This window comes from Rhinatrema bivittatum, chromosome 6 (genome assembly GCF_901001135.1).
Source record: "Rhinatrema bivittatum chromosome 6, aRhiBiv1.1, whole genome shotgun sequence".
In the NCBI taxonomy this organism is placed as follows: domain Eukaryota; kingdom Metazoa; phylum Chordata; class Amphibia; order Gymnophiona; family Rhinatrematidae; genus Rhinatrema; species Rhinatrema bivittatum.
In genome coordinates this window covers 237,829,910-237,901,998 of record NC_042620.1, presented here as the reverse complement: position 1 = coordinate 237,901,998, position 72,089 = coordinate 237,829,910, and the positions used below count along the sequence as shown (strand labels likewise).

Sequence of the window (72,089 nt, the reverse complement as noted above, 5' to 3'; positions counted from 1 at the left end):
TCTTACCATCAGGAGAAGAAAAGGAAAATGTGAACTCCAGACCTGCACACATCACTGCGGTCTCATCACAGCTCATGTGCCTGTCCCCTCACCAAATACAGAATAATTGACCACAAATTAGAAAGAGAAACATGGAGAAAAAAAGCTGAACTGGAAACACCAAAAAGCCAGTCTTTGCCTGCAGTATAATACCAGAGAAATAAAAGCAATTGCATTTTCCCTGTACTGTAAAAATATAGAAATATTCACATGCACATTTCCAAAAAATAACACAGAGAAAATCAAATTCTTCTCACGTTCCATCTCAGAGAAACAGAAGCAATAGCAGTCTCGCCCTCAGCCCCCAGCACTGAGATCTTGGTCCTCAGCCCCCTCTCTTCTTCCAAGTTCCCCAGTCTCCAGCTCCCAGCCATAGGCAGTGCAATAATGCAAAAACAGAAACATCACCATTCCTCATAAAACAAAACCAAGAAAATACATCATAATAGTTAACCATACTAATGTAGATTATTATGTATGATCTGTGCTAGAATTTGCATGGCAAGAAATAAGCAAAACAGGGCAGTTTTAAAGTAGTACATCCTTTGTCCAAGGATTCTGTTTTCCTGTAACTTCTGTAGGGAAAAAATGACACACACAAAAAAAAAAATTCATGCAAGCAAAATGAAAATATTTGCAAAACTTACTATGGGGCTCTTTCTGAATTTATAAATCCAGCATTTTTGGGCAAAAGTCCCACAGTAAATTCTGCAGATGTTTTTGCATGTACCATTTTTTTTTTCTGAGAAATTGTTTCCTTCCTGAAGCTGCAGGAAATTATCTTTGGACAAGTGATAGGTTGTTTCAAAATTGCACATTTTTTGTACTTCCCTTCCCACTCCACTCCATAGCCAGCTTTTGGGGTGTGCAATCCGTGCAATAGCATAGGTTCTGTGGATAAAGAGGCCCTGCTACCCCAGTTTTATACATTGGATTGGGCATGGATAAACCAAACCCCTGCCTCAATCCAGTGCAACCATTAGCCATGTGATCCCCAACTTCCATCTACTACCCCACCACCTGCAGCTGACTGGAGGAGTCATATTCAAGCGAATGTCATCTCCTGCTGCCACGAGGACAATCTCGCAGTAAGATCAGACCAAGGTCCATCGAGTCGAGCATCCTGTTTCCAACAGTGGCCAGGGCGCCACACTGCAACAAAATTTAAATCTCCAGCAAAGACACTAACATAAAACAGCCCTTGACGAAGACCTCAAAACAGCAGTGGTGTCGGGCGTCACAGAGCTGATGTTTTGAATGCTCTTGCGCTACTTTAAGGATAAAGTGTCCAGAAAAATTCTTTTTCACTCGTTAAAATTGTTGGCGTTAATGTTGGAGTATAGTGTATATAAAAAAATGTTTAAAAACATTTTTCTTAAAAAAAAGTGGCACACTTTATGAACAAGTGTTGAAAACCCCATGATTAATGTTTTAGAGCAGGCACTTCTGTTACACTTTGCAGAAAATTTGCATCATAAGTGAATAAGCTACGAAAATGCTTTGCAGCGCTAGTGCCTTTAGCTCATTTATGAGGGTGAACACTAACATAAATAAAGTGTTATTTCACAGTTACTGACAGGCCAATACAGTAAAGCGCGGTCGCGGTTACCCTGTTTCTAACCCGCTTTCTACCCACAATTTGGCCGCGTAAGTCCAACCCGCGAGTCACTATCCGTTTTTACCCATCTTTACCGCTTCTTTAAATCGACGCGTATCCCTTTCCGCCCGCGGCATGTATATGATATGTAAACGATCGGATTAGCTATTCCCTCCCACACAGTAACGTGCGGCCCGATTATCGCCTTTTTAACCAACTGTTTTGCCGCGTCTTTAACCCGCTAATTTACCGCCTACCCTGACCCTGGCATTAGAGGGATGTGTCAGCAATAGGCAGGCTCCGGTCAAATAAGTGGGTGAGTTGGAGCAAGCGAGTAACATGGTGTGGCCTGGTTCTCCTATGCTCGGGCCTGGTTCTCCTTCACTCGGGCATCGGGGATTGCCAGTCCTCTCTCCCCCCCCCTCCCGAAGCAAGGCGCAGGGCGAAAATCGACTCGACATGTTATTAAAGCAATTAGAAATTGTAACAAAAGTAAACTTACTGAGTGCCCGGATGGCCGTCGGAGGTCACGGCGTGCGCTCATGCGCCTTCGCTGCTTGAGCGCCCAAATTGGACATGCGTTCATGCACCTTCGCTGGCAGGGCTGCTGGAAGCCGCTTTCACCGCCGGCTGCCCCCGGGAGGCAGGGGAGCCGCGGTGGGCGCCTCGGGGGGAGGGGAGATGCATGAACCCACGTCCAATTTGGGCACTCAAGCAGCAAAGGCGCATGAGCGCATGCCGTGACCTCGGACGTCCATCCGGGCGCTCAGGTCACGGCGTGTGCTCATGTGCCTTCGCTGCTTGAGCACCCAGATTGGACGTGCGTTCATGCACCTTCGCCGGCGGGGCTGCTGGAAGCCGCTTTCGCCGCCGGCTGCCCCTGGGAGGCAGGGGAGCCGCGGTGGGCGCCTCGGGAGGAGGGGAGAGAGGACTGAGGCTGCTGGAAGCATGCAGTAAGTTTACTTTTGTTACAATTTCTATTTGCTTTAATAACATGTCGAGTCGATTTTCGCCCTGCGCCTTGCTTCGGGAGGGGGGGGAGAGAGGACTGGCAAACCCCTGATGCCCGAGCGTAGGAGAACCATCCATTTCCTGGTACCTATCATTTCAAATGTCATTTGAAATGACAGGTACCAGCGCACCCAGGATACTGTATAGGCGCTGTATAGCGCTGTATACAGTAAAATGGATTGCGCTTCATGGACGCTTCAAGGACGCGCTTTGGACGCGGCTTGCATTTGCATGCCATTTAAATACTGTATCGAGCGATATGTGATCCGAACTGTGCACGCAGCAAATGAGTGGTCGCCCGGCACTGCCGCACTTTTTCTTACGCGCCCGTACTGTATCGGCCTGTGAGGTTGCAACAAAATTTGAAGTTTTTTGAATGATGAGTAGCAAGAGGACACATTCAAGTTCAGCCCAGGCAGCCATCTCAGAGATTACCTTGAGTCCATGCAGTATGAATTTCTTTTCATTTATAAATTTATGTCGTTTTTAAATTATTGTTGCAGTCTACCTCCAAAAATCACAGATGATACATTGATCAGACACTGTGACATGATTTCGGAAGCATACTTGTATTATATAGTGTATATAGGAAACAAAGTTTAATATTTAAAAGTTTAATTTTTAAAGTTATGATGTCCAATTATGGTTTTTTTGCATGATTATTCTAGGAAGAGTGATGATGCAGTCATCATGATTGTTGAATTTAATTATCAAAATCTCTGTGAGGGGAGGGGAAGCGGTCAAGGCTGAGGTTCACCTAGGGTGCCTAATACCTTTGCACTGGCCCTGGATTTGAGTGAATTGAGCTCTGGGCGCAGGATGCAGGTTAACACTAGTACAAAAGTTAAACTTACTGAGGTCAGAATATTTCTTTCTTCTTCAGGTCATTGCTGAGAAGATGAATGATTTTTATCTGCTTTTCACTTTCTTTCCAAAAATCAAATATTTTTCTGCCAGGTTACGCAAGAGAAGATTCTTGTCAAATACTGTAGATCTGAAGGCGGTCTAAGTTGCCCTAGTTCAAACAGACAGGATGGGATATTGGCTTTTAATGTGCACAAAGACAATACAGCTGACAGCACCATAAAAAAAAAAAAGGAAGACAACTGCTAGCCAGCTTGGCGTAATGAACGGACTTGCTGAATCATAAGGGATTGCTACTTCAAAGCATTAGTAGGTGACCTGAGTCTGTCTCCATCCTCTTTTTGTTCTAAATAAAATTGCTTGAGTCCTTTGTGAAAAAAAAACAGTTTATTTGTCAATCTTGTAATAATGAAAACACCAGGTTTTGTCCATGCATTAAGGAAATGTAGAAAAGTGCATGATACATGAGCATGATTACTTTTCAGTATAAAATCTGGCACATAGCGTGCATACATACCTTTATGCAATTATATGTATGCATACCATGCGCTGGGCATATTAGAGTACACAGAAAAATGCTTGAATTAGTGCAGGTTTGTAATATGTGAGCAGTAAATGCCATTATCAAGGCCTCAAGCCTTGTTACTGTTCACTCACTAACTTCTCATCATTTTTCACTCCCCGACTTCCCTCACATCTAGTGCACAAAAGCAGGCAAGCTGTGAAAGAATTATCAGGCAAAAAGGAGGCTGGTTTTCAAGATCAGCCCCCTGTAGGGCTGAGAAACTGAGTCTGGGTGGGAGAAAGGAAGCCGGAGGAGGAAGAGAGTGGCTGCGACATCATGTGGGAGACAGGCCTGGGGGTAGGGGTGAATCACACACACAGCCAGGGCTAGCAGCTGCAAAGGTACATGCATGCCTCCACTGGAAACTGAGAAGTGGCTGTCCAGGCCCCAGAGCAGGTCAGTCAGAAGCAGGGCTGAGAGAGCCTGACTTCTTTTAAAAAGAAAAAAAAAGTTTATTTTTTTTCTTTCTTCTGTAGCCAGGGGGCCAGGTTTAAAATGGTCATGGAAAAGCCCTGTTACTGGGTTAGAGCTTGAAAAGGACAACCTGGAGGCAGCTTCAATTGCCACCCCGGGGAAAAACATTTTAAAATAATTAATTGTAGCAATGTGGGTGATGTGATGCCCAGTATATACCCCCATCACTCACTTGTGCAAGGGAGTTTGGGCACATTTTTTGTGGTGAGGAAAAGCCCCTGTACTAGGGCTCCTGTCTGCAAGGAAATCCTTGCCAGGTTTTACCTGCAGCTCACTATTCTACCTGCAGTCCACTGTTCTAACTGCCCCCCCCCCCCCCCCCCCCCCCCCCCACCAGCTGAAAAGAGAGATGTAAGCCTATCAACCACAGTAGCTGGATGGGATAGCCTCATATCCTTATGGGAGTGAAATACCCAGCGTATGAATACCAGGGGAGTAAAGTGACTAGCCCCCCCCTGTGAATTTTGGGGGCACCACAGATACAATGAAAAATGTTAAAATTAAATAGAAGTGGCTGGCACCTGTGTCATGGAATGGGGAAGGCTGGTGAGCACTTGATTAAGGTCTGGGAAAACATGTAGTCTTGCCCTACTTTTGTAATGTCAACAGTGTTGCGTCCGTCGCTGCTCGACACCCTCACTCCGCCCTCTTTACCCCTGTGGCGACTCCCTCTGGGTCTGATGGACGGTAGCTGCCACGGTGTCTTCTTGCCGTCTCCCTCCGGCGATCCCGGACCGGCACGACGCTGTGGATCCGCCATGTTCCTGATGACGTAGGGTGCACGCGCACGCGCGCGCACGCTCCGATTGATGTACCAGGAAGGGCGCGAATCCTCGGGGGCGTCCCCCGAGCTGACATCATCCGTTTCCAATATAAAAGGTCTCAGTATTCGCTAACTAATCAGGTTAGCAAGGATTCGTCCAAGCTACTCTGCCTCCTCGGACTTACCAGGCATACCCGCTCCTCGGGGGCCTCGCTCTCTTTTCTCTATTTCAGATTGCAGCTAGGAACCGGTACTCGCTCCTTGAGGGACCATGTTCCTGAACACTCTGAAGATTCTCTACTGCTTGGAAGCTATCGCAGATACAGATAATTGTGAGTTACCATTGCTCTCTCAGAGCTTTCCCTAGAAAGCTCTGAGAGAAAGGTACTCGCTCCTCGAGGGCCTAACCCTTTCCAGCTACTGAGCTTCCTCAAGACCTTATGTGAGTTTTGTCATCTAGTTCTGGCTATGAACACAGCATACACTATTTACTCACTATCTATAGTTTCTCTACAGCTCAACCCTGGGATCGCGGTTCCAGTACTTGAGGGACTTCAGCCCTGCAGGGCATATCAGCTCACTACTGCCACCTCTGGTGGTTCTACTAACCTGTCTAATAAAAGAATTATCTGTGTCTGTCTCCGTACTCAAGCCTAGCCAGTGGTCCCTCTCAGGATATCCTCCTGGGGGCGCAGTCATCTGCCATCGGCCCAAGGATTCACCTTCCTCTACAGCTGAGTGCCCTCTCCAAGCACTCCGCTGGTAACAGATTGCTACTCCCTTCTCCATCAGGAGTCTTCAGCAACAGATTCATAACAGATTGCTACTCCGTAGGCTAACCTAATAGATTGCTAACTCCTCCTGGAGATCATAACAGATTACTAACTCCTCCCCTCTTGAGGAGTTGAAGCATTACAGATTGCTAACTCCTCCCCTCTGGAGGAGTAGATCATTACAGACTGCTAACTCCAGTGGATCCGGCTTTAAATTGGAGAAGCAGTACTCCTGGGAATCCAGCCTAAGTATGAGATGTCCGTAACCCCATGGACCAGGCACACCTCTCTGCTTTGCAGGCTATACTGGGCCTGGCTCAACGCATCTCAGAACAGCAATAAACCTTGGAGAAACTTACTGCAGCATTCCATCAGCTTCACACACAGAAGATACAAAGCACAGCTTCTACCCAAGAAGGTCAGTTACAGGAGGTAACTTTGAAGACTGCTGTTCCACTAGCTGCTCCTATTCGTTTCTCTAGAGAACTCCAGAAGACTTGGGGCTTTTTGAACCAGTGCAGCTTACATTTCACCTTACAGCCTTCATTGTTTCCCACGGGCTTCTCTAAGACGACCTACATCCTGTCATACTTGGATGGGAGAGCTTTGTCGTGGGCATCTACCTTGTGGGAACGCAAGGACCCTATTTTTCAGGACATAGAAGGATTTATGGACTTGTTTAAATCCATTTTTGATGACCCTGCTCGTATGTCTGTGGCCGGGTTTGCTTTAGTGGACTTGAAGCAAGGCAACAGACCATTGGCTGAATTTGCCATAGAATTCAAGACTCTTGCAGCGGAACTTCGCTGGGACCCATATGTCTCAAGACTCTCTTCTGCAGAGGCCTGGATACCCACTTGAAAGATGAGCTGGCCACTCGCCAGACACCTGACTCGCTGGAAGAATTGATAGCCTTAGCTACTCGGATTGATTGTCGGCTCCGAGACAAGTTGAAGGAACTCCAGCCTAAGGTGTTAACTGGGTTGAAACAGGCCAGTACCCCTGCACCTCGGATGGGTCCAGCAATTCCTGCTGTTGATAAAGAAGAACCGATACAACTTGGTCATGATCACTTGACCTCAAAGGAGAGAAGATTTTGGAAGAAATGCGGCCTGTGCATGTACTGTGGTCAGTCCGGCCATGATGTCTCTACATGCCCCATTCGTCCGGGAAACGGAAGGGCCTAAATCCCACGGGAGGATTGTTCTTGGGCCATACTGCATTATCTCCTCCGCTCTCTCATTTAGTCTCTGTGACCTCTGAACCAGCAACGATTCGGACCCCTGCCCTGTTGGACTCAGGGGCAGGAGGCAATCTTATTCTCAGATGTCTTGTGGAAGACCTGAGGAGTCCCTTCGTCAAAATAGAAGATCCATTATTGCATCACAACTTGAAGTGGGCTTTGGACATTCCTTTACATCGCCACTTCTCTTGAGGATCTTAATGTCGTCCACAGCAGTTTTACTCCTGGCTGCTGATATTCATAGCGGTTGCTATGTTTGCCATGGCTAGATGGCGCTCTACATCTTTACCATCTTCACGGACTATAACTTGGAGATATCTGCTACGATTGTTTCACTCAGAAGTCGTGTCTGAACACTACAGCACAATTAGATCCGAGGAAGATATCTCTAGCTACCAGCCTGTTTGATTTGCTGGTGCTGCCACCATCTCTCTTCCAGTTTCTTCTACGGAAGAGTTATCCAGAGGTGGGTTTTGGACGTACCCCAACATTGCCACTTCTGTTGAAGTTCTGTGACGACCATAGTAGCTAAGATTGCTACTAAAGTCAACACCGCATCCAGTCACCTTACTGAAGAAGTTACCCTTAGAAGTGGGGTTGGATGGACCCCAACTTTGCCACTTCCGCTGAAGTCTCAGTGGCGTCTATAGCAGTTAGCCATTGCTGCTATACTACCATCTCTCATCCAGCACCATCTACTGGAGAGTCATAAGTGGATTTTTGACATTCTTCAACATCACCACTTCCACTGAATTCCTCAGTGACGTCCACAGCAGCTTTATCCATTGCTGCTAATATCATCAATAACACTCTGAAAGATTCTTCCAAATCTCAGAAACCTACTGTCATCAATGCAGAAGACGACGTAGAATCAAGATCAAAGAGATTCTGGATGTTCGCATCTGTTACGGGACCGGGCCGTGCTTCGGTCCCTCCTCCTACCCCCGGGCCAGCCCGGCCCGTTCGGAGCGCTCCTAGGCTGCGTGGGCCTCATCCTCCGCCTGCCGCGGCTCTCCCTCAAGCAGAGAGAACACCGCCGACCCGACGCACTAGGCCCTGCCCCCTAGGCACGTGCGCGCAGGGGCTCGACCCTTAAAGGGGCCAGCACTGGAAAATCATAGGAGGGCCTCCGGGTGACGTCACACGCTGCAGGGTATTTAAACCCTGCAGCTCCATCAGCCCATTGCCTTGCAACGAGGTTCCTCAGGTTTTCCTGACTGCTAGTTGCTGCAACTCTTGGATTGCTTCTGTCTTTGACCCAGCTTGCTTTCTGAACTTGTCTCCTGCTTCCGCCCCTTGGTTTTGGTATCGACGTCTGACTTCTGGCTTCTGACCTGGCTCCATTCCACGACTTCGTCTTCGGCTTCTGTTCCTGGCTTGGTATTGACTTCTGACCTTCTGGCTTCCGACCCGGCTCCATCCATGACTCCGTCCTCTGCTTCATCCCTGGCTTTGGTGTGTATCTCTGACTCCTGGCTCCCGACCCGGCTTCGCTCCTGGGCTCCGACTTCGGCTTCTTCCTCACCTCTCGTATCAGGTACTTGCTGGCCCAGAGGATTCTCCTAAGCCCCAGCAGCTCGGGCTCTCATGGGCTCCTCCCAGGGGAGCCGCGGGCTTCCGAGGGTAAAGACTCTTCATCTACCTGGGTCCAGTCCTCGTCCATCTCTTCAATCGCTGCCTGGGTCCTTGGTCGCATAGGACTCCACCTAAGTCCAAGAGGTCCGGGTCCCTACGGGCTCCTCCTGGGGGGACCTCGGACTGCCAGTGGTGAAGCCTCCTCTGAGTCTCTTCTGAGCCACCTCCCAGCTGGGATGCTTGCTGTGGCCTTCCATAACATACCATCCATTGTCCTAACCGGCCCAAGGGTCCACGAACGTAACAGCATCAGAGGCAATAATTTTGAATACCTTCGATTAGTTAGCGAATACTGAGACCTTTTATATTGGAAGCGGATGACGTCAGCTCGGGGGACGCCCCCGAGGATTTGCGCCCTTCGGCCCCGATTTGATCACTTTGGAGCCTCAGACCAATATCTTGGACAAAGAGATGCTTCATCAGTTTCACTCGCACATCCTTTGAAACCTAAGCCTGGTACCCGAAGAGGAGATCACCCTTTGAAGGGGGGTACTGTTGCGTCCATCGCTGCTCGATGCCCTCACTCCGCCATCTTTATCTCTGTGGCGACTCCCTCCGGGTCTGATGGACGGTAGCTACCATGGCATCTTCTTGCCATCTCCCTCCGGCGTTCCCGGACCGGCACGACACTGCACACGCTCCGATTGATGTACCAGCAAGGGCGCGAATCCTCGGGGGCGTCCCTTGAGCTGACGTCATCTGCTTCCAATATAAAAGGTCTCAGTATTTGCTAACTAATCGAGTTAGCAAGGATTCGTCCAAGCTACTCTGCCTCCTCGGACTTAGCAGGGGTACCCGCTCCTCGGGGGCCTCACTCTCTTTTCTCTATTTCAGATTGCAGCTCTGAACCGGTACTCGCTCCTCGAGGGCCCATGTTCCTGAACACTCTGAAGATTCTCTACTGCCTGGAAGCTATCGAAGATACAGATAATTGTGAGTTACCATCACTCAGAGCTTTCCCTGGAACCAGGTACTCGCTCCTCGAGGGCCTAATCCTTTCCAGCTACTGAGCTTCCTCAAGACCTTATGTGAGTTTTGTCATCTAGTTCTGGCTATGAACACAGCATACCCTATCTACTCACTATCTATAGTTTCTCTACAGCTCAACCCTGGGATCGCAGTTCCAGTACCTGAGGGACTTCAGCCCTGCAGGGCATATCAGCTCACTACTGCCACCTCTGGTGGTTCTACTAACCTGTCTAATAAAAGAATTATCTGTGTCTCCGTACTCAAGCCTAGCCGGTAGTCCCTCTCAGGATATCCTCCTGGGGGCGCAGTCATCTGCCATCGGCCCAAGGATTCACCTATCTACATTCCTCTACAGCTGAGTGCCCTCTCCAAGCACTCCACTGGTAACAGATGGCTACTCCTTTCCTACCAGGAGTCTTCAACAACAGATTCATAACAGATTGCTAATCTGTAGTCTAACCTAATACATGCACGTAACCCTTTTAAAATTCGCCCCACTGTGCTCAAAAATAGGTCCTTGGATTTACTGGACATGCTAACAACAATGCTGTACACAAAAATATTATTGTATAGTTCAACAAAATGACTGCCAAATTTGAACCAGAAAATGGAGTTGACATGTTTCTCTTACCTTGGGAAAAGCAGTCAACTACCTTTCAAAAAAAAAAAAAAGAGCCAGCTGTTTTTAGCAACTGCATTTTCAGATCCTGTCATCATTGTTCAAGCGCGGAGCTTTCCTCATCTGTCTAGAAACAAAAACGTCTTCAGCATTTGAAAACTCTCAGGCTCACTTTTCCAAGGGCAGAAGTTGTGTACTTGCTTGGGAAACAGTTTCCAGGAAGCCTTGACTTAAAGGCAGCTTGGCGTATTAGGAAAATAAACAGAAGTTTAAAGAGACTTTCTCTCACCTGACCTCCCCCCTCTTTTGTCTTTAAAAAAGAAAAAGCCGAGAAGGGTTCCAAGAACCGGGCCAGAAAGGCAAGGCTGGTGTTTGAATTTGTTTGTGGTGGCTGTGGTTTTCCTGCATGGCAGGCCTGGTTCAGCCCATGATATGTGATTTTTTTTTTTGCCCACTGCTGGAAGGGTCCTGGCTGGAAGGAGGAGGTACCTGTACCTGGAAAACTGTAAAGAAATCACTGGCCTGATCAGGGCTGCTATGAAGAATTCAAAAAATATGTATCTTGTTTATTTTGTCTTATCTATTATATTTTATGCTTCTTCATTGTAGACTAATCTCATTGTAATCCGCTTACAGCTGTGTAAATTAATTAGGAAGAATATAAAATGACAGAAATACATACAATTCCTAGAATCCCCCTTTATCTGCATTTGGGGAGAGAAGTGAGATTTACCAAAGTTGCCAAAAATGCTAAAATTAAAGGCTATAGATGTCTAAAGAAAATACATGCAGAAAAAATCCCCACGACAAAATGAGTTCTTTTTTCTCCCAGTCAGATGAATCTCCATGACGGCTGTGAAAAGGTCTGTGAGAGAACTTTGGTCATTTAGCTGAACAGCCACTTTGAGCAAAAAGGTTCAGGCTCATGTAACCTGAGTAGAATGGCCATGGTTACATCCCTAATACCAGAGGTAAAGAGGACTGGGGAATGGGGACTGTGTTGCTGTTGTTGCACTGGGATGACTTCTCTGGGATTCAGCGATCACTGGTTCAAGAAAAGAGCAAAGGGAAGAAAGAGACCACAAGAAGATTAGGGGGTCTCAGACTTCTGTTAGTATTGAAAAATACCTTGATAGGGCCCTGTCAGGGAGCTGATCTAGGATAAGTAGGGAAGCCAAGTGCAAAGTTACAAGAGCCACTGAGGGAGTGACAAGTAGGGTTGCCAACTGTCTGGATTTCCTCCATATACTACAGAATTTTAAGGTACTGTCCAGAAGCCAGATGAAGAGCTAAAATGTTTGGAAATTTCCAAATTTTAACCCCCTAGTAGAGCGCATCAACTATTTTTCATCGCATCACATCTGGTCATCTAACTTGAAAGAGCTGTGGTTTAACTCTACAGCCAAGGGTGGTGCTATACCTCCTGAATGTTGCCTGCCTGCCTACGCATGACTCCCCCCTTTCCCTGTTACAATCTTGACCACTGGCATCTACCTTCTTGCCTGCGGCCCAAGTTAAAAAACAAAAAAAGATTCAGCAAGTTTGCCATCACCTCATCTCACGTCCATGGATCAACAATAAAAGGCCCTGTGGAGCTACTGACATCATCCCTCCCTCCCGCGGCAAAAAAAGGAAAGGCCCCGTGAGACTGCCAACTCCTCATCTCTTGCTCGCAGAACAACAAAAAGAGGGGCACCAGCACCTCTCCTTCCTCCTGTGGTGCAACAAGTAAAGACCACTGGCACCTCCCCTCTTGCTGCGGCACAACAAGAGGCCCAGGAAGGCCATGGGTGTGCAGAAGCAGAGGCCCAGAGTGTGAGAGAAAGAGCCAATGAGTGAGAGAGTGTGTGGAAAAGTCTGTGTGCGTGTGGGGGAGAGAGTGCTAATGAGGGTGAGAAAGCCTGTGTGTGTGTGGGAAGGACCTGTGAATATGAGAGAAAGCTTGTGTGTGTGTGCATGTGTGTGTATGGGGAGCAGAGAACCTGTATGTATGTATGTATTTATAGGGGGTAGAGAATGCCAGTGAGTATGAGATCTGGAGGGGGAGGAGAGAACCTGTGAGTGTGAGAGAGCCTATGTATATGTGTGTGTGTAAGGGGGGGAGAGCTGATGTGTGTGAATGTATGTGAGTGAGAGAGCACCATTGAGTATGTATGAGGGAGAGAGGGCGTGTGTGTGTGTGTGTGTGTGTGTGTGTGTGTGTGGTGAAAGCCTGTGTATGTGAAGGAAAGAGCGTGAGAGAGTGTGAAAGAGCCAGTGAGTGTGTGTGTGTGTGTGTGTGTGTGTGAGAGCCTGTATGTATGTGAGGGAAAGATCCAGTGAGTGTGTATGTGGGACACAAGGAGCAACAGTGGGATTTGAACCCAGCTTTTTCTGGCTTGTAGCCCATTGCTCTAACCACTAGGCTAATAGGAGGAGGGGGAGTGGGATTGAGGGATTAAATGGGATAGTGAAAATTTGCAGATTGAAGGGAGAGCAAGGACTCAGATTAGGTGGCGGGAGAATTGAGGGAGAGAGCAGAAGGGAGGGAGAGTGACCCCAAGTGGGAAAGAAGCCTGGATATGGAAGAGCAGGTATTTGGAATGGGGGTGGGGACAAGAGCGAGGATTGGGAGATTGAGTGGGAGAGCAATAATGTAGGGAATGGAGAGGGGCGAAGAGCGAGGACTGGGTGATAAGATGGGGTGAAGATGCCTGTGGAGGAAAGAGCAAAGACTCTGGGATTGAGTTGGCAGGGAGTGGGGGGTGAGCATGGCTGAAGTTTTGCATAGGGCACCTAATACCCTTGCACCGGCCCTGGTGGTGGAGCTTATCCCACCATGGCCCGAAGACATCAGGAGGCCATGTGTGTATGTGTGTGTGCGTGACTGAGTGCAAATGTGTGTCTGAAAGCCCATGTGTTTATGCATATATGTGTGTCTGAGAGCCTATGTGTGTGTAATTGTGTGTCAGTGTGAAAAACCTATGTGTGTGTGTCTGTGTGAGAGCCTGTGTGCCTGTGAATATGTTTTGTGAAAGCCTGTGTGTATGTTTGTGTGCCTGTGAGAGCCCATGTGTCACTTATAGTCTCTCACAGGCACACACAGACACACACACACACACACACATAATGTATCTGTGAGGGAAAGGAAGCCTGTGTATGTTACAGAGAGAGAGAGAGTGTGTGTGTGAGAGAATGAATGTGTTATTGTGTATGTGTGTGAAGAGAGAAGATAAAATTTGGGCATCCCTACCTCTCTCAATACACGACAATCTCAGGGTGACTGGAAATCAGAAGATCACAAGTATGGAGAGCAGGAGAGAGTAGGACATGTTGTAAGTCATATTTTTTTAAAATCCTTACTAGTTTTAATTATTGGGTGTAATTTGATAATTCTGCTCTTTCAAAATATTTAATTTTTTGGGGGGGGGGGGAATAGAACATTTTTTAAGTATTGGATTTTTTATTCATCAGATGTTTTGAAATATTCTATTGGTGATTTTGAAATTTTGTATATTCTATTCAATAACTGTTTGAAATATGTATTCTTTTTATGAATATGATTTTACTATTATGATTTATGTTTTATATCTCTTGATTTTATTATTTAATGTTTTATGAAGAATGGTAATGTTTCTGTTTTTCCATTGTTGCTCTGCATGTAGAGGCTGGCTTGTTGTAGGTTCCAGTTCAGTTCTTCTCAGCACATTTCTGTTTATACATTCTGATCTCTTTATTCTGTATTTGCTCAGGGTCTCTTTGTGTTCTGCATATGTGACTGAGGTGAGGTATTTGCTGGCATGTAATTTCGGTGTAGGGATCTATAGCAGCCTGCTTTCCTAATAAGAGCTTTTATTGGTGTTCTAGAGCCTGGTATAATGTATGCAGTGTTGCCTTTTTCATAGATAAGGTTGTTAGGGGTGTTTTGGTATGAGAGATTTACTATATTGCAATAGTAATTCTGTTTATTCATGGCTTTCTGAGGGCCAAGTGCACACCCAATATACATTACAAAAAAAAATCTAATTCCATAGGAGTTCCAAGTGTCTTTTTTGCAGGATTTTCTGGTTTGCACCACAGCAGTGCATGTAAATATAATATGCATGTAAGTGATATTTTTGCCTCAGCAGACTGTGCTTTGAATGTTCTTTTTCATGTAAAATGTATTATAAGTGCATAAGTTAATTGTGTGTGTCTGTAAAGGATGTGGGGGTATGTGGGGTGGCTTGTGTGTAAGGCTGTAAGGTTTGCCTAGAGTACCTCATACCCTTCCCTATCCATGGATTCTGGGGTAGGTTGGTTTGTCAGTTTTTAAAAATATAGATTGCAGGACGGAGCTGGGCTTCATTTGCTGAGCCCGGGGCAGACTCTGAATGAATTAGGGGGGAGGGCAGCACAGTAATTTTTCGCACAGGGCAGCAAAAAAGCTAGCACCAGTCCTGTTGGGAGGTTTACTATATTATAATTATAATTCAGTTTACTCATGGCTTTCTGGCAGCCAAGCCCACACCCAACACACATTATAATAGGCTAAAATACCATATGGGTTCCAAGTGTCTTTTTGCAGGGTTTTCTGTTGGCACCATAGCAGTACATGTAAATATAATATACATGTAAGTCATATTTTTACCTCAGAAGACTGTATTTTGAATTTCCTTTTCCTTGTAAACTCAGTTATAACTGCATAAATTTGAATTGTGTGTGTTGGGGGAGGGGAGGGGGTGTCACACAAGGCTGTAAGCTTTGCCCAGGGCATCTAGTACTCTTGCACTAGCCCTGTGATGGCAGTGATGAGCAAAAGGATGTGATATCAGGGGAAAAAGACAAGATACATTCCATGAAGTTAGCAAGTAGCACATTTAAGACTAATCGAAGAAAATTCTTTTTCACTCAACGCACAATAAAGCTCTAGAATTTGTTGCCAGAGGACGTGGTTAGTGCAGTTAGTGTAGCTGGGTTCAAAAAAGGTTTGGATAAGTTCTTGCAGTAGAAGTCCATTAACGGCTATTAATCAAGTTGACTTAGGGAATAGCCACTGCTATTAATTGCATCAGTAGCATGGGATCTTCTTAGTATTTGGGTAATTGCCAGGTTCTTGTGGCCTGGTTTGGCCTCTGTTGGAAACAGGATGCTGGGCTTGATGGACCCTTGGTCTGACCCAGCATGGCAATTTCTTATGTTCTTATGTTCTAAGTAATAAAGACTTAGAGGAAAAAAGCATGTTTACAGTGATGATACTTGACATGAAGCCAATATATAATTGAGGAAAGGTTTCCTTGAAAGCACAGAGACACCCAGAAGATTCATTCTAACTGTATTATAGAAGTGTTTCTCAGGAATGTCTGTACTTTGGGGGCTACAATCCCCACCTGCCAGGAGTCCCAGTCTCCTTAATTGTTTTCAAGGAGGATAGTCTTGATCCAAAACCCATAAGAATGTAAGAATTGCCATACTGGGTCAGACCAAGGGTCCATTAAGTCCAGTGGTATCCTGTTTCCAATAGTGGCCAATCACAAGTACCTGGCAAGATCCCGGAGAGTAGATAGATCACATGATGCTAATGCCCAGGGATAAGTAATGGGAACAAGATAGAAAAGGTGTACTCCATGGAGTACATAAAAATTCCAAAGGCATTCTTTTCATCGTGTGCAAATTTTAAAAAATGTACATGTGCATGTGTTTGTGTGTGAAATATGGGGAGGCAGTGTTTGTGTGTCTGAGCAAGACATAAGAACATAAGAAAATGCCATACTGGGTCAGACAAAGGGTCCATCAAGCCCAGCATCCTGTTTCCAACAGTGGCCAATCCAGGCCATAAAAACCTGGCAAGTACCCAAAAACTAAGTCTATTCCATGTTACCGTTGCTAGTAATAGCGGTGGTTATTATCTAAGTCAACTTAATTAATAGTAGGTAATGGACTTCTCCTCCAAGAACTTATCCTATCCTTTTTTAAACACAGCTATACTAACTGCACTAACCACATCCTCTGGCAACAAATTTCAGAGTTTAATTGTGCGTTGAGTAAAAAAGAACTTTCTCCGATTAGTTTTAAATGTGCCACATGCTAACTTCATGGAGTGCCCCCTAGTCTTTCTATTATCCGAAAGAGTAAAAAACCGATTCACATCTACCCGCTCTAGACCTCTCATGATTTTAAACACCTCTATCATATCCCCCCTCAACTGTCTCTTCTCCAAGCTGAAAAGTCCTAACCTCTTTAGTCTTTCCTCATAGGGGAGCTGTTCCATTCCCTTTATCATTTTGGTCGCCCTTCTCTGTACCTTCTCCATCGCAATTATATCTTTTTTGAGATGCGGTGACCAGAATTGTACACAGTATTCAAGGTGCGGTCTGACCATGGAGCGATACAGAGGCATTATGACATTTTCCGTTTTATTCACTATTCCCTTTCTAATAATTCCCAACATTCCGTTTGCTTTTTTGCCTGCTGCAGCACACTGAACCGACGATTTCAATGTGTTATCCACTTTGACGCCTAGATCTCTTTCTTGGGTAGTAGCACCTAATATGAACCTAACATTGTGTAACTATAGCATGGGTTATTTTTCCCTATATGCATCACCTTGCACTTGTCCACATTAAATTTCATCTGCCATTTTGATGCCCAATTTTCCAGCCTCACAAGGTCTTTCTGCAATTTATCACAATCTGCTTGTGATTTAACTACGCTGAACAATTTTGTATAATCTGAAAATTTGATTACCGCACTTGTCGTATTTCTTTCCAGATCATTTATAAATATATTGAAAAGTAAGGGTCCCAATACAGATCCCTGAGGCACTCCACTGCCCACACCCTTCCACTGAGAAAATTGTCCATTTAATCCTACTCTCTGTTTCCTGTCTTTTAGCCAGTTTATAATCCACAAAAGGACATCGCCACCTATCCCATGACTTTTTATTTTTCCTAGAAGCCTCTCATGAGGATCTTTGTCAAATGCCTTCTGAAAATCCAAGTACACTACATCTACCGGTTCACCTTTATCCACGTGTTTATTAACTCCTTCAAAAAAGTGAGCAGATTTCTGAGGCAAGACTTGCCTTGGGTAAAGCCATGCTGACTTTGTTCCATTAAACCAGGGGTCAGGAACCCATGGCTCGCGAGCCAGATATGGCTCTTTTGAGGGCTGCATCTGGCTCGCAGACAAGTGTCGCCATACTTCGCGGTTCCCCGCTGACCCAGCTGCTCCCCGGTCCTCCGCCGCCCGGGCTTAAAATGCTGTCAGGCCCGGGCGGAACGCGGCAGGACAGCTGGAGTCAGCGGCGCCGGCGTGCTCTCTTCTCCTCCCCCCCCCCCCCGCATCCCGGAAGAGGAAGTGGAGAGCATCGGGTGCCTGCGCGGGAAGAAGAGACCACACTAGCGTGGTCTCTTCTTCCGCGCAGGCACCCGATGCTCACCACTTCCTCTTCCGGGCCGCGGGGGGGAGGAGAAGAGAGCACGCCGACTGGAGTCATCCGGGTGCCTGCGCGGGAGTCACGGGTGTCAGCCGGGTGCCAGCGCTGGAGTCATCGGGTGCCTGCGCGGGTCTTCCCGCGCAGGCACCCGATTCTCTCCACTTCCTCTTCCGGGCCGCGGGAAGAAGAGAGCACGCCGGTGCTCTCTTCTTCCCGCGGCCCGGAAGAGGAAAGTGGAGAGCATCGGGTGCCTGCGCGGGAAAGACCCGCGCAAGGCACGCTAGTGTCCGACGGGAAGAAGACTGCAGCGCGGCTCGGAAGAAAATGAAAATCTTCAACCGCGGCCGATGGGACTCCGCCTTCGCCTCGGCGAGGGCTGAAAATGAAGGAGGTTAGCGTTGGGAGGTGGCTGCTGCTGCCGCGAGCTCCCGGGGGGGGGGGGGGGGAAGGGGGAGAGAGAGAGAGTGAATGAGCGAGCAAGCATGTGTTTGAGATCCTGGTGTGTGAGTGAGAGATTGCATGTATGTGAATGATTGAGAGCCTGTATATGTGAAAGAGAGTATGTCTGTGATTGAGATCCTGCCTGTGAGAGAGAGAGCATGAATGTAAGTTTACCACTGGGACCCTGTATGTGTAAGTTTGTAATTGAAAACCTGTTTGTTTGAAAGAGTATGTGGTGTATGATTTGAGATCCTTTGTGTGTGAGAGAGATCATGTGTATGTATGATTAAGAGCCTGTGTGTATAAGTAAGAGAGAGATCATGTGTGTCTGTGTCTGATTGACAGCTGGTTTAGGTGATGGAGCATGTGAGTATGTGATTGAGAGCCTGTGTTAAATGAGAGAGAGAGACCATGTGTGTCTGTGTGATTGAGAGCTGATTTAGGTGAGGGGAGCATGTGAGTATGTGATTGAGAGCCTGTGTGTAAATGAGAGAAAGAGAGGACATGTTTGTAAGCATGTGAATGAGAGTCTGTGTGTGAGAGAAAAGACAGCATGTATTTATGTGATTGAAAGCCTGTGGTGTGTGTAAGCGTGAAAAGATAGACAGCATGTGTGTAAATGTGTAATTAAGAGCCTATATAAGTGAGAGAGAAAAAACATTTGTATATGTGAGTGACTGAGAGCATGTGTGTATAGGTGTGTCATTGAGAGCCAGTGTGAGAGAGAGCGCTGGTATGTGACTGAGAGAGGAGAAAGTTCCAAGCAAACCACCCTCCTGCTAATTCAGAACAATTCAGAACAATCTCAGGACACCTGGATATCAAACGTTCCCAGGTATGCAGAGCAAAAAAATTTTTGTATCCTTATTATTTTTCATTACTGGATCTTTGTGTTCTGCTATTTGAAATATTTGTTGGTATCTGAAATGTTTTATATGAGTTTTTAATTATTGGATATTCCACTCATCAGCTGTTTCGAAATATGTTCTTTTTGTTAGTACAGTTTTTACTGCTGATGATTTTATATTTCTTGATTTGTTTTATAAGGATGTGTGATGTTTCTTTTTTCCTTTGTTACACTGCATACAGAGACTCTGGCTTGTTGCAGTTTCCAATTCAGTTTTTGTCTGCATGCTTCTTGTTATGCGTTTTGGTCTCTTTATTCTATGTTAGGTGAGGGACAGCACGTGATTCAGGTGAGGTTTTCTGCTGGCGTGTAGTTTCTGTGTAGGACTCTATAGCAGCCTGACTTGGTCCGTTTTCCTAATAGGAGATGTATTGGTGTCTTAAGGCCTGGTGTAATATTTTCAGAGACTATTGTACTTTAAAAGTGTGATCTTACATAAATGCACACATTTACTTGTATTTAGTTTTAAACATATTGTATGGCTCTCATGGAATTACATTTTAAAATATGTGGCGTTTATGGCTCTCTCAGCCAAAAAGGTTCCTGACCCCTGCATTAAACCATGTCTTTCGATATGTTCTGTGATTTTGATGTTTAGAATACTTTCCACTATTTTTCCTGGCACTGAAGTCAGGCTAAGCGGTCTGTAGTTTCCCGGATCGCCCCTGGAGCCCTTTTTAAATATGGGAGTTACATTAGCTATCCTCCAGTCTTCAGGTACAATGGATGATTTTAATGACAGGTTACAAATATTTTACTAATAGGTCTGAAATTTCATTTTTTAGTTCCTTCAGAACTCTGGGGTGTATACCATCCGGTCCAGGTGATTTACTACTGTTAAGTTTGTCAATCAGGTCTACCACATCTTCTAGGTTCACCGTGATTTGACTCAGTCCATCTGAATCATTACCATTGAAAACCTTCTCCAGTACGGATACCTCCCAAACATCCTTTTCAGTAAACACCGAAGAAAAGAAATCATTTAATCTTTCCGCGATGGCCTTATGTTCTCTAAGTGCCCCTTTAACCCCTCGATCATCTAACGGTCCAACTGACTCCCTCACAGGCTTTCTGCTTTGGATATATTTTAAAAAGTTTTTACTGTGAGTTTTTGCCTCTACGGCCAACTTCTTTTCAAATTATCTCTTAGCCTGTCTTATCAATGTCTTACATTTAACTTGCCAACATTTATGCATTATCCTATTTTCTTCTGGTGGATCCTTCTTCTAATTTTTGAATGAAGATCTTTTGGCTAAAATAGCTTCTTTCACCTCCCCTTTTAACCATGCCGGTAATCGTTTTGCCTTCTTTCCACCTTTCTTAATGTGTGGAATACATCTGGATTGTGCTTCTAGGATGGTATTTTTTAACAATGACCACACCTCTTGCACACTTTTTACTTTTGTAGCTGCTCCTTTCAGTTTTTTTCTATTTTTCTCATTTTATCAAAGTTTTCCTTTTGAAAGTTTAGCACGAGAGCGGTGGATTTGCTTACTGTCCCCCTTCCAGTCATTAAATCAAATGTGATCATATTATGATCACTATTGCCAAGCGGCCCCACCACCGTTACCTCTCTCACCAAATCCTGTTCTCCACTGAGAATTAGATCTAAAATTGCTCCCTCTCTCGTCGGTTCCTGAACCAATTGCTCCATAAAGCTATCATTTATTCCATCCAGGAACTTTATCTCTCTAGCGTGTCCCGATGATACATTTACCCAGTCAATATTGGGGTAATTGAAGTCTCCCATTATTACCGCACTACCAATTTGGTTAGCTTCCCTAATTTCTCTTAGCATTTCACTGTCAGTCTCACCATCTTGACCAGGTGGACGGTAGTATGCTCCTATCACTATAGTCTTCCCCGACACACAAGGGATTTCTACCCATAAAGATTCAATTGTGCATTTAGTCTCGTGCAGGATTAATTTTTGTGTGTATGAGTGAGAGAGAGAGAGAAAGAAGATGATTTTAGTTGATTCTATGTGCATATATGTATTTGTGTGTGAAAGAGAGGCAAGAATCATGTGTGCCTCTTTATAAGAGAGGAAGTGTATTTGTAGGTGTATATATTTGTGTATGGTGCGTGAAAGTGCAGCTTTTGTGCTATATTTAAGAGTTAGTTTGAATTTGTGTGTGTTGTGTAACAGAGATGCTGTCGACATATGCACGTAGGTATAAAAACATAAGATATGCCGTACTGAGTCAAACCAAGGGTCCATCAAACCCAGTATCCTATCTCCAACAGTGGCCAATCCAAGTCACAAGTACCTGGCATGTATCCAAACATTAAACAGATCCCATACTACTAATGCTGGCAACAAGCAGTGGCTATTCCCTATTGATTTATAGCAGTTTATGGACTTCTCCAGGAGAAGTCCATAAACTCCTTGTCATTTCTTCTATGAGCTTTTACAACATCTGCATATAACTTTCCATCGCTGATCAAATTAGGCACATACATTTTGTGGCATAGAAAAAAATCCTTGCAAATGTGGGCATGGCCGCCATCATGCTGTATCCAATATACTCAGCAGATACGCCTATTCTTCCGTTGCCACAGAAATGCCACAGAAATTCCACGCGTAATTTTCATGACAATGGAAAGTTGCACGCATGAACTGAAAAGGGGCCCTAATGGAAATCTGCAGTGACGTAAAGCATTCTCCAGCGCTTCCAACAAATCAGGCCAATAAATGGGGAAATGACTAAAGAGAGAATGAAAATTAGAAGAAACATATAAATAAGCAATTACCAAGAAAAATGCTAGGAAAACATGGTAGAGCCAGATAATCACTGGGAAGCCCTGAGAACAGTGGAATCTGAAACTGTGCTGTATGCTGCCGCCGGTATCCCCTGCAATGACGCTGCTTATCATCAGCTTCTCCTAGTATGCAGATATCTGCTACTATGCAGCTTTGATCACATGTTCTGCAAGTGTAGAGTGTGAAAACCTTCTTCCAAATATAAGGCTAAGGGTTTTCTCTATTCTTTGGCAGTAGGGAAAGAACTTAAGGTTTGATTCAGGCCATGGCAGATTTGCACATCTGGAAAACCCCGATTAGCTAATCCAATGGTTCTCAACCCAGTCCTCAAAACACACCTGGCCAATCTGGTTTTCAGGATATTCCCAATGAATATGCATGAGATCAATGTGCATGTACTGCCTCCATTGGCTAGATGTGTCCCAAAGACTGGGTTGAGAACCACTGAGCTAATTTACTGGGCCAATTCAAGCATGAAAATCACCCTATATAACTGATACATGGCAACACCAATGTTCAGTCTGAACCAGGCCCTTTATGATTAGCGGCCATATATGTATTTTCAAGTTGTGCTTTTATGCATAAGTTAAACATATAAACATACACGATGTGGTCTACATGTATATCATTGTATTTTATTCAATGTTTTCTGCTGTAAGCAGCGTGATGAAAACTGATGCAGCCCAGCTGTTTCTCCACTGACCCAGTATACCATGTCACATCTTGCAGGGATGAACATGTCTCATAAATCCCAGGACATGCAAAAAGATATTTATTTTGTTACATGCCCTTGATGTTACCCAGAATAATGTAAAGGCCATAGAGTTGCTCCAGTCTAGGTAAACCTCCGCTGCATGATGACATGACAGATGCAAACACACTATTGAAAGTAATTGCTTCTGAATAGCCTCAAGTCCAGGAAGAGGAAGATTACCGTGGGCCTGTGACTTCAGGGATAGATAATTACCCAAGCAGGAAATGGGACTCTGTGTATTTGTTATTGTAAAAAGGTAGCACAGAATTCTAGTTGCTATATTAGGCCTGGGTTGAACGTGCAGGTTGAGATATTCTTTAAAGGACTAAAAAATAAATTGTGACAGTTATTGCAAAAACAAAAAAACCCATTTTGTCTGCCCAGCAAGTTTCCTTTGGTAGCAACTGCCACTCCTTGCAGTTTACCCCAAGCCTTATATATTAACAAAGCAACATATTTACTGGGTGAGAAGCTGTCTTGAAAATTCAGACAATGCTGCTTGACGTGCTTTACTTTTGAACTTGGCTGTAGAAGCAGTCCTGTTTTTTTCCCCCTTATGTCTGCATCTCAGTACCCTGACCATAAAAGTTGGAACCCTTGTTGGTTGTCCTTTGAATTCAATTCCTCTTTTTCCCCAGATGCCGTCAAAGTGGAGAGCAATGTCAAAGCGGAGAGTGATGTCAAAATAGAGAGCAGTTGCGTCTAAAGCATCAGGGCTTATTGGTTAAGGGCAGCAATCCCCATGCATATTGTTAAAAATATTAGCCGCTACCGAGCAGGTTACCCCTATGCAACCTTTTCTTCATTTCCATTCTTCAGCCCTTAGGGCTATGCCTCTATGAATTCTTTGACTGTTTTTGTCTTCACCACCTTGTTATGAACGCTGCCCGCGGGTCCCCCCGCAAGCAGGCTCTGTTTTACTCACCCTTGCTGCCTTATCTTCGCGGCACGATGCCGCCGATGTCGGGGGCCCCCCGCGCGGCAGGAGCCGCGGACCTTTCTTCCCCATGCGGCCCAGAGGCCGCCCGTGTCTCTCCTCTTCACTGCAGCCAGAGCCGCGGACTTTCCAGCCTTCTTCGGGGCCCAGGACCGTCCCCATCGCTGCTTCTATCTTCGCGGCGCTAAGGCCGCATCCCCGGGTCGGAAATAGCGGCTGGAGCCGCTGCCGACGTCAGGGCCTGCTCCTCAGGCCCTGCCCAGCTTCTTCGGCATCTGACGTCTGTGCAGGCCGCTGTCCACAGTCCTGCACAGCTCTCCTGCTGCTTCCTAGGTGCGCGGCCACGTCTTCTTGCCACATTTAAAGGGCCAGACACAGGAAGTGTGCTGGCCCCACCTTGGGACTAACTTCCTGCTTCAGCCCTATAAAGGGCTGCTCCGTCAGTCTGTTCTTCGCCTTGCATCGGAGTTACTTCACTCTGGAGGCCCCTGCCTGCCAGAGCTCCGTCAGGTCTTCCATTGTCTTTGTGGAGCTCCTCATCTCGTCTTGTCTTCTCGTCATGCCACGTCATGTCTTCATAGCCTGAGGTCCTCGTCCAGGTGTCCTGGTGTCTTGATGATCTTCTACGTCCTGGTGTTCTTGCCTTCCTGGATGTTTGTTCCTGTGTCTTCGTCTTCAACGCTCCTGAGCCTTCTGGTCCTGTGGGCTGGACTCCCTCGGACGACGTCTTTCCCGGGTTGGAGTGGCCTGCAGATGGACTGGTATCCTGCGCTCTCGAGCCATCATGTCCTGGATCTTTCCTGCGCTGTTCCACTCTCCTCGTGGTCCGTGACCAGCCTGCAAGGGCTGTGTAGGGCACGCAGTGGGACAGGGTGGTCCGCGACTCAGTCCCGCGGGTGGCCTGAGTAGGGCGCCCTGAGAGACAGTGTCAATGTCTGCCTTCCCTACTTCTTGTCTCGTCTGGATTCCAAGTTCCTCGTTATGTCAGCACTTCAGCATCATGTCTCTGATGTCATTGCATCGACCCTGGTCCGGGATGCCGTCGCATCGACCACTGGTCCGGGATGTCTTCGCATCAGCCTTGGTGTCAAGTCTTAGTCTGCGATGCCGTTGCATCGATCCTGGTGTCACGTCTTCAATAGTCCTGGTGTCATGTCTTCAACCCAAGTCTTTGTGTCATGTGATGCCATTGCATCAATCTTCATAGTCTTGTCTTCGTGTCAAGGTCTTCGTCTGCCCTCAACCTCAGGCCAGGCCTGCTGCTCCATGCTGCTCGCAGCAGGTCTGAAAGGGCTCGGAATGGTCGGAGGACCATTCCTCGGATGTTGACCTTGGGAGCTTGCTAGCCTGGCAGAGGGTAAGACTGTCAGCCATGCGGAGCCACCGTCAACCCTTGGCTCGGCCCTGAAGGTCTGGGTCGGGCTGAGGCCCATGGGCACACTAAAACCACCTGTTACGTAACACACCTCCTCCGGAAGAGCATTCCAGGCATCCACCACCCTTTCCATGAATAAATATTTCCTGACATTGGTTCTGAGTCCCCCCCCCCCCACCTGGAATTTCATTTTGTGACCCCTAGTTCTACTATTTCCTTTCCAAAGGCAAAAGATTGAAGTACGTGCAACATTAAAACCTTTCAGGTGTCTGAAGGTCTGTATCATATCTCCCCTGCACCTCCTCTCTTCCAGGGTGTACATATGTAGATCATTCAGCCTCTCCACATAAGTCTTCCAGTACAGACTCCATACCATTTTAGTCACTCTTCTTTGGACCGCCTCCATCCTTTCTCTATCCTTTTTGAGATAGGGGCTCTAATACTGAACGCAGTACCCCAGGTAAGGCGTCACCAAGGACCTGTACAAGGGCATCACCCAGGGGCGGCTCAAGGCAATCTACTGCCTGAGGCAAGGGATGAGATGGCGCTTCCCGCCGCCTGCCACCCACCCTCCCCCTCCCCAATAGGCTCCCTCGCTCTGGTACCCAGTGGGAGCCTTCTACCTAACCTACTTCCACTCATGACACACGCTCTGTACTTGCTCTCTATGGTGTCCGGAAGTTGCTCTCCCCCTGTCTCACTGGTTCCGGTGGTTGTTCTCTTTTGCTCTGCCACCTGGTTTGTTTCTTGTGGGGACAGGATGTCAGGGGATAGCTGATGGATCTGCGACCCAGAGAAGTCCCCGGAGCAAGCCCAGACGGAACCCAGACTGGGCTGCTGAGCCAAGCTAAGGGTTCGGCCTACGTGGAGACAGGTGTCGGTGGGACCAAGGTGCTGAGCCGGAGCCAGCATCCTCGGGAGGCTGAGCTGTGGAACAGACCTGGGCTGCGCGGGGCATGGCTCTTATGTGAGCTGGGTGCCGTTCGCGCGGTTTGGGGCAGTCTTGTAGTGGGAACTGCAGGAGAGCCTGGAGCCAGTTGTCCGCTTGGAGTGGTATCGGTGCTCCCAGATCCATGTCTGGGTGCTGGTGCTGGAGGACTGCGGCTCCGCCTTTGCCGTCGCCTTCTCCGCTGCTTCTTTCGCACTGGCTGATACCAGCATCAAGACGTACGACGTGGTGGTGGGTTGTGCCCTGGAGGCCGCCTGCTTCTGCAAGGAAAAGATGGAGGAAACCTCAGCTGTGCGGGGGTGGGGTGGAATTCTGCGCAGAATTCCACCAGGACTATCCACTGGAGGCCCACGGGTCCTCTGTTGTTTTGGCGGCAGGGTGAGGCAGCCGCTAGAGGAATTTGGTGGGGGGGGGGGGGGGGGGGCAGTTTTTTGCTGCTTTCAAAGTTTGGCGCCTGACGCAGCCACCTCACCCTGCCTCATTATAGAACCGCCCCTACCATCTCCACCTCCTTTTTCTTAACGGGTATATTATTTAATTTATGTATGCAACTGCGAAAACTGCAGGCATGCTTCAGGGAAGGGCACACCCTGAAACATGCTGATTGTTTGTTTTTAATTGTTCTGTTTATTGATTTCCAGCAGGAAATTATAGTCATAAATTTGCACAGTATAAACCATAGTACAAAATCTAAAAAAAAGAAAAGCTACCAAAACCATATACACAGGGTTGCCAACTGTTAGTACATATACTGACAATCAGTTCAAAATAAAGAAACAAAACTATACCATGGGTCAGTAAAGATACCCTGAGCAATGGGGCCCCATGTTGCTTCTGTCAAGGGCTCAGGTTCTGCGAGGCTACAGTATGCCGGAGTCAGGGTTTATGTCTTACAGCACAGAGGAGTGAACCTCAGCATAACACTTCCAGCTGTGCACAAAATGACACCAATAAAACATGGCTCAGTGGAAAAAAAAAAGTTAGGTTGCCAATAAAATCTGGCAGACTGTCAGTAGAATTAAAAAAAACCCCAAAAAACATTTTATATGTTGGCATCCCTGCTCTAACCCCACCTGTCAGATTAAGGGGCAATTTTCAAATTGTCTATGTTGGCCTAAAGTACATGAGTTATTTTTACCTGCAGACTTTGCCCCAAGTTTCTAAGTGGAAGTGTGTGCATCCTTTCACTTGCCATGAGTACTTTTGAAGCTTGCACTTGTTTTTTTAGTGCGGGTAGAATTTTGCTGGAAAAGTACAGGTGTAGATTTGAAAATGCTGTCCACACATGGACTTTTCCTCCCCCAACCTACACAGGCCACCCCCCAAAGCCTCCTCTTAATGCAGCTAAAGGCATGCACTGTCTTGTATTTAAGGTAGGAGTATGCCTAGGAAAAAATGTTATTTCCTTTACGTGTTGCATTTTTTAATTTTATTTTGATTTCATTACTTACATGCGTAAAATGTGTTTGTACCTGTGTATGCATTTGTGTGTGTACGTAAATCTGATTTTATATGTGTAAATCTGATTATGTGTGCACTGAAATGCACATGCATAAAGTATCAAAACGAAGGCACCTCCCTAATTTGAGGTTTCACAAGTCCCTGAAGAGCGAGTGGGAGCAGGGCTGATGCAACCCAATCGGTGAACTAGGCCTAGGGAGCCAGCCATTAAGGGGCAGCAAAGAGCAGCCATGTCGGGCCAGGAGTGGAGCCCATCCCATTCACGGCTGAAAGGAGTAGAGACTCAGGGGGGGGGGGGTGTAAGGAAGGGTGTGTGTGTGTGTGTGAATGAGACAAGGAACCTAAGTGTGTGTAAGAGAGGAGGTCTGTCTGAATGAACAAGGTCAGGCCAGAGATGGAGCCTGGACTTTGGGGCGGCAGGCGCAAAGCAGAAGGTTCGCCTAGGGCACCTAATACCCGTGCACCGGGCCTGAGTAGGAGTATCTCCCTGCTGTTTGTGTTTGTTACCTTCCCTAACAAACTGAAAAGCCTGATCTTAGTGCATCTCGAGGTACTTGGTGCCTCTATTTTAGAGGATTTCTTGCTTTTCTGGAAACACTGCAGAGATATTCTAGCATGTAAATCTTTGTTACAACTATTTATTTGCTCAGCTTGCTCATTAAAACCTGTCAGGTTTGTACACTTGTATATTTTGCTTCAGTGTTGTCGGTGTAGCAAATACTTTCTGTCCACACTACACTAAGAGAATCCGAGTTTGTGAACAGAAGCATTTGAAAGCAAAATACAAATACCTTAATTTGCCACGGAGACACATTAGAATGAGGAAATGTTTAAGGAGAGAGCCGTCTACTTTTCACAATCAAAGGGAATCTCCCCCTGAAGAGAGACAGCAAATGATGACTCTGGGACCGAGGAAATACACTGTGAAAATTCTGTCTGCTAATTCAGCTCCACACTGACATCTACAGGTGCTTGGCTATTCTGTGTGGGTGAATACAACTAAACACAGCTACTGTAGCACATGAGATCCTGCAAAGCAGCAGCAACAGCAACTTATACAGCCTTTGGCTCTTTTACGCAACAGAATTTTGTAATTCTGTTTATATAGCATCCCATCAGGCAACCCTGCCAAAATTACTATTAATTCAGAATACGGCAGAAAAGATTTGGGTGGCCTCAGTTAAAGAAATCACTCCATTGTTATCACAATTGCATTGGTTGCCAGTAGAAAACTGAGCAAGACCTAAAATCATGATGTTAACTCATATAGTTGCCAATGGTGAGGGTCCAGAGTATTTCCAGATGTTGTTAGTGGCCTAGTTCCGACTAGAGAATTATATTCTCAAGATGAATTGCTATGTATTCCTATGATAAAAGAAACTCGGTGTTAAAGCACAAGGCTGAGGGAGTATTCGTGGTGGCCCTTATTTTGTGGAGTGATCGCCCTCGAAAGTGCCGCTGTCAAAAAGATTACCTTCTAGTCCAAAAGGCTGTTATTTGGCTATGCCACTTGGTATTTCGGATACCACTAGAGAGCGCTCATTCATCATAGCAGGAACCACCCATTGGAACAAAATGCCCTCTCACCTACGCCAGGAACCATGCCATAAGAAATTCAAACAGAATCTTAAAACCTGGCTCTTCAAACTAGCATACCCTGAGTGACTCATTGCTTCCGGATGTACTGACTACCCCCCTCTACCTCACTGAATTCTGAACCCCCCCTCACATCCCCCCCTCCTGCCCCCTGTCCTCCCTCCCTGCTCCTCCCCCCCCCCCCCCAGGGTCCCGCCTCTCACCGTTCCTATACTTTCGCTGGTGTACATCCCCACGACATTTCCCCATTGCTATGCACTAACTCTTGTCATACTGGTTAACTCCCCTTGTTGAACTCCAAATCTTAACCAAATATTTAACCGTTCCCTGTTTTCCTATATCGAAATGTCCCTGTTAGCCCAATCTCTGTTAGATATGAAATTTATTGTAAAGCCTGTTGCTGTGTTATGTTATACTGTGAACCGAGGTGATGTTGCTAACGTGCCGCGGTATATTAAAAAAAAATAAAAAATCCTTAAATAAATAAATAAATAGTCTCATTAAGGGTAGGCAACTCTGATCCTGGAGTGCCACAAACAGGTCTGGTTTTCAGATTATCCACAATGAATATGATTGAGGTATATTTGCATACAATCGATGCAGTGCATGCAGTTCTACCTCATACATATCCATTGTGGATATCCTGAAAACCAGACCTGTTTGTGGCATTCCAAGACCAGTGTTGCCTACCCCGGACTAGCATTTAGTATTTGCAGCAGGGGCCTACTGTCTTGAGTGCATAGAAAGGCACCACCAGCTTAGAAAAAAGGTGTGCCAGATACCACCAACCATGAACCTCCCAATCCAAGGCTCTCCCCCTCAAAAAGTTGTCTGGGCCTTAGGAAGGCCCTGGGCCATCCCAACTACCCTCCAAAAAATAAGTTGTTGGGCCGGGGACCTCTGACCTTTCCTCTCCCCCCCCAAAAAAGACGACATGGCCAGGAACCACTACTTCCTGGTTAATAAAAGGGGCAGGTCTTTGCATTCACCTCCTGCTCCTTAAAAATGGTGCTGGTTGGCCCCGAGACTGGTTCCAAAGTGAAGTCAAAATGGTGCTGACCTCAAGCCATTCTGGCACCATTTTGCTGTATGGCCTTATGTTTGTGCAGCCATACAACAAAATGGCACCTGCCAGCCCTGAGAATGGCACTATGAGACCAGTCTCACAGCTGACCAGTGCCATTTGTAAGAGACATCAGAGGTAAAAGAGTTAAGTGAGCCCTGCCCATTTTACTAACCAGGACCCCTACAGAAGGGGTAAGAGGAGACCAAGGTAGTTCCTAGCCCAAGCAACATTTTTTAGGGGATGGAGGACTCAGTGAGGGCCCTATTTTGGGGATAGGGGTGGGGTGGGGTGGAGTTGGTTTTGCAGGTTTCTTGGTGCACCACCAAGGTCATCCTATGCCCCTGATTTGCAGATACATGTTGGGGCATGGTAGTAGGTTGAGTGAGGTAAGACAGGATAATTGGTATTATTGTACTACTTTTATTAGTGCTTATTATTTGTTTGAGGAAGGTTTATGATGTTAATGACTATATTTATTGTATTATATTTATTGTGTGGTATTTTAGATGGTTTTAGTTTATTTTCTTGTAGATTTGAGGTAGGATATGTTAGTACATAATGGGAGCTGGCCTGGATCTAGGCATAGGCAACATATATGTAACTACTTAGGGCATCAGATTTTGAGAATACCAAATATGTAGATCTAAGATCCTACTGCTTGTTTTAGGCCATGTGCTAGCACAGCTTCAAAGGGGCACCACTGTAGCACTTTGCCTCTGGGTGCCAACACCTTAAATCCAGCCCTGGATGGGATTGTGGTTTTCTGCATTATTGTATTTTTATATTATGTTTTAATTTTATGTGAATGATGAGTGTTTGTGTTCATGAGATAGTTTTATGACATATTTGTAAATTGCTTAGAGTGCTTCATAGAAGCGATTAATAAATAGAAATACATTTTGTAAAAATTACAAGCATATTGACTTTTCTCTTTTGGGATAGCGTAGTGATTAGAACCCTGGATTGTCATTCAGGAGGATATCCCAGGACAGAAGTTGAAGACTTCCCTCTGCTACTTATTCTCTATGGGACCTTGGGCGAGTCACTTAATCTCTTTGTGTCTTTAGAATCCAGTTGAAAAGAAGGCAATTGATTTAATCCAGCTTTCCCAGGTAAGATGTTAATTCAGTTATAAAGAATATAACAGTAAAGTGTCGCTCGTTGAGAATCAAATTGTTACTGCTATAGACAAGTTTAAGGGGCACCAACCTACAGTATCTCTGCATGGGCCTGCAAAATACAGTGTGTGTGTGTGGGGGAGGGGGGGGGGGTTCAGGAAATTTTCATAATTGAGACCCAGCCAAAACCAAGTTTATGCAAAAGGACATAGCTTTATTTAGATTTAACTTTTCATTGGTAGCTCAAAGTGAGTTACATTCAAGTCGACATTCCCCTGAGCCCAGAGGGCTTGCAGTCTAAATGTATGCCTGAAGCAACAGCGGTTGAAGTGACTCACGCCTGGTACAGTGACCTGATCTGTAGGGGGTGCTTGTCAGGGTAATAAAGCAGCAGGGAAAGCTAACAACATGCTCGGGGGAGGGAGAAGGAGGCGATGTAACCCTTATGTAGATCACCCCAGCTTTTGAGTACTGTGCTCAGTTCTGGAGGCCTTTCCTTTGTAAGGAAATTGGTGGGATGGAAACAGGTGAGAAAATGATACCCAAATCATTTTACCTATTGTTATTTATGTTTTACTTGTATTTTATGCATGGAAACCGTTATGATGGCCAGTCTGAATGACGCTATATAAGAGATTAATAAATAAATAAATAAAGGCCTTACAACACAAACCCTACAAAGAGGTTTAAGGAGCTCAAAATGCACTTGCAGGAAAAGAAAAGGAAAAGGGAGAGACATGAAATAAACATTCAAACAGAGCAATAGTAACTTAAGGGTAAGGGATCATGATACGAAGTTGGCGGAGGGGAGGCTCATAGTCAATATTTCTTTCCAGAGAGGACGGTAGACTGGTTGAGCCAGCGCCTACTATGTTACATTAGCAGCAAGTCATTAGACCCGGATACTTCATTTTTGGGGGTTTTTTTGGTTTTTTTATTTCCTGCCAAGAGTCACTACAGATTAGGACTTTTTACAGGACTCACAATACAATGTCACAATATAGACAGTGTCATACTAATTTCAACAAAGCAGCGTGTGTTCATGGCCCGTTTTGTTTGGTAGAGATGAAAATGGCCAGTGAATTTCTTTTTAGGAATGTGACAGTTTTAGAGCGAAGTTGCCAGCTGGCTTCACCTATTGCATTGGCAGGCTAACAAAGACCTGGTTTTACTGTATCGCCTCTATGGACCCGACTCCCCTTCATCAAATAGGCCCACATCTCTATGTGCATGGTAAGGTGAAACCAGCACAAGATCATAAGTCTGTCAAGGAAAAACAAAGCCACCATATTTCAGAGGGGGAAAAAAGTAGAACTCCTTCCCTGTGTGAGTCGCAATGCATTTTCTGCCACGAGAGCCCAACCACAAATGCTATTCATTCCTTGAAAACAGCTCCTTTAACAATCCCCAACAAAAGTGAAGCTTCACTATCCTTAAGTCCTACCACTTTTCTGTTTGCAGAATCTTATCCTTCTGACCCACATTTTTTCCAGGATCCCATAACTATTTTCCACCTTCTTTTGGACAGGGTAGTTGTAAAAATCAGTCCCTTTATATATTGTTTACAAAGGCGGCATCAAAGATGTGTGCGTACTGTTTGAACTTTAGAACATGCAAAATACTCAGAATAATGGTTAAAAAATGAAATTGCTTCACATCTTCTAAAACATGCATCACTTTATACCTGCTGCTAACAGGTGGTTCGTATGATAAATATCTAAATTACATTAGACCAACATCTGTTCAGAGCACAGTATTAAAAATATGCATCAGTTTCTGGCCAGGAAATGACTGCCTGCATGTGAAGAACAGGATGTAATATTTGCATGAATATTGATTACACTCATTTTGGTCAGTACCAAGGCAACAAAAGCCAAAGGGGGTGACAGAGGCAGCTAGGGCAGAAGGCTGGAATTAATTCTAGTGCTCCGCTAGGCACTGCAGGGGCCACCACAGTGCCTGCTCCATTAATGTGTTTCACTACAAAAGCACAATATACGGCTATTGTGATAATAAAGTGCTGCTCAGATTTGGCAACATTAGATAACATGTTAGGCAAACATTACCAGTAGAAAGTATGACATTCTAGATAACCTTGGATCCATTTCTATGTAATATTACCAATGCATGTAAAAACTGGTATTTCATTCCATCCAATTTAGTTCCTTACCCATTGTATCAAGCTTTGTTTTAGAACAAGCCCAGTGGTGGAATTTGCTTTCCATGTATTTCTTATAGGGAAGTTGTTGACTTTGGCTCCCTCCTGTAACTGGATCTCGCCAATCATTCATAAGTTCTACAACTAAAATGTCCCACTAGGATAGCTCACATTAAGCCAAATGTGGCTCATGAATAAAATGAGAAGCCTGAACGTGGGTCCCAAAGTGGTAGAATGGATTATAAATTGGTTGACTGACAAATAACAGTGTGTAAAGGTAAATGGATATTTCCTTGTTCTGTAAGCAACTGAAAGCCCTATTAGTTCAGGCATGTTCTTTAGCAGATGAAATTCAGTCTGTATGTGGGGGATGTGTCAATTAAGTGTTGATTTGATTTATTGTAAGGACGTTTTTATATTCTATGTTTTACTTTATTGTAATCCACCTAACATGGCGCGAATGCTATAGGCAGTAAATAAATATTTTACAAAAATAAATACTCTAAAGAGAGAATGGTGATAAGTGGAGTGCCTCAAGGGTCAGTTCTAAGACATCTCTGTTCAACATCTTTGTGAGCAATATTGCAGAGGGGTTAGAAGGAAAGGTTTGTCTTTTTGCAGATGACACTAAGATCTGCTACAGAATAACACCTCTGAAGAGAATGAAAAGCGATATAAAAAAACTTGCAGAATGCTTGAAGGTTTAGGAGCTGGGATTCAATGACAAGAAGTTCATTCATGCATTTGGAGTGCAGTAATCCAGAGGACCTGTGCATGATTATGGGCAAATGGTGGTGCAGGGTGATGGTGTCCAATGACCTGAAGGTAGCAAAACAATGTGACTAGGCAATGGTTAAGGCCAGAAGGATGCTGAGCTGCATAGAGAAAGGCATAACCAGGAGGGGGAAAAAAAAAAGGTGATAATGCTCCTGTACAGGTCTTTGGTGAAGCCTCACTGGAGTACTGTTTTCAGTTCTGGAGACCGGATCTCAAAAAAAGGCAACCAAATTGGTGTGGAGTCTATACAGAAAGACTTACAAAAGACTGGCAGACCTAAATATGTACACCCCGCAGGAGAGGTGAGACAGGGGATATATAATACAAACTTTTATATCAAGGTATAACCCATGCACAAGAATCAAACCTTTTCCAATGGAAAGGAAGATGTAGAACTAGGGTCATGATTTAGAGGGTGGGCTCAGGAGAAATGTCAGGAAATATTTCTTGCCAAAAATGTAAGGCTGGTGGATGCATGGAATGCCCTCCTGGAAGAGATGGTGAAGACAAAAACAGTCATGGAATTCACAAAGGCATGGATATAAACCCAGAAAATCCCAAATGGCTAGATAATGGACATCATAAAAAAAAAAAAAAGGGTGTAATCTATTGCTAACTTTCAGATGCAGCATTTTTGAAAGGGGTAACCTGCACGGAGCAGCAGTTACCACCCTAGAAACTTGCTGGGCACACTAGATGGTCCCTTTGGGTATTTATCTGCTATCATTTACTATGTTAATATCTGCCAAGCCAGGGGTGAGCAAACCTGAAAGAGGGTACACCAACTGTCCATTTGGGGAAGAAGAAAAAATGGTTATGCTGATGGGTCTCAGTGCCATTGAGATGCTGCAAGTTCAGGAGAGAGGGAGCTGCCAGAACTTATGACATCATTGTAAGCATTCAACAAAAACTTAACCTCAGTAAGAACATAATTTTTCTTTTAAACAGGTAAGTTTGTAGGACCTTCATGACCTCAGTTTGCAATCATCACAAACTGTACAGACCTCTGGTCCACTTTATTCTTGAGAATAAAGTGGACCACTTTGCCACTTTTTTTTTGTGTGATTGCTTAGATAATTTCCCTCAGATTTCGAATAGATCTGGGCTTTGTTTGTTTGATTGTGGAATCGTTGTAAGCATGCCATGGCTTAGCCATGCATCTTTCAGTAGGCCAGAGATAGCAGCTGCTTCTGCTGTGGCTGGCCCAGGTGGGGAGCTGCTTACTATTGCAGCAGCACTGGAGACAGGAACAACCACAGGGGTTCCACAACCTATATCTGCCACCCCCTCAGTGCTTAGCACAGGAGGAGTTCCTACTGCTGTCGAGTCCCTACCTCGAGAGATCATAGCTATTTTCCACTGAGGGAAAAGAAGGGCAGAGGAGCCAGAGAGAATAATGAAGTGATGGGAAAAAAGAGGAGAGGGGTGGAGAAGGGAGAATAAAAGCAAAAAGTGTTTAAAAAAAAATGCACACACTAAGAAAAATACAAAGAGACAAATAAGAAAATTACTGACAACAATAAAAAAAACCCAACCCAAATAAATATTGGCTGGCACAAAGATTTTGAAGTTTTTCACCTCTTTTCATTGTGGTGCATGTGTGTCTGTCTGTGTATAACATAATAAATGACGGCAGAAAAGACCCAGTGGTCCATCCAGTCTGCCCAGCAAGCTTTTTTTTTTTTTTTTTTTTTAGGGTATCTGCCACTTCATGCAGGTTACCCCCTCGTGTCTTAAGGGTAGTAGCTGCTGCTCTGAGCAGACCCCCACCCCCAATCACCTGATGCCTTCTGTTAAGGGTAGTGTGTGGTCTATGTCTCTGTGTGCGCGATGTGGTCTGTCTGCCTATGTCTATGTTTTTCTGTCTAGGTGTGGCATATGTGTGTGTCTTCATGCCAGTCTGGGTGTTTGGTTTCTGTCTCGGAGTATGAGGTACCCTGTTTCTGTGTCTGCCTCTCTGTGCCTATGTATGTGTCTTCATGCCAGTCTGGGTGTTTGGTTTCTGTCTCGGAGTATGAGGTACCCTGTTTCTGTGTCTGCCTCTCTGTGCCTATGTGTGTGTCTTCATGCCAGTCTGGGTGTTTGGTTTCTGTGTCTGCCTCTCTGTGCCTATGTGTGTGGGTTTACTCCTTTCAGCAACTTGAAGTGAATCAAAATGAGGGCTTTACGCCACTGGTTGGCAGTGTGGCTGCCTGGTGAACACCCTTCACATCTGCATGGGTATCTATGTCTTTATGTATCTATAAATATAATCCATCCTGGGGGCCCCCAACCAGTTGCATGGATGAAGGGGGGCCACAACTCAAAATGTTTGCTCATCCCTGTGCTAAGCCTTCAGAACAATTGGTGCCACACTAGGGTCACACTAAGCATCCATCGAGCCCAGCATCCTGTCTCCAGGAAGGACCCTGCAGATCCCAGAAAGAGTAGATCCATTTCTTGATGCCTACACTCCCAGGCATAAGCAATAAGTCTACCTGGTTAATAATAATAATTGTTTATGACCTATCCTTTCAGGAACTTGTCCAAACCCCTTTTAAAACTCAGCCATGGTATTTACTTTGATCACATGCTCCAGGAACAAATTCCATAGCTTATTTGAGGAATTGAATGAAGAAATACTACCTTCAGTTTGTTTTAGATCTGCCACCCAAATTTAGTTTGGAAGTTATGGAAGAGGCTAAAAATGTGTAGAAAGGTGAATTTGCCATTTTCCTAAAAGCACAGAAATATTAACAGCGTAATTGCTAACACGCACCCCAGCACCAGAGAAGCATTGCACATCCGTTAGGTGGCTTTTCACTTTGCTTTAAACTCAGTGATTTAGATTTAGCTTGTGCCTTTTCATTGGTAGTTTACTGCTCATACTTCAGGGCAATGGTGTAGCTTGTCACGTGAATGAGCTTAATATGACTGTGCTGCTCTTTTTCTATGACGGCAGTAGCTCTTTTCCTCTACTCCTGCACTAACCCAAAACGATCTTCTTTCTTCTGGCCCATTTCTGGCAGATGCTCTCTTTTGAGTTTAGCAGGCCAGGCCACATCCTATGGAACCTGGATTTCCAGAGCATTAATGAAAGTGAGCCTTCATATATTACTGTGACATTATTTGCTCATTTGAGATAAGCTCACTGTTGGAGTGCTTGGGGGAGGGGGGGGGGGAGAAGAGTGCTTTTGGGTCCAAGCAGCTAATCACGCTGTATAAATATTTTCCAGATGATGTGGCCCAAACTCAACAGCTCCAACGATTTATCACAGACTAACCAGGATTGTTCACAGGTTGCAGTACTTTTTAATGGCGTGACCAAAGAATTATCCAGCGACAACGTACAAGAGGTTTTGAGCAGGCCTGGGTCCCTGCCTTTACCAACACAGTATTTATTTAGTCATTTTATGAACCTTCATTCCAAAAGCAACATTTACATTATAAGTTAACACAACATCAAAACATGCTAACTAGATTGTTAGAATAGTAACTCATGGTAAATTAGTTTCTTTTAAACAACATTCATGAGGTAGTCAGTGCGTTGTCTTCATACTCTAAGTCTCTTAATCATTGTCGCTCGTTCAAACAATTATCTATAGGATTTGCTACAGGTTGTCGTATGCATTTTTAAAGAGCCGTATTTTCAGTTCACATTTGAAGCTCTTTCTTTCTCTAACGACTCAGGTAGAGAGTTCCACAACCTGGGGCCTACTATAGAAAATATTAAGTCTCTTATTTGCATAAGATGTGTGCTCCATTGTGTAGGTACAGTTAATAGACCTTTGTTTTGTGATCGTAAGTGTTCGCTGTGGAGTGTATGGTTGGAGAGTCACACCTAATCAGCTAGAGTTTGTCATTATGTTGAAAATGTGTGTTAGTACTTTATAGTGGATTCTTGATTGTACTGGCAGCCAGTGTAGATCTATCAACAAAGGGGTTATGTGGTCAAAATTTCCTTTACCCTAACAAGAGTCTTGCAGAGGCATTTTGTAGTAACTATAATGGTTTTAATTGTCCTGAGGGTAGGCCTAGTAATAGAGAATTACAGTAATCTAAGTTTGAGAATATTAGTGTTGTAGAATAGTGTGGAAGTCCTGGAATGTTGTTAGAGGTTTCAACTGATGTAAAATTCGCAGCTTGGCATATCCTCGTTTAATTAATTTATGTGCCTTTTCATTGCGATGTTCTCATCAATCTGTATTCCTAGATCCCATACTTGCTCAGAGGGTGTGATGTGAAAATTCCCCAGGTCTAGGGATGGCGGTTTAATTACAGATTGGTTTCTCTCATTTTTTTTGTTTAGTGTTAAAGCTGAGATAGCTTTTGCTGTATTGCCTTAATGTATGTTGAGAGGTTGCTGCTGTGTTTTCAATTGATTTAGTGATAGAAATATAGAACTGTATGTCATCAGCATATAAATTGATTCCTAGTTCTGCTAGTAATTTACATATCGTGGAAGCATATAGATGTTGAAAAGTGTGGCCGAGAATGCAGAGCCTTGGTGGATACCTGTATTGATTGGGAATGTGTCAGATAAATGGTTGCCTAGTTTGACTTAGAAAGTGCTATCAGCTAGGAAGGAGAATAACCATTTGAGTACGCTTCCATTTATTCCAATGGTTTTTTTTATCTGATGACATAGCAGTGTGGTCGACCTTGTCAAATGTTGCTGTTAAATCTAATAGTACCAAGATATAAGAATCATCATCAAACCCCTGTAATATAGGGTCAATTAAAGAAACGAGTACAGTTTTGTTGAGCGATCTTTTCTGAATCTGGTTTGGGTATAGAATATCATTGTCTTCTAAGTGATTTTCCAATTGTGATAACCCTGCTTTTTCCAGAACTTTTGCAATAAAAGGCAAGTTGGATATTGGTCTATAAATTGTCCCTATTGTCAATTCTGCCATTTTTATATTTTAGGATTGGTTTGATCACAGCTTGTTTCACTATACATGGGACCGGCCCTTCTGATAGCAAGAGGTTGATTACAGTAATCTACATAAACTAAATATAAAAATACAAAGAACAGACTGGACAATGTAGAAGAGATCTATCAATGAGGTTAACGAGAGAGAGCAATCTGACCATTAGATAAAACACTGGTTTTAGAGTGAATAAAAACCCAAAACAAAACAAAATATACAATCATCATTTATTGTACAAGCAGAAACACTGCTTAACAAACCTGCGCATATACAAATACGCAGACACATTATATACTGCAGCTCAGTATTTAACAGTGGCACACTACTGTTCATTATTTTACAATATGCACATTTATTTCAGATAAGGGACAATTAACATTCCATAGGTGAAAAATGATAAAGCAGGAAATACCACTACTGACCCAGAATGGTGATTGTTACTAGGAAAACAGGACATGTCAGCCAGACAGCTGCACAGACTAGAAGAATCCTGGGTACTATACATGGTCCTTCAACAGTATCCTCCACAGCTCTCACAGCAATGCAATATTGCAAGACCTTGTGCTTTTGGTTTTGCAGACACACACACTTCTTTAAAAGCCACTCGATGGGATCCTCTTTCATCCATTAAAAAAAAAAAAGTTATATATATATATATATATATAAGCAATCAGCTTGTACTAGAGAACAGCAGGACTGTCTTATTTACAACAGCACAAACTGAAGTGGATGATTCTGGCAGAGAACGTTGCAAATTTACACTATAGACAAGTTTCATGAAGCCAGCTATCATCACTGAACATAAGAACATGGAGTTTAATCATAAAAAAACTATAATTCCTCACCACAGATGTTTGTACAGTTATAAATAATAAATAGTATAACACAGTAGGTTACAATGGATGCACTTGTGTTTCTTTTCTTAAACTCAGGTAAGTTTTAAAATGAGAAATATCTACGGCATTACCTTGAGCTGAGTGCGCAGCAGTATGAATGCCAAACTAATTCAGAGCTAGTGTTCATTTATCAGACCAGAACATGCTTCTCCTACAAGCTAGGAAACAGACCATGCTGAAAATCCTGCATCTGACCAACTTCCAGCTCATTACTCAAACCAAAGGCAAAATTCAAACAAACAAACAAAGTAGCCTACCAAGAAATGGAAGACTACTTAAAATTACTAGATTTAATACTATTCTTACTGCAAAAAAAAAAAAGGAAAATTAATTTGAACTGTACCAGTGTCTCTCAAGGCACTGTTGTAGAGTGGTCTCAATGCCCCAGGGAGATTAGAGTGGTGCACATATGTCCCCACCAGCTTCTGCTCAAAGAGTTACTGAGGCTTCAGAGAATATCTGATCTACAAAATTAATATTTGGATTACAATGCATATTGCAAGAGCTTTCTGTGGTTATGGTTCCCTGCCCTGGGCTATGAGCACACACAAAAATAAAGTTTAGGCATTCATCATATTTTGCAGCATATCCTCTGCTCTTGACATCTGTAACTTCTGCAGCAAGAAATGGAAGTATCAAATGCAGGATTACGGCCCGCAGCAGCAGATACTAATGAATTATCCTGGGCAATAAAGGATACACGTTCAAAGCGTGTCTAGAAAAGAAGTAATTCAAACATCTTCCTGCAGTATCAGTCTTTGATACCATGTGCTATGTATCTTACTTCAAGATACATTTTTTTTGCAATCTTTAAAAAGTTCAGTGTTAAAAGGGTATTCTAATCTGCGGTGCCTGTAATGGGAAGAAACATGCAGCTGTAATGATCCAGTAGAAGGCATTCACAAGCCACAATGGAATAGCACTGGAAAGGAGCATTGGCAAAATCCCACGCCATCGAACTACATGACTTCTGCTGAAGCACCCCCCACACAGCCAAATACTTCCACAAAGGCAACCGAAGGCACTAACTGCAGCACTGGAGTGGGGAAGAGAAGAGCAAATCAAATGGCTACTTTTTTCCTTTTAGCTTCAGGGAAAACTAGGTAGTCTCAATTTTACTAGCTATAAAGAGTAAGGAATAGTATGCATGACTGTTAAAAGTAATCACTAGCTGAGAACAAATGAAAATCTTCATCCATCATTGCAACTGCCATCTATTCATGATGGCAACGATACACTAATACATCCCTTACATGGATTGTTCAAAAGAAAAACAAAACAAAAAACCCCCCCCCCCCCAGTAATAACAGATGCTAATATTAACCAAAACAAATAACACACAAAAAAGCAAAGCTTTGAAAAAAAAAAAGTGTCCACCAGGATTAATGTTCTTTTTGTGTTACTTCAGTGTTTACAGATCTTTGATCAAGGCCCTTTGGACTTTCTGCACAGTAAGGAAAACTCTACCTTCAAGCAGTGAGCCGAAGGAGAGAAGGGTCACTTAGGTGAAAGATCATCCAGCGAGATGAACGAAGAGCAGGAGTTTGAACAGGTCACAGAAGACTCTGCCACAGTGCCGACTTTAACCAGTGAATCAGAGGAAGAACCCACGCTGCTGCTACTCCCATCAAGAATGTCCGAAGACAGGCTACAAAGTGCAACAAGAAAACAACACGATGAGAAATTTGTATAAACGGTTGGACTATTTTGCATGTTCCTCCAATCCAGACTATTACTTGGACCATGAAGACAAGCATATGCACTTGCAATTCAGGTTAGAAGGAGACACAGACTGAAAATCTGATAATGTGTCTGTAGATATATATACAAAGATATATACAATGCATAAACCATATGCATTGCCAGGACCGCTCAGCTCATAAGCACATTACAGTAAACACTCCAGGCTGAAGGAGGGAACAAACATTATCACCTCTGTTTAAAATTAGGCTGGAAAGGTATGTATGAGTTTACTTTATTCTCATTTTATTAATTTTGTATTTAAATATTTTAACTATTCTACAATACAGGATTTATTTATTTATTGGTTTTTATATACCGCCGCTCATCAGAGATATCACGTCGGTGTACATAGAACAAAATCTGCAATTGCGTTTTACATAAAACAGTAAGAAAACTTTACATTAAAAACGGTTAAATGCATTAACAATAAACAATTTATAAAATATAAATAGATATATAATGATAATATTATATGGAGTAGTTATAATATTACTATTTATAAAAGAGTCAAGGGAGAATAATAAGGGGGCAAAGGAAGGAGAGGGTATAAGTTTAAGTAGGGGAGGAAGAGAGAAAGGTGTAGGGGGAAGAGATTATATACATGTAGGGCTGCAAAACAGCAAATTCTTCAGTTTTATAAATAGAAAGGAAGGAGCTAGGGTGAAGTAGGTGGGAGTGAGACTAGTGTTGGCTGTTGTAGAAAGGAGGTGGGAGAGAGGTTAGAGGAATTATATATAGAGGAATTATCCAAATATTCCCTCAATGGGCTCAGGTTACAGACTGAATTTTTATTGCATCCTACTCTGTGTAAAAACAGCATTAGATGAACGCACACACTAGCAGTCCACTTCTCAGGTCATTACTTTGCCCATTGCCAGTAATATCATGGATGGCCAACAGCTTGCTATAAACCCTGCTGAATAATGCACAGTAAGCACTTTTTTTTTTTTTTAACCAATTAATGTTGGAGAACTATACTACTACTCAGCCTCTCCTCCAAGACTGGTAGCCCTGAGATCTCCAGTTTTGCTTTAGCATGTGAGAGGTATATTCATGCTCCATATAAGGAAGGAGTAGAATCATGGCTTCCATCATGCAGACAGAGCAGCAAATAAACTAACCAAAGCAAACCTGACATTTCAGAAGCAAAATACATTACATACGTACGCATCTGGATTTACACACAGGCTTACCAGCAAAATATATGGGGTGGCAAATTTCCTACTCGCAGACCGCTAATCCTGCCCGGGACCTGGAGTGAGGGTTCAGGGAAGGGACGAGGGGATGGTGGGGCAGGAATCCCCTTGGACCAGCCTGGATTGTATTAGGCACCCTAGTTGAACTTTCAACCTTGCACCCTCTCTCATACACTTGCTCTGGCTAGCACACAGTATCCTTCTCTCCCTCCCCTCTCACCCTCTGCCAACTGCTGCATCGCCCCTCCCTTTGCACCCCTCTCTCCACAATGCCCAGCATCCCTTCTCTCTAGCCCCCTGTCCAGCATCTCTCCCTTCAGCACTCTTTCTTGCCTCCACTCCCTGCTCAACACACTTGCATCATCCTCATTTCTTTCCCCCTTTTCGCAGTGCTGAGCTTCCTCGCTCTTCACTCCACTTCTAAATCTCTTTTTAAAGGTCCGGAATCCTTTTTCACCCGTGCAGCACCCTCTCAACTCCCCAACCCGCTCAATATCCTCTCTCCATCTCCTGTCCACATCTCCCCAGCATTATTTCCCTCCTCTCTTGTGGTGCTGTGCCTTAAAAGTGAACAGGAAATACCTGGAGGTTTCTTCTGTCCCCTCCACACACACACACACACACACACACACACACACTTTTGGCACCTTAAGCAACCATCTAGTTTGCCTACTAGATTAACTGTCCCTAATACAATCCTCAGATTGTAATTAGCAGGGGGATTAAGCCTGCGCTCACAGACCCCCACCCTCAGGAGTGGAGGTCCAAGGGGTTGGGCTGTGTGGTACTGGCAGTGCCTAGGGATAGCATCAATTAAAATCCATAACCTTATACACTATTCAGGAACATTTCTACCACTGAACCTTAAGTATGGCAAGAAATGTAATTTCCTCATTGATAAATGTCACAACTGGAGAATGTCATATATAACATTAGCAACTATTCTGGCTATATCCGGTGCATATGTGCAGTTTGTGACCAATACAATGTATGCACATCTTCCACATGGCTCTCGATTTGAGTAAAATGCCAAAGACTGAGATAAGAAAATCACAACAATTAAAGAAACCAGAGTGAGCTTTTAGCCCTGGTTAAACTCAGACGCGGCCACATAGATGTTGATTAGTGCATGAAGGTGGTTGCCAGTTTCCATTTCTTGGAGGTGGCTTCTTCGGGGACTCCCCCACACACCTCTGATTATTTCTGCTTTTCTGCATTACAACTGGCATGATCCCAGAGCTGCACAGTGAAGTTCCAGGAGGTAAAGGACACTATTTTGACATGTGGTAAAAGGAGTGGTGTTTGGAATATACACGAGGCCCTGAGAGGTATGTCACTAAAGCGAAAGATTTTCATGTGCGCATAAAAAGAACCTTGGATTTTGAAAAAATTCAATATCATCCCCTAAATGTGTAAAGCATTATGCACAGGAGTATGTTTCCATAAGTCATCAAATATCCCCAATCCTGCACATAAAGCCTTTTAAGCAACCAAAGGAAGAAAAAAATAAAAGCCAGGCTATATTTGGTCACTTACATAAATGTGAATTTTGAAAAGTTAAAGCCAAGAAATGTAAAGTACTGACAATTCGAAATCTCTAAAAATGAGACAGTTTTCTGTTAATCCTATACTTACTACACTTCCAAGAGAACTAAAGCTCTGCTATCCATAAGCTGCCTAGATTTTGAAAAATTAAATGTATTAACTGTAAACCTATCTAGCCCTATATTTAAGAACACAAGACTTGCCATACTGGGTCAAACCAAAGGTCAATCAAGTCCAGTATCCTGTTTCCAAAAGTGGCCAATCCAGGGTACAAGTACCTGTCAGGATCCCAAGGGGCAGAAAATGGTTTATGGATTTTTCTTCCAGGAAGTTTTTTTTAAACTAATCTACACTAACAGCTTTTACCACATCTTGCAGAAACGCATTCCAGAGTTTAATTATGCATTAAGTAAAAAAAAAATATATATATATATTCTCCTAAAAAGACTAAAGACCTGGATATTCACACAAGCTTTCCCGGACGCCAATTGATAGAACACCACCAAGCCACCCCTAATCTCCAACTATACCATGGTTAACTAATCTCCAACTCGGTTAACTAATCTCCAAATACACCATGGTCATCCTTATCTTCTATCGTTTACCTGTGTGAATTTTAATAACCTTTCCTTTCTCTTCCTTCTCAGCCAAGTTCTTATCACCCTGTTATATGTAACTGCCTTTTCAACACCATTGTTATAGTTATGTTTACTATGCACCCCTGTTTTATGTGAACCAGCACGATGTGACTGCTGTCTCGAATGCCGGTATATAAAAATCTGAAATAAATAAATAAATAAATAAATTACCTAATAACTTCATTGCATATCCTCTAGTCTTTGTAATTTTTGGAAGAGTAAACAACCAATTCATGTGTACCCGTTTCACTCTACTCATTTTACAGACCTCTTATCTATGCCCTCAGCCAACTCTTCTCCAAACTGAAAAGCCCTCCTCATAATGGAATCATTCTTCTCTGTACCTTTTCTAATTCTGCTATATCGTTTTTGAGATGCGGTGACCAGAACCTCACACAATACTCAAACTGTAGTAAGGAGGCTTTAGGATATTCTGTATTATTCTCCATTCCTAATAATAATTCTTAGCATTATATTTCCTTTCTTGGCTGCTGCCACAGACTGAGCAGAGGATTTCAACATATCCACGATGACACCTAGAACCTTTTCCTGGGAGGCGACTCCCAATGTGTAAGCTTGCTCTTCCCTAATTGCATCACTTTGCACTTGTCCACATTAAATGTCATCTGCCATTTGGATGCCCAGTTTCACAAGGTCCTCTTGCAATTTCTCACAATCCTCTTGTGATTTAACAACTTTGATTAATTTTGTATCATCAGCAAATCTGATCACCTCACACATTGCTCCCAGATCTAGGTTATTTTTAAAAAGCAGCAGTCCTAGTACAGATCCCTGGAGCACGCCACTATTCACCTTTCTCCACCGCCCATTTAAACCTAACTATCTTCTTTTAACCAGTTCTCACTCCACAACAGAACACTGCCTTCTACCTCATGACTTTTTTTTAATTTCCTTAAGATACTTTGTCAAATGCTTTCTGAAAATCCAGATACCCTGTATCAACTGGCACACCTTTATGTTTATTCATGCCTTCAAAATAGACGTAGCAGATTAGAGAGGCAGGATTTCCTTTAGCTAAATCCATGTTGGCTTTGTCCCATTAAACTATGTCTATCTATATGTTCAGTAATGTTATTTATAATAGTTTCAACCATTTTTCCCAGTACTCATGACAAGCTCACCAGTCTGTAGTTTCCTGGATCACTCCTGGAATCCTTTTTGCAAACTGGCATTATGTTGACCACCCTCCAATCTTCAGGAACTGTACGTAGCTGATTTTATGATTAAATATTTTTTTATTAAAGTTCAAAGAACATGAACAAATTGGATATGGTAGTGTTGTATCCGATTTTAGTGATAGTTTACAGATTAGTAATAGCAGGTCTGCAATTTCATTTTTCAGCACTCAGATGTTTATCATCTAGTGCAGGTGATTTGCTACTCTTTAGTTTGTCACTTTGCCCTATTATATCTTCCAGGTTCACTAAGATTTGTTTCAGGTCCTCTGAATTATCATCTTTAAATAGTTCTGGCAGGGGTATCTGCTTTACATCTTCCTCAGTAAAAACTGAACCAAATAGTTTAATCTTTCTGCTATGGCCTCGTCCTCCTTTAGTACCCCTTTTACCCATTGATCATCTAATTGTCCAACTGATTCCCTCACTGGCTTTTTGCTTCCACAGCAAGCTTCTTTTCAAATTCTGTCTTTGTCTTCCTTATTAATGCTTTTCATCTAATTTGCCTGTGCTTATGCTGTTTCCTTCATGCAAATCCCCTTTTCCATTTTTTTAAATATGTTCTTTTGGATAGAATAGCCTCTCACCTCACCTTTTAACCATGCCAGCAGTCATTTTGGTCTTTCTTCCACCTTGTTTAATGCATGGAATATATCTGGTCTGGGCTTTCAATATGATTTTTAAACAATGTCCATGCCTAATGTAAACTTTTGACCTTTGTTGCTCTTTTCAGTCTTTTCCTAACCATGTTCCTACGCTTTCATATGCTTCGGTACTCAGCACCTGCAAATTTATCTTTACTGACTGGAAAGTGTTAATATTTACCAGGAACTGAGATCTGACAGATGTGCTACATCTGGAGAAAGCATGTTGGTGGTTCCTTGGAAAAGTCTCTTTGGTTGACTCTCTGTTTCCATTTCACCTAAGGATTTAAAAAAAAAAAAATTGACAGGCCTTACTTTATGCTGCAGAAAATCCATACTAGAAGTTCTATTTCTTCATAATAATGAAATAGTCATGAAAAACAGGATATGTGCTGAATGTCACTGTATAACAACAATGTTACTATTCTACAAATGCTTCCTAGTGTATGACCCAAAAGATCAGGTTGGCCCACTTTTCTGCTTAGAACCACAGTTTTCTCCTTTTACTCACTACTCAGTGAAAACCGCTCATGAAGTGTAGGCTTTGTTTTCCTTGCCCATTACATTAGATAACGGCTACTGTTGTCTATCAGCAAGGACAATAAAGCTTGAATGATGAATTTTCAAGACAACAATCAGAAAAAAAGGTGCATAACCACAAAGTGACTCTTACCAAAAGTAGAGCATTTTGAAGGATTCCGAAGCCTGATCCAGGTGTATTGTGGATTACAAGGTCAAAGTCTAATGCCTTCAGAGCTTGAGAAATGAGGCAAAATCCTATACTGCACACTCTGGAGTAGGGATTGGCAACTAGAGCCCTCAAGTGCTACAAAACAGGTCTGCTGCAAATATGCATGAGAATACTTGCATACAATGAAGGCAATGCATGCAAATATGCATATTCATAATGAATATCCTGAAAACCAGACCCATTTGCAGCACTTGAGGACTAGAGTCGCCTACCCCTGCTCTGGAGTGCTGTCTTTGCACCTATAAAATGTTCTCGGTCAAAAAATACACAATTTTTAAAGACTAAAAACACCTTACAAAATAAAATTCAAGGACAAAAGGTCAGGATATGAAATTGCAGGGAGGAAGATTCAGAGGAAACATGAGAAAATAGTTCTTTACTGAGAGCAGACGATGAGTGAACAGCCTACAGGAAGAAATAGTGGCAACCTAAACCTTGACAGAATGTAAACTTATTTGAGATAGACACAAAAGCACAGAAGCAGGGGAAAGTGGGGCATAACAGGTAGAAAAAATGAGGGAGGCAGACTGAGCATTTGTTCAGTCATATGGAAGAGGAGTATAATTTTATTCATCTATTTGACTTATGGATGACATTTCATCAGATGAGAGCATATTCAATTTACATCACAATCAATTACAAAAATATAAAAATCATTACAAACATTTCCCACTTATTACGATCTACAAAACCACCCAAACTGTGGAATCTGCCACAGAATTTGGTCAAGGTGATTAGCAACAAATTCCTGGAGGTAAAGTCCATAAAACATTAGTCAAGTAGATTAAAGAAAGCTTTTGCTATTCCAGACAGCGAGTAACAGGAAATAGATCTACTTTATGGGATCTGCCAGGTACTTGCAATCTGAATTGGCCACTGTCTTGAGACAGAATGATGGGCTTGACGGACCTTGGTCTGACCCAGCATGACATTTTTTATGTTCATTATTAGCAACTGACACATAAGTTGACAAATCTGCATCAAGTATAAAAGTTCTAAATAAGTGATCATAGAACAGGTTGCACATAAATTATGTGACTGATAATTTGAAGTGGGCCAGATTGTAGTCATAGGTCACACTTTAAAAAAAAATGTTTTGGTTTATGCAAATTAAAAAAAATGAAAGTTAACTTGTTGAGAGTATTCTCAATGTCCTGTGGAGGCTCAATTTCATATGTAGCTAGGCAACTTGGTTTATCTTGTAAAGCAAGAGAACATTTCTTATGTTCACCCACCCTCCCCGAAAACCATGAAGTATACATCTCCCTATCATATCTTTGTGCAGTGCTGAGTTGAACGTATTACATGGTCAGATCATCTCTTCCAGTCTGGTTAGCCATGTCTGGGTTCCAGCTAAAGATGAGTCATGGAGTGGATGTTTCAAAGAACCTCACTAGTTTTGGCAACTACTGAATTATTATGAGGCTTAGTGGGAGAGGATCTAACTGTTGGATTAAATATGGGACTTGCAAGAACCAAATAGGAATTCAAAGCCTGAAAATAGCCTACCTGTGGAGGTTGGGGGTGGGAAAACCCTGATGAAATTTAAGCATGCTTGGTACGGAGAACAATGGTAGGGGGGGAATCAAGAAAAGACAGTGGCGGTGGGGAAGGAGGAGGAGCCCCTATGGTTTTCTGTGTAGGAATTTATATGCTCATCTACCCAAAATCATAGAGAGCCAGCGAGAGGAGGACAACAGGGCAGATTAGATGGGTCAACTGGCTTTTGTCATCATCTACATATTAACAAGTCAGAAGTCGTCAACCAATTGATCTATCTAGTCTGCCCAGCAAGTTGTATGTTTTAGCCAACTGGTGCTGTTTGCAGACCACCCCTAAGCCCGATGTCAAGAGTAGCAACTGCTGCTTGTTTCTCCAAGCCTTATGTTACAATCAAAATCAAGCAAGCATCAACCCCATAACAAAATTACTGTTAGCCACATTTTTCTGAGGCAACCAGACTTCTTGATAATTCAATCAATGCTGCTTGAACATGCTTCGCTTTTGGACTTAGCCACAGAAGCAATCCTATGCTACATAATGCTTTTTTCCCCAAATGTCTGCGTATCAGTAGCCGAATCGTAAACTTTGGGGCTCAGCATTGGCTGTTGCCTGAATCTAATTCCCCTGCCATCAAAATGGAGAATGATGTTGCAGCTGCAAAGCATAAAGGCTATTTGGGCTGTTTATTAATTGCTATTTTTATATATGTTTACTGTAAACCGTTTTGATTAATTCTTTGAATTGTAAAAGCGGTATATAAACATTTTTAAATAAATAAATGTTAAAAGTGTCTCAAACAATTACTCTACACCATAATCTAGCTATAAATTTGTGGCCTCAATTGTGCAGGCTGATCACCCCATCAAGCCTTATATTAAGGGTATTAACTGCTGCTCCAGTCAGGTTGCACCCAATCCGAGATGTTGTACCTAAAGTTAATATAGGTTTGTCCTATTTCTATTATGTTATTAAAACTTTTCACTGAAAAAGGCCAACAATTCAAGACTTTGAAGACATGCAGATAGATAACACATCTTCTGATAGATAATAGATAAATGAAGATAACAGATAACATAGATAACTGAAGCAACATCCAGTGTGTGGTACATATTAGAGGGCAATCAACACCAAAGAAAAGTCAAGGAATCCTGGTATGATGAATCACTCAAACAAGAGAAACCTAAAATTTAGAAAATAAAAAAACAAAACTTGATCTTCCACGACAACTTAAACATACAAAATTGATGCAAGGTGTCAATAAGCATGTCAGTGTGTCATGCAATATAATGTTTGAATAAAACATGTTACAGGGCCCCACATTCGCAATAGTGTCATGGTCTAAATGCCAATCTTTCCAGAACTGGTGGGGTCAGATGATCCTTAGCTGCCAACATCTACTATGTTTCCATGACTGTGCTTTCCCAAAAATACTTGTGGGGCACAGAACTAGGATTCTGTCCAAAAAAGGACTAAGGTAGTGATTCTAGAGCCCTAAAAACAAACATGACACATAAGTGTGAATCTATTTTTGAATAAAAAATATATGTATACACTTTTCTAGTCCTTCACTTTCTGGAGACTCAGTGCAAGCTACGTTTATAGTGCTGTGCATTATTTACCCATGATGGCGGTATGCATACACCTTTTCAAAATATTTTTTTTTTTAAAACCACATGTACAGGATGGGTGGAACCTCTTCAAAGTCAGGCCCCTCATGGCATTCTTCTACAATGGAAAGCCGTAACCGTTTTAACCTTCTTTGCCACCTGTCCAGCTGCCTGTACTGATGCAGCAGGGAAGCTGGAACGCACTGTCAGAAAGCCAAGAACCTGCAATATTGCCTTGCTCTTGGTTTGTGATTGTCACACAGAATCACATGCTGCTGTTTAATCACAAAGCTGGATTTTTCTCTGCTACTTTTAGACTATATTGTGGCACACTATGTGACATTAAAAATAAAGCAAAAATCATGGTAAGAATACCCACCTGGTTCATCATGATCTGAACATGTATCGTTTAAACAAAGTATTGATTGCAGCAAGTTCTAGTTCATTGTGATAAGCTACACAAGTGGTAATTAGTTCTCTAAGTCTATATATGTTTCATATTTTAGTAATTAATTATGAATATGTAATACTGAGAAAAAAGCTAGACAAAAAAAAAAAAAAAGAGTTTTTAGGCTGAGTGCAGTCACCAGCCACTGCAAAATGTAGGTAATAATTTATTAGTGAAAGCTCCTTCCCAAACACCACACCTGTTCATTTTTAGTAAGTAAGGCACTGGTGTCTGGGATGTCACTTACAAATGAATACATTAACTTTGGTGCGTTTTGAGTATTCCTCCGTCAGCCCTGCCTAGGGAGTCTGGCTCTCTATCTTGTCCTGAGCACCCTTTTTTTTTTTTTTTAACACTGTTTTGGGACATTGGACTGCTCGATACACAGGGTAAATGGAACATGGCTGCTGATTTAGACATTCTGGGCAGTTTATGCATAAATTTACCACCTACCTTTGCACAGTTTCATGTACAATAGTAAAAAATATACATAACTGTAATATTTCTGGTACCATAAGCATCAGACAGTACCTTTTCTTTTGATAGGGCCGAGAACACTGGGCCTGATGCAGTTGATCGGGCTTTGACTCCTCCTGCTAAGTAAAAGCCATAATACTGGCATCAGAAACAGACAGAACTCCTATCCAATCACAACATGCCCCAAGGCAATGCTGAACTTCCAGGCCATCTGAACAACAATACTAGCACCGAGGTCCAGCAGCTCAAACACAGAAGGCATTGCAGAGCTGTCCTGTTTAGATAATACTGCCTGCATGCACATTTAAATGTGTTTGTGAATCAATAGCCCGACTAGGGAGTAAATCATTTTATTAAGGTCATAATCTTTTTACAGAAGGGGATGCTAGGAAAGTCAGATAGTTGGACTCTGGTCTGACACCTGGAAAGCAGCAGAATGAAGGGCAATGCACAGGCTGCTCTGTCAGTATCTATAGAACAGGATTCTAAAGAGCAGCTGACCGTGATACTTGAATAAGATGGGGCAGAGATGCAACGAAACCAACCAGACAGAAGGAATAAATATACCAGGAAAACATTTTTCAAGAGTATCTTTTTGCTGTGTAACTTAGAATATTTCAGTAATCTCAAGAGGCAAAAGTGGTTGCCTGGATATAGAAATTGACAATGATGCCCCATGCCATGAATCTGTGGCTGTACATAAACAGGTCGGACTCGTGGAGATAAAGCACTAGCACCAGCAAACAAGGTAGGATACAGATTCACTTACGTTGTAAACCGTCTTGTTGGGCTAGGAATAGGACTTGGAGGTAAGCCATTACTGCTGACGAACATTTGTAAGGATGGTGAAAAACATTGCTGAAGAAATAAGACATAATGTTACTCATGGCCCAAGGATCTTTTATACTGCTAACCAAGCCTGCTTCAGTGAAAACTGCATTTTTATTTTTGGCTGAAGTCCCACATTAAAGCACCAGTGCCTCCTATTCATGGCAAACTTCTAAAATCTGCTGTGAGCAAGAGGACTGTGCTTATGACAGGATTCATGGAGAATCAATGGCATTATTCTTTTCAAGAGTGACCCCCCACTGAAGAAGAAATTATTCTTCCAACTGAACTAAACAGAAACCAAGAAAATAACCAGTGCAGTTTCCTTCCTCTCATCATGCTTAGTATTCGTGACCATATTACCCCAGTTATACAATCTCTCCATTGGTTCCCTGCAGCAAAGCACATTAAGTACAAAATTGCGTTGCTAGTGCATAAGCTTTTAAACAATAAAATAACATTAATTCTACATTCAAGAGTTACAGTCTACCTCACAGCCTTTCACTCCACTAAGAAGTCTTTGCTGGAGATACCTTTGTTCCGAATGGTTCATTTGGACGAGGCTTGGGAGAAGGCTCTCTCATAAGGTCCTCGTTCTGGCATAATCTCCCGGAATCCATCAGAAGCTTAACCTGCACATCTATTTTCAGAAAGGCTGCGAAGACTCTTTTTTAAAGAAGCCTTTGGTGAGGTTCTCTCAATCTAGTCCCTCAGCAATTTCCGGTAAAGCAGGGTCTCTTTATTTAAGTCTTGTTTTTAAGACTGTCTGTTTTATTGTGATCTCTTTTACTGTTATTTTTGCTTTCATAGTTTGCTTATTTTTAATGTTTTGTTTTATGTTGCTTTTATATATTTAACAAACAAAGAAGCAGAACACCTCTCTAATATAATCCAGAACAAAAAGAGAGGGAAAAGGATCAACAGTCCAATCCACAGACCATCAACTAATTAAAGGCAAATGACGATATCATAAACGATCTTTGCTTTGAAATTTCAATCCGCGGCCTCTCGCCTTGCAATGGGCCGCAAGCCTTAATCAGCTTACAAAGCAGAGTAATATGTAATCATCTATCGTCATTTGCTCATGTTGATATTAAACTTTATTACAATTTCTTACTTTTTACCACAATATCTTTCCCAAACTTCCCTAAAAAAGGTTTAAATGTGAAACAAAGAATATACTTCCCACCAAGTTTAAAAATTGAAAAACTTTTTGAAAAAATTTTTTGAGAGAGGAATACTTAGCCCATGCTTTGTCAGATGTACATTGCTATGTGATCCGCCTTGAATTTTAGATTATGCGGGACACACATTTTTGAAATAAAATAAAATGTTATGAGACCACCTACTACATGTTATTTCTAAAACACAAGTAGAACTTAAGAGGCAAGGGTATTAACAGCACAGTAACAGAGGTCATAAAAATATGGGATAAGAACCAAGGATCCTCGGGTGCAAAAAAGTGAACATAAAGCCCAAGATCAACAGGGGGGGTGGGGGTGTTTCTACATTACTGCAACAGGAAAGGAAATGGGCAGACTGGGCGGACCTTGAGGATCTTATCTGCTGTCATTCTTTGTTTTCATTTTCTAAGATAAAGGGATAGAGGAGCCAGGTAAACATGAAGAGGAACTGCTTCTACTTTGATCTTACAAATCTATCATTGGTATTTTGCCTCTAATCAACAAAATATAAAAATGAAGATACAGGTTAATGTTAACAAGTATCCACAGCCACAGTGAAGGAAGGGGTACCTTGCTGCTGCCCTACAGTGACACTTACTAGCCAATACAAGAGGGCATTTGTACTGGACTTCAAAGGGAGATGTCCCCTATACCTTTTGGCCAAGGACAATCACTGCAACAGCCAGGGTAGTTGTTGGGGTGGGGGAGGTATGGAAGGAGATTAAAGTTAGGGAAAAACTCCAGTAGCCCACTGTGCCCAAGAGGGCTGCCAAATGTAGATGCCTACACATTCAGAAAAGAAAAAGTGATTGTACGTGTCATTTACATATGGTAAAAGAATAGATCAGTGTTTGAATGGCTAGCACCTGCACTCGGGTCTTGTGAAATCATAGTATATATAGAATATGGATATGAGTTGAGACATACAGAGGAGAGCTATATCCCTTCAATGGGGAGACAATTATGTTGCAGAAAGCCAATCAGAACACAAAACATGAATAAAAATATAAAAAAGCAGTATCATTATTAAAAAGGCTACAGTTTCAATAAAACTTTTGAACACATAGAACAAATTTAATTTTGCTGTAGCAAGGTCAATGTATGCAGGCTTCAAAATGGCTTTGGATCATGTCACAGTTTTGTTTCTCCAGTCACTGGTTCAATGAAATGTCAGTCATGAAATTGGCATAATGGTCATCCTTTGTCAGCAATTTTATTTTGGTTTTTTTTAAGAGACTCTGCAATAGCTTTGCATCAACATACCTAAAACCATGACCGTACCAACACCTATCACTTTTAATAAATGTGTCTCTTACCTTCCCTATTCCTCTAGTAGGTGAAGGGGCTGGGGAAACTGGAATGAAGTCAATTCGCTTCGGAGAGGAGGATTTCTCAGATCTTTCAAAGTCATTGTCACTCTGCAAATATAACATGCATACTGTAAATCACTATACTTCAACACAAGCTAATAATCTGTTATGGCTACAACAAGATAACAAGAGAAAGAGTGCCTTCCTTAAGGTCTAGAAATTCCTTTATTTACATTTGTATAAAGTATTGTGCATGCCTAGTCTACCTGAATACATGGAAAAATTAATTTCCATGTGTAAGAAACTTGCACAGTCTTACATTTCTAAAGTAGGCACAGCAAGTAGCAACGCCCACCCCCTTAATCAGTTACAAGTTGTTAAATCTGTAAATAGTAAGCTCTTAAGTGGTTCCCCTGCACATCATGCAGAATGGAATCCACACTGGCTGTGATGCAGCGAGCCCGATGTCATCGTGGACTGAGAATTTATTTTTTTTTTACTTTCTTGCTAACACAAGAAAATCCCCCAGGAGTTCTAGGGGAGAAGCATTTCAAAGATAATACATTTTAAAAACAGCAACATTTTCAGGTATGGCACAGGACACACAAGAAATGGTTTTCTTGTAAATTTTTTTTTTTTTTTTTTTACAAACCACTTGTTTAATAAGACAAATGGTTTAAAAAAAATTTCAACTATAGAAGTGGTGAGACATTACCAAACTTAAACTTTCCTCCCATGACTGGCTCATCTGCATTGCTGTTTGTACTTCCCTAAAACAACAAAAGAATTCCTATGGTAAGTGACCAAGCATATCAGCCAATGGCGGACACTCAGTATTTCTGTGGTTGCGTTTTACGCACTGACCTCTCATGAGCAGTTTCTCTGTTCATCAGATCTACACCTTCTTCCTGCAGAGCACAAACAGTATGGAAGTTAAAAAGCCTGGAGCTAGTTTTGTTTTTCTCCCTCTCTCATTAGCAAAGATTTTCTTGCAAAATAAACAGCCAACTCTGGGTTGTCATGGTACGAGTACAGCCCTGTATTCACACCCCCAAGCAACAGAGATATTAAAAAAAAAAACCAAAAAAACTTTTGCTTAATGGAACATTAGTCTCTTACTCAGGACACAACCATGCAGCTAGTGATGGCAATATGCTCAGCTACTCCGGAGACCTAATAAGGAAGACAACAAAAACTGTCTTGGATAAAGAGCAATATGCTGTAAGTGGTCAGGCTTCTACGGCTGGCAGCTGGGATACATGCTTGGCCATATGTCTTTTATAACTAGGCAAACTGGCAGGCCGATTCAGTAAAGTCCGTGGGAGAGCGGACGAATGCCCGCTCTCCCGGCGCGTGCACCGGCCACTCTCCCAATTTAAATTTTTTTTTTTTTTTTTACTTTTTACAACCTTCGGGACCTCCGACTTAATATCGCCATGATATTATGTCGGAGGGTGCACAGAAAAGCAGTTTTTACTGCTTTTCTGTGCACTTCCCCGGTGCCGGAAGAAATTAGCGTCTACCTTTGGGTCGGCGCTAATTTCTGAAAGTAAAATGTGCGGCTTGGCTGCACATTTTATTTTCTGTATCCCGCGGGCATACCTAATAGGGCCGTCAACATGCATTTGCCGCAGGTTGGACACGCGTTTTCCTCCCCTTACTGAAAAAGGGGTATGGGAAAACGCGCGTCCAAAAGCAGGCTAACAGTGCGCTCCAACGGAGCGCACTGTACTGTATCGGCCTGTGAGTAAGCTAAGTGACCTTGATGTGCCATCATCCACTATATTCCATGTATGTTATACCACCACACATGCAATCAAGTTAAGATTTAATTTTTAGCCTTTCAAGGTTCTGTGTCAATGTATGAAAAGTACTGCTATTTACTGAAGCAGAAACAATGTCATTAGTGACATTGCTTCTGAAATACTTCCATAGAGGATAGTATTTGAGCTCCCTTTGAGTTGTTTGATCATTTGGGTCATTTTATTTAGATTTTTATTTTAGAATTATTCATTTTGACTATAATGTAATAGTTGTATTATTGGTTGTATTTTATGATGTTTATATACAGTTAGAGGGACTTTAATCCAATGATGTATTTGTGTTATTGTATTTGCTAATGATGGTTTGTAATCTGATTATGTCAAATTATTGTACTATTATTGTTCCATGAATGAAAATCATATAATAAACTTGTAAATTAAAGATGAATGTCAGGAAGTAAATACAAGACTTTTGGGTTGTGTGTGCGTTTGGGGTGGGGGCCGTGCTGTGATTTTCTGCTGCTGTCTCCTCACTAACAAATTCAAATTTGCTTTACACACCCTCAGATGATATCGGTAACATATGCAGAGATCATTTCTGTTTGAATGTTATGTGATAAGTTGACACCAAAAGATGAAGGATCACACGGTCTGGGGCAGCATGGTCTGTCTATGGAATGTGGATAGGATGAGCTTTGTTTCTCAGGTACCATCACAGAACGGGAACTGAAAGTGTAAAAAGTGATAGCAACTCTAGAAGACATGAAGTACTTGTACATAGTGATTTGTTGGCACCAGAAGGACCCTCAAGAATACAAAAATAAAAGCCTTGGTAAGGTAACTGAACAATTGTATCATGACTAAAACTGTTTCATAGTGGGTCATGTTATAGCTCATGTCACAGGACTAACACTCGTATGCAGTGGCAGCTCATCAACTACATAAGAACTCATTCCTTTTTTGAAACTGCAGGATTTGTTAATGTAACTGCTGTTAGTTTTGCAAATTTGGCTAGGATGAAATGCATGACAAGTAACTTTGAAAGTTATTTTCAACATGCACCAACAGAACTCTATTTTCTTCCAAGAGCTGACCCTACTTCCAATGGAGCTTGAGAACACTTAAAGACTATACTTTATTATTATTAACATATTTTCAATTAGGGGCTATGAAATATATTGAAGCTACATGCATCCATGTTCCTTGATACATACCTATAATAATCAAAACACATTTGTGTGCTCTTGGAAGAGGGTACTAGGGATGTGCATTCGTTACATCCATTTCGGCGGTACCCACGTACCTCACCGACTTTATAGTACATACAGAAAAATAGATAGTACACTTGTGTTTTTCATAATGAGTTATGTGCATATTATCCATTTTTTGGATGTGCTATAAAGTCGGTGAGGTACGCTGGTACTGCCGAAATGGATGTAACGAATGCACATCCCTAAGGGATACTGGACCACATAGGTCAAATGATTTTGAACTTTGCAGTCTTCAGTGCATTTTTCAGAAAATGGAAGATTAAATTTATCAGCATAACGCTGCCATTGTTCACTGACTTAGAGCGATGCCCTATTTTCATTCATTTTTCATCAAAGTTGTCCAAGTGCCTTAAATATGCTTGATTTTTTTAGTGTTTGTTCTAACAATTCTTTCTTGTGATCCAGTCATTTTCCTATTACAGACGGCTAAGAGTGGTGGCTAAACCAAGTAGAGACATCAAACTGGTCCCATCTAGGTTCTTGTGGGATGAAGTCATCTATTTTTATTTTATTGCTTTGAGCTCTGCTGCTTTTTAAATTTTTCATTTTCAATCAAAAACGGTTAAGAATGCTTAAAATAAGAAAATTAAAATTGATTTGCTGAATAGTCCATCAAACTGAAAAAGTAAATGCAATTTACCCTTTTTAGCTGGTAAAGTCTGCTGCTGGGAATACGAATTGGAGACGACGTTGATAACTGTGAAAAATAAAAGACTAATTTATATGCAATACTCAATGAATCAAAAACAGAGCATAAACAGGAGTCACCTAGTATGAATTATGTAAAGGAATTGATCAACCAGGGCAAGATCAATCCAGCATCAGGATTTTTTTCTACAGATTAGTGCAAATTACATTTTACTTGATTACCTGGGGACAAATGTTAAAAGCTTCTTATTAGGTACCACCTATTGACCAATTCACTTGCTATCATGCAAGCAAGCCTGGATCACATCAAATTACTAATTTTAACATTTCAGCTGAAATCTTTATGAACAGAAATTCCATGTGTGACTGGTAAGAGTATACTAGTAGGCGTATATTACCTTCCATTGGGTCAAGATTTACTTTATTATGATTTTTTATATGGCTTTATCAGCCAGAAAAGCTGTCCAGAGCAATATACAATAAAAATCATATGGCTAAAAAATCACACCTTATCAGCCTTCCCCACCGCAAAACTAAATCTAAAAACAAACAAAATTACTTCCCCATATCCCAAGCACCCGAAACACCTGCGTACCAAAGTACCAGCACAGACCAGATCTCCAGAATAAAGCTCCTAAGTTCCCTCCTGTGCTCAGAAAGCAAACCAGAAACCACCACCTAACTAGAGTTCAGGGGAAAGCCAGGTTACACCTTCTTATGGAAGGTCAGGTAATTCTACTCTTGCCATCTGGAGCTTATTCCACAGAATAGGGCCAACATAGATATTCTCTGTTTTATTCTCCGTTCCTTTCTTAATAATCCCTAGCATTTTATTTGCTTTCTTGGCTGCTGCAGCACACAGCAAAAGATTTCAATATATTATCAGCTATGTCGCCTAGATCCTTTTCCTGAATGGTGACTCTTAATGTGTAGTTATAATTTGGGTTACTCTTCTCTAAGTGCATCACTTTGCACTAGCCCACATTACATTTCATTTGCATGCCCAGTCTCCCAGTTTTGCAATGGCTTCTTGCAATTGCACACAATCCTCTAGTGAGTTAACAGCTTTGAATAATTTTGTGTCGTTGACAAATTTGATCATCTCATTTGTTCCCATTTCTAGGTCATTTATGAATATTTCAAAAAGCAGTGGTCCAAGAACAGATCCCTGGGGCACTCCACTATTTACCTTTCTCCATTGGGAACATTTACCATTTAGCCCTACTCTGGTTTTCCATCTTTTAACCAGTTGTCAATGCACAGGAGGACACTACCCCCCATCTCATGACATTTTAATTTCTTAAGAAGTCTCTCATGAGGGCCTTTGTAAAACACCTTCTGAAAATCCAGATACAGTATATCAACTGGCTCACTCTTAGCCACGTTTATTTGCACCCTCAAAAAATGTAGCAAACTGGTGAGGCAATACTTCCCTTGGCTAAATCCATGTTGGCTTTGTTCCATTAAACTATGCCTCTCTATATGTTCAGCAGGTCTAAAGTTAGCCGGATAAGACTTATCCAGCTATCTACCAGCAAAGCCAGGAGAGATGCTCAGTGCAGTTACTGCTGCTCCAACGTGGGCTGAAAGGTAAAGAGACTCCATTGGGAGAGATGGGCATGATGACCTGCGCTAGGGAGGGGAGAAAGACCACGAGACTGCTGTGGTAGTGAGAGGTGCGGCTATGGGGGTAGTATAAAAGATTGTAGGGGAAGGAAGCAATGAGAGGGGAGGCTGCAGTAGTGAGAGAAATTGAGGGAAGAGAGACTGGAGAAGACGATGGAAGTCAGGGAGAGAAACTGGTCAGAAAAAGTTGGAAAAATGGGAGAAAGACTTCAGAGAGGAAATAAATGAAGGGAGAAAAGTTACAATGGAAGAAGTGGAAGCACAACAGACTGCAGAAAAAGAAAGATAGCTAAGAAGCAATATAGAAAAGTACAGGGAAAGGGAACAAGGGAGAGACCACAGGAAAAAATGGCAAGAAGGAAGAGACTGCAGGAGAGAGGAAATAAAGTTATAAAGAGCACAAGAAGACTCAGGAGTAAGTAGTGGAGAGAAAAAGATTGCAGAAGTAGGGGCTGAAAAAGAGGAGAAAAAAGGGAATCATGTGAAGAAGAGGGATTGTAGTGGATAGAGAGGGATAGAAGATTGTTGATTTGGCAAAAAAAGAGACTAAAAGGACAATAGAGGAGGAAAAGGTGACAGAAAAAAAACATAAATGCAGTTTCAAGAGAGAATATTAAGGAAAAAGACAAAATAGACAAAGAAAACAGACAAGAGGATAAAACTTCAGACACTGAATAGTTATGGAATATATTTAATTGTTCTGTTATTTTAGATGTGCTACACAATTTGATTCACTGCTACATACTTCTTGAATAATAGTGGCTACTACACAACATTTACTGTATAATATTCCATTTCTGAGTGAAATGAAGGACAGAGTGGCAGAGAAGGACAGAAAGGCACAGAGACATGGGGAGAAGGGAAAAAGACAAAGCGGCAGAGATAGGAAAAGCTAAAGGAACAGTTTAAAAGATGAAGGAAAAGGAGCACAAGCAGACCTGAAGGTGGTAAAAGAAGCTGCAGAGGGAAAGGAAAGACAGTGGAAAGATGGGAGGGAAGCAGGAAATGGTGATGAGGAAGAAGAATCTATCAGTGGGGTAGTTGTGTTTTCTGATACACACAATAATGCAGAAGTTGCAGTTTAGTTGCCGATGCATCTCTTTTGTAGTTAGATGCATTGTCACCTGTATCACAAATGTCATAGAAACATAAACATAGAAATGACGGCAGAAGAAGACCAAATGGCCCATCTAGTCTGCCCAGCAAGCTTCACACATATTTTCTCTCATACTTATCTGTTTCTCTTAGCTCTTGGTTCTATTTCCCTTCCACCCCCACCTTTAATGTAGAGAGCAGTGATGGAGCTGCATCCAAGTGAAATATCTAGCTTGATTCGTTAGGGGTAGTAGCCGCCGCAATAAGCAAGCTGCACCCATGCTTATTTGTTTTACCCAGACTATGTTATTAGCCCTTATTGGTTGTTTTTCTTCTCCCCTGCCGTTGAAGCAGGGAGCTATGCTGGATATGCGTGACGTATAAGTCTTCTCCCATGCCGTTGAAGCAGAGAGCCATGCTGGATGTGCATCGAAAGTGAAGTATCAGGCACATTTGGTTTGGGGTAGTAACCGCCGTAACAAGCCAGCTACTCCCCACTTTGTGAGTGCGAACCCTCTTTTCTTCTCCCCTGCCGTTGAAGCAGAGAGCTCTGCTGGATGTGTGAAGTATCAGTTTTTCTTCTCCCCTGCCGTTGAATCAGAGAACTTTGCTGTATATGCATTGAAAGTGAAGTATCAGACTTATTTGATTTGGGGTAGTAACCGCCGTAACAAGCCAGCTACTCCCCTCTTTGTGAGTGTGAATCCTTTTTTCCACATTTCCTCTTGCTGTTGAAGCTTAGAGCGATGTTGGAGTCACCGTAAGCCTGTGTATGTTTATTTAATAAGGGTATTGACTCCAGGCAGTAGCCATCATTCTGGCGAGTCACCCACTCTTCATTGGCAGCCTCTTGACTTTATGGATCCACAGTGTTTATCCCACGCCCCTTTGAAGTCCTTCACAGTTCTGGTCTTCACCACATCCTCCGGAAGGGCATTCCAGGCATCCACCACCCTCTCCGTGAAGAAATACTTCCTGACATTGGTTCTGAATCTTCCTCCCTGAAGCTTCAAATCGTGACCCCTGGTTCTGCTGATTTTTTTCCTTTGGAAAAGGTTTGTCGTTGTCTTTTGATCATTAACACCTTTCAAGTATCTGAAAGTCTGTATCATATCACCTCTGCTCCTCCTTTCCTCCAGGGTGTACATATTTAGGATTGCTAGGGTGTACATATTATGGATTGCTAACTGGTTAAAGATAGAATCAGAGGGCATGACTAATGATCCATTTTCCAAACGGAGAAAGGTAATTAATGGCATATCACATGGATCTCTAGTGGGATCTGGGCTATTTAACATTCATAAATGATCTGGAAAAGGGGAACAATGAGTGAGGTGATAAATTTGCAGATGATACAAAATTATTCAAACTTGTTAAAGTAGCAGCAGATTGTGAGCAACTGCAGAAGGACTTTGCAAAACTAGGAGACTGGGCATCTGAATGGCAGATGAAATGTGATGTGAAAAAGTAATACATATAGGGAAAAATAATCGAGGCTACAGGTACGCACTGCTGAGTGCCATATTAGGAGCCACCAGGCAGGAAAAGGATCATGGAGCCCTTTGTGGACAACACGTTGAAATCCTGAGCTCAGTGTATGGAGGCAGTTGTCAAAAAGAGCAAATAAAATACTAGGAATGAAGCAAAGAGGAATGGATAATAAAACAAAAAATATCATATTGCTGCTATATTGATCCATAGTGTGACCTCATCTGGAATACAGTTCTGGTTGTCCCATCTCAAAAAACATGACTGAACTAGAAAAGGTACAGAGGAGGGCAACAAAAAAGTGTTAAGGGGGATGAATAGCGCCCCTACAGAGGTTAGGGCTCTTCAGCTTGGAAAAGAGAAAGCAGAGGGGGGGGGGGGGGGTACATGATAGACGTTTACAAAATCATGTGTGGCACAGAATCAGTAAATAAAGGATGGTTATTAATGCTATCAAACAACACTGAAACAAGGGAACACTCCATGAAATTAACCACCAGCATATTTAAAACAAATCATGGAAAAGCACTTTTTTACTCCGTGCACACAATCAAGCTTTGGAATCTGTTGTCAGATGTGGTCAAGACAACCTGCACTGTGGAATTTAATTGAGGTCTGGACAAGCTCCTGAAGGAAAAAGGCCATAATATATTAGCGGACAAGTACAACAAGAAATAAGATTTAGTTTTTGTGATAAATTGCAGGAAGACCTTGTGAGACTGGAAAATTGGGCATCCAAATGGCAGATGAAATTTAATGTGGATAAGTGCAAGGTGATGCATATAGGGAAAAATAACCCATGCTATAATTACACAATGTTGGGTTCCATATTAGGTGCCTCAACCCAAGAAAGATATCTAGGCGTCATAGTGGATAACACATTGAAATCGTCGGTGCAGTGTGCTGCGGCAGTCAAAAAAGCAAACAGAATGTTGGGAATTATTAGAAAGGGAATGGTGAATAAAATGGAAAATGTCATAATGCCTCTGTATTGCTCCATAGTGAGACCGCACCTTGAATACTGTGTACAATTCTGGTTGCCGCATCTCAAAAAAGATATAATTGCGATGGAGAAGGTACAGAGAAGGGCTACCAAAATGATAAGGGGAATGGAACAACTCCCCTATGAGGAAAGACTAAAGAGGTTAGGACTTTTCAGCTTGGAGAAGAGACGACTGAGGGGGGATATGATAGAGGTGTTTAAAATCATGAGAGGTCTAGAACGGGTAGATGTGAATCGGTTATATTCGGATAGTAGAAAGACTAGGGGGCACTCCATGAAGTTAGCATGGGGCACATTTAAAACTAACCGGAGAAAGTTCTTTTTTACTCAACGCACAATTAAACTCTGGAATTTGTTGCCAGAGGATGTGGTTCGTGCAGTTAGTATAGCTGTGTTTAAAAAAGGATTGGATAAGTTCTTGGAGGAGAAGTCCATTACCTGCTATTAAGTTCACTTAGAGAATAGCCACTGCCATTAGCAATGGTTACATGGAATAGACTTAGTTTTTGGGTACTTGCCAGGTTCTTATGGCCTGGATTGGCCACTGTTGGAAACAGGATGCTGGGCTTGATGGACCCTTGGTCTGACCCAGTATGGCATTTTCTTATGTTCTTATCTGCTGGGTAATTGTGATCGGATTGGCCACTATCACTTACAGGATGATTGGCTCAATGGACCTTGGTCTGACCCAGCATAGCATTTATGTTTTTAGTATTTGTGAATAAGCATTGATTTATGAGTGTGGTGGTTGTTTCAACCAAGCTCAGCTGTGCATGTGCAGACTGCAGTCTGCTCCTGCACCATTTGGCTGCCTGGGAGAAAGAGCAGGCCTGCTGCACAGTGCTGGCCAGAGTGAGTATTATGGTTAGCAGTTAGCCCAAGTCCCACTGGCAAGCGTACAAGTACTGCACCTCCCACCAGATTGTGTCTATGCCATTTTAAGATTTGCGTACAACACCTTTATATCCTGAAGCACATATAATTCAAATGTGATGGTCCCTCCAAACGATGGTATATAAAATCAATTAATCAATAAATAAATATTACTACTACTTTTTTGTAAATTTTGATTCAGAAGTTTTCTCTTGCTCCTTTAGATCTCTAGTTCAATCAGAAGCTGAACCAGGGCTGGAATCCAGGTGCCATGAGCTTTCATTCACAGCTATCCAGGGACTTTTCCACTATTTTTATAAAATAGTCATCGGTCCCCGTCTCCACCTCCATCACCATACCTAGTCTGGCCATTGCACTGACAGCTAATTCAACTAAGAGCCTTGCACTTTCCAGAACTCTGCAATCACAGACCCTGAATCCAGTCACTAAGTGACATCCTTGAGTGCTGATCAGGTCTCCAATGTCCCCTACCCCTCAGTATTCCCAGGCCCCCACCAACCTGGAGAGCATAATACAATTACTATTTTAAGAGCCAATGTAATAAGGTGTGCTCAGTGTAGCACACAGTTAAACCCACGGTTGTGCGTACATTTTTTGTGTGCATTCTTTACTGCCGACACAGCAAGATTTGTATACAAAAAACGTGCACACAACTACACCATGCTGACAGCATTGGCAATTACCCCCGCACCCCCAATGCAGACAACTGCATTGGCTTAGCTTTTGTTTTCTTAGCATTGGAAACATAACTCCTAGTCTGAGGTGGAATAAAGTTTCAAGGGTTGATGCTACTCTATGGACAGAAGCTGTAGTTGAGATTTTCTGCACAGAAAACATGCCTTGTGCAGAAAATGATTTATGCGCACAAAAATTGTGAGCACAAGTCATTTTATGTGCTGAAAACATGGCTTCTGTGTATAAATCATGTTCTTATGCATGCTAAGCATTTTCTTTACACCCATTTTTGTGTTTCTGCACTTTTTTTTTGTAACTCCTGATGCATTATTTTATTTTAGATTTATATTCCGCTTTTTGCACTTCAAAGTGGATTACATTCAGGTACTGAAGGTATTTACCACTAGCTTACAGCATTAGGAGTTAAAAAAAGATTTTAGTGTGTGCATTAAAACCTGTGCAATGAAATTCAGCATGCAGTTTTACGGCTCAACTTAAATCAGTCCCTTAATTAGTAAAAAATGTACTATAAATATGAAGCCATTTAATTGCCTTTGGCTGGGGCGAATTTATTTTATCTCACACCTTTACAGACATGAAAGTCCTTCAAAAAAGATTTGAAACTAAAAACCGAGTTGTTTTCTTCTTGATTTGTACAACATAAACATCTCTCAGCGTTGTCATAGTACAGGTAGACAGAAGTCATTGCTGATTTTTATCCAATCTACCAGAACTACTTTCTAAATATGATTCTCCTGGTAAGGGATCCATAAAAGGAGCAATGCAACCTGGAGAAAATTCCCCTCTGAGATCAAAGGGACTGAAGCAACAAGATGCGTGCTGAAAAACGGACAGTCGCATTGAGCACCCATTTCCTAACACGCAAGCAGCCACATCCCCTGGGCACCTGATGCTAAATTTAAATGAGGGGCTGCATAAAAAAAAAAAAAAAAAAAAAAAAAAAAAGAGTGCACATGGGGAGAATTGTAAATCCCTAGCGCTCGAATGCAACAGGCACTCATAACTACAACTGACACTCAATATGAGCATCTGTGTTTATCCCGCTTCTTCAGGCCGATTTCTTTGTTGTTTTGCTGAAGTTGCTGAAGATGCCTATAACTAGGTGCCCCTTGCTATGGGTGTCTAAATTGTGCAGCCAGAAGAATTTTTTTTTTTTTAATCAAACTAATATACATTTATTTTTCAACACCACAAGCAGTAAATTTAAGTGTCAATGATACTAAGCAGGACAACATAGAGGACCTTTTTTTTGTTTTCAATTTTTTTAAATTTCTCATGAGCCCTTGACTCGTGAATTGACTTTACTCCACCTCCAGAGCTGGAGTTTCATTTGCCGCGTTAAGTGTGCATTGGGCGACCAGCAAGTTTGTGCATTGGGGGGGTAATAGCTAATAGCCTCATCTACATGGAATTTACAAGTAATGGGCAGCTGTTGGCTATACATTTGTCTCCTTATTGCATCGGGTGCTAGCATGTCCAAAACACACACACCCAATTGCAGGTAGACCAGTGCACTAAGCTGAGTGCACTTTATTGCATGGGTCCCAGAGTGTCACATTCATCCCAAACAAAACTACTTCAAGAAAATGTTAACAGCCTGATTGAAGGTCTTGTGTAAAGGACCCCCTGCCAGTCTGGAGCTGTTACCTTAACTGTCCACCTCCTGGAATTTTGTGAACTCATTGCAAATCAGGAAGGAGTCTAAATGATCTTAAAACAGTACTGTTCTCTGCTGGCCTTAGACTGAGTTTCTACAAATGATATTTTATATGTTTGTGCCATTAAGTCATATCATTTCAACAACTGCATTCTACTCCTCTTCCCTGCTAGGTTTGTGTTGTGCATATACAGAATTAACATTATTTACCAGACTATGACGGTTCATAACTGTTGTGCTATTTCTGCGGGTTCGCAACACATAGGGCTGGAAAACCTGTGACGTATCACTGAAAAAAAGAGAAAATAAAAACTACCTTAAAATTATTTCATTCATAACATAAAAATTCTAAAGTGACATCAGTGTATTCTCAGATATGACTCACTCTAGGGCTGGATTTAGGCATTGGTAATGTAAGGACCTACACCTTGGGTGCCAAATTCTGAAGGTGCCCGAAAACTGGGACTCCCTCAACTGTTGTCCAATTTCCAGGGGAGAATTCCCCTACCCTGAGTTCTCTCCCTTTGGGTACCATAAATTTAAATCCAGCCCTGGCTCAGTCCCTAGATTACAAACACCAATCCAGTTTAAATTTAGAGTATTAATTGCTGGAAATATTTAATTTCTCTGTAATGAGAGAAAGCTAGGTCAGACTTCCAATTCAAACTAACCCAGATGTGTCACACTAAGACAGTCAGTTGGAAACTCAGTGGCTCAAAACACACACACAAAACCACTGAGAAAACTGGCCTGTACGACATTTCTTGAATACAAGGGTCTCAGATTATAGTTCCCTCAGGCACTTTTAAATCTGGAAATCCCCAATATCATGTTAATTATCCAGGTGATAGTTTTGTTTTTTTTTAAGTAATTTCTTTGTTAACTTACAGGCCAATACAGTAAAGCGCGACCGCGGTTACCCTGTTTCTAACCACAATTTGGCCACGTAAGTCTAACCTGCGATTCACTATCCGTTTTTACGGATCTTTACCACTTCTTTAAGTCGACGCGTATACCTTTCCGCCCGCGGCATGTATATGATATGTAAACGATCGGATTAGCTATTCCCTCCCATAGAGTAACGTGCGGCCCGATTATCGCCTTTTTAACCAACTGCTTTGCCGTGTCTTTAACCCGCTAATTTACCACCTACCCTGACCCTGGCGTGAGAGGGATGTGACAGCAATAGGCAGGCTCCGGTCAAATAAGTGGGTGAGTTGGAGCAAGCAAGTTACATGGTGTGGCCTGGTTCTCCTACGCTCGGGCATCAGGGATTGCCAGTCCTCTCTCCCCCCCCCCTCCCGAAGCAAAGCGCAGGGCGAAAATTGACTCGACATGTTATTAAAGCAAATAGAAATTGTAACAAAAGTAAACTTACTGCATGCTTCCAGCAGTCCCAGTCCTCTCTCCCCTCCTCCCAAGGCGCCCATCGCGGCTCCCCTGCCTCCCGGGGGCAGCCGGCAGCGAAAGCGGCTTCCAGCAGCCCCGCCGGCGAAGGTGCATGAACGTACGTCCAATCTGGGCGCTCAAGCAGCGAAGGCGCATGAGCACACGCCGTGACCTCGGACGTCCATCCGGGCGCTCAGGTCACGGCGTGTGCTCTTGCGCCTTCACTGCTTGAGCGCCCAGATTGGACGTACGTTCATGCACCTTCGCCGGCGGGGCTGCTGGAAGCCGCTTTCGCCGCCGGCTGCCCCCGGGAGGCAGGGGAGCCGCGATGGGCGCCTCGGGAGGAAGGGAGAGAGGACTGGGACTGCTGGAAGCATGCAGTAAGTTTACTTTTGTTACAATTTCTATTTGCTTTAGTAACATGTCGATTCGATTTTCGCCCTGCGCCTTGCTTCGGGAGGGGGGAGAGAGGACTGGCAACCCCCGATGCCCGAGCGTAGGAGAACCATCCACTTCCTGGTACCTGTCATTTCAAATGTCATTTGAAATGACAGGTACCAGCGCACCCAGGATACTGTATAGGCGCTGTATAGCACTCTATACAGTAAAATGGATTGCGCTTCATGGACGCGCTTTAGACGCGGCTTGCATTTGCATGCCATTTAAATACTGTATCGAGCGGTATGTGATCCAAACTGTGCGCGCAGCAAACGAGTGGGCGCCCGGCACTGCCGCACTTTTTCTTACGCACCCTTACTGTATCGGCCTGTTAGTCAGGACATAAAAAAAGTAACACACAACTGCAACATGAGCAGTAGAAATACAAGACATGCTCAAATGACTAAGTAAACAATGCCAAATAAAGATGTGATAAAACCTCAGAGCTCTGGGTCATTGTTTTTCTTTAACACCTCCCAGATAGAAGGCCTCAATCCCCCTAGCTCACCCTGTCCCGGTAACTAGATTCTTAAGTACTAAAGTACTTCTCCATTGAAACAGGAGAACAACCACCTACCAATGACATACTGATCTATATTGTAGAGGAGAGTAAAGGTTTTTTAGTCAAAATTAGTCTCACATCATAAGCAAGTGGTAGTTCTGCTGCATCTGCCTAGCCCACAGCAAAATGTCAATCCTAATGACAAAGCAGTATGCGATCTGGAACCAGGAATTTGGTCAGAAGAATGAGGGGATTGCAGGTCAGCAGGAAGCTTGTTCAAAGCCTGTGGCAGTATACTTATTTATTCCAAAAGAAGATCACAACGGTTTACAAAGTCAGTTTTAGAATTCTTGGCCAGCATTCACGTCTTTGTCGGTTTTCATACTCTAGGTCAACACAATTTAGTGTTAAACTGCTTTAACCATTTAATTGTAATCAGCACTACAATGTAAGCAATTTGTATAATCTCTATTTCTGGTTCTTCAGTGGTAGAAAAGTATGGAATCACTGTCACATGTACTAAACATTTTTGGACACAATGGGGAAAACCCCTTTAGCACAACTAGCCTTCTAAATGTAAAAAAAGGAAGCCTACTGGAGTTTGTCCCTGCAGTTTCCTTACTTTGCACTGTAATTTTTTTCGCTTTGCGGCCCAGCATTTTTTCTTTTTCACCGCATTAACTTCAGAGCTTGGGCTTAAATTTAAACTGCAGTAACAATCGTTTGGAATCTAAAACATTTAGCGACAATGTTTCTCCGATTTGCAGTCGGGGGGGGGGCAAAACATATTAACCAGAGCACAGCCGAGATCGCTCTGGGGCTACAAAATTAATCGTTATGTCTCTTGTCTGTAGCCGCCTTCTGAAGTTTTGCATTTTTGCACGGTTAGTTACATGTGTACCATCAGGGATCGCCGCCCTTTCACCTCGTCCCTAGCCGGCTGGACATGAAATGCCATTGAGATATTACAGCCGTCCAACGATTCTGCAGCACTTTACTTTATAAATGGTGCATGCATAAAAATTCAGGCCCGTCTCGAAGCAAAACACACAGGCAGCTTATCCGTGCCGAGCCGCAGTCTTTTATGTTCAGTAAATGTCATAACGCATCAGCCTGTCAGCCCTCGCCATCCCTCATCGGGAGGGGGGGGGGGGGGGATGGAGACGAGCTACACAACCCAGGAGACTCGCAGCAGGCCCGGGGCGGGGAGAGGCGGCGGAGCCGCAGCGCCCTCACTCCCTCCCCTCCTCCCCACGCCGGGGCTGAGGCTGCGAGCCCCGGTACAAAGAGAGCAGAGCGCGCGCGCGCGCCCCCTCACCTCAGCCCGTTTATCAGGGGGGCGCTATTGGACCTCCTCAAACTTCCATCACTCGGCGGCACCGGCAGCTCCAGGTCCAGCTCCATTTTCTCCTGAGCCATATCTGCGCTGGGACTTCTTGCCTAGTCTCTCCCCCTGCACAAAACGAGAGCGTCCTCCCCCCACCCCCTCCGCCGCCTCTACCCGCTCATGCCGGGGCCACTCGCTCCCCCCCCGCGCCCGCTTTAGGCCCGAGAATAGCAATCAATGGAGATTCATGTCGGGGAGCGGAGAGTCCAAGGCCCGGCGGCCCCCCATGATACCGCGGACGGGGTTGCCTTCCTGCGGACGGGGTCCGCTCCGCTCTCGGCCGCGCCGGGAAGCCTCAGCCCGACTCCAACACAAAAAACTTCAACCCCTCTCTCGGCCGGAGAGTGTGCGACAGCCGCTGGGCATGCGCAGTGCGGCGGCGGGAGAGGAGGGGGCGGGGCTGGGGCCGCAGGTCAGGTTCTCTCCTCTGAGGGAAGCGGAGAGCGGGTGTTCCTTCTGCTTAGGCTGAGCATTTTTTTTAATAAACATTAATTATTCCACTTGACAAGTCGGAAGAAAATAACTGATTTAGAAAATAGTGGGTATGGGAGGTAATGTCAGTATTATATGATATGTGCACTGTTATCTTGTTATTGATGAATCCATTTATTCAGTATCTTTTCAGATCAAAACAAAGCACTTTATAATTTAACGTGCATGCTTCCCGCTCCGGGGTGGATTTCCTGACAGCATAATTCTGGCACCTTGAGCCTATGAAAGTTCCCAAAGGAAAGAGAGAAGGTTGTTATGTTGGTGATCACTAGCACAGACAGCCCGAGTTTACAATGCTGAATTCAGGGATTTAGGAGTGGGGGGCTGAGAGAAGAGGTGTCAGATGTTCTATGGCCAACAATCTCTATACCGAGCACTCTATAAAATTAAGCACAAAAAATCATTTGGTGTATTTACTACACAAATATTAAGCACTAAAGATAGAGCTACCAATGGCAAAGCATCACTACTTGTTAAAAAATGTAGAATTAAATTTTTCAGGAAGGGAGAACAAATTTAACACTACAAACTGTCACGTTTTCCAATAACTATACTAAAAATAAAATATAACGTCATCGTGCCGTTCTCCTCCGGCGTCCCCGGACCAGCT

The 72,089-nt window shown here is 43.0% G+C and overlaps 1 protein-coding gene and 1 non-coding gene across 3 annotated transcripts; both read right to left on the bottom strand.

Annotated features, from left to right (window-relative positions):
• Positions 1-39,372: 39,372 nt before the first annotated feature.
• Positions 39,373-71,358, bottom strand: FAM122B (family with sequence similarity 122B). Of its 2 annotated transcripts, none has more exons than XM_029606658.1 (10): positions 70,919-71,358; positions 67,482-67,560; positions 58,805-58,861; positions 55,995-56,038; positions 55,846-55,900; positions 55,137-55,238; positions 52,578-52,666; positions 51,863-51,927; positions 47,204-47,300; positions 39,373-41,708 (listed from the first exon to the last, which is right to left on the bottom strand). In XM_029606658.1, exons 1-10 carry the CDS (start codon positions 71,017-71,019, stop codon positions 41,558-41,560), a joined length of 840 nt encoding a protein of 279 aa, XP_029462518.1. In that variant the 5' UTR covers positions 71,020-71,358; the 3' UTR covers positions 39,373-41,557. The 2 variants fall into 2 exon arrangements, with proteins under 2 accessions (XP_029462518.1, XP_029462519.1); XM_029606659.1 differs by having other exon boundaries at positions 51,863-51,924.
• LOC115094775 lies at positions 42,763-42,902 on the bottom strand. Its single transcript, XR_003857628.1, has one exon. It is a non-coding gene; the product is annotated as a small nucleolar RNA U109 (small nucleolar RNA).
• Positions 71,359-72,089: the final 731 nt, after the last annotated feature.

Coding starts and splice junctions, on each gene's coding strand:
- FAM122B (XM_029606658.1), bottom strand. CDS start 71,019: ATGGCTCAGGAGAAAATGGAGCTGGACCTGGAGCTGCCGGTGCCGCCG. Junction 58,862..67,481: donor TTATGAACCGTCATAGTCTG/GTAAATAATGTT, acceptor TATTTTTCACAG/TTATCAACGTCGTCTCCAAT. Junction 56,039..58,804: donor GACTTTACCAGCTAAAAAGG/GTAAATTGCATT, acceptor TGTGCTCTGCAG/GAAGAAGGTGTAGATCTGAT.